Here is a 70,972-nt window from a genome sequence, read left to right as displayed (position 1 = left end):
TTGACAAGTGTATGATGTCACAACACATCTATGTAGTAGAATTTGACAAGTGTATGATGTCACAACACATCTATGTAGTAGAATTTGACATATGTTGGTGTCACAGCACATATATGCAGTAGAATTTGACATATGTTGGTGTCACAACACATCTATGTAGTAAAATTTGACATATGTTGGTGTCACAACACATCTATGTAGTAAAATTTGACATATGTTGGTGTCACAACACATCTACTTAGTAGAATTTGACATATGTTGGTGTCACAACACATCTATGTAGCAGAATTTGACATATGTTGGTGTCACAACATATCTATGTAGTAGAATTTGACATATGTTGGTGTCACAACACATCTATTTAGTAGAATTTGACATATGTTGGTGTCACAACACATCTATGTAGTAAAATTTGACATATGTTGGTGTCACAACACATCTACTTAGTAGAATTTGACATATGTTGGTGTCACAACACATCTATGTATTAGAATTTGACATATGTTGGTGTCACAACACATCTATGTAGTATGATTTGACATATGTTGGTGTCACAACACATCTATGTAGTAGAATTTGACATATGTTGGTGTCACAACACATCTATGTAGTAGAATTTGACATATGTTGGTGTCACAACACATCTATGTAGTAGAACTTGACATATGTTGGTGTCACAACACATCTACTTAGTAGAATTTGACATATGTTGGTGTCACAACACATCTATGTAGTAGAATTTGACATAAGTTGGCGTCACAACACATCTATGTAGTAGGATTTGACATATGTTGGTGTCACAACACATCTACTTAGTAGAATTTGACATATGTTGTGTCACAACACATCTATGTAGTAGAATTTGACATATGTTGGTGTCACAACACATCTATGTAGTAGAATTTGACATATGTTGGTGTCACAACACATCTACTTAGTAGAATTTGACATATGTTGGTGTCACACTTATATATCCTGTTTATATATCCTAACATGAATGTCTGATATACCTTTCAGTTTAAAGTGCAAGCCTTCGTCAGTGTTCTAAATAAATATGGTAATAACTAAATCTCTTGACATTCAAGCAATTTTCAATTTATCACCTACACCTTTAATGACCTGGGTTAAAGCGGGAGGGTCGTCATCTGCACACGCGCGGGAATTGAGTCCCAAGCGATGATAACAACACACGCTAAGGACGCAAATGCGCTTGTTTGTAAACAATGACACGCTATGGCCACCTGGCGCATGCGTAGGTGACGACTCCACCGCTTTAAGCATATTTCTCAAGAATCAACTCTTAACTTATTTCTTGACTGATGTTTCATTAATAATAATAAAGAATCATTATAGGTGCCGATGTGGTTTGTTATTTACAGCCCATTATATTTTGGTTAATTTAATGACACAAATTGATTAATTAGACCTCAGATTTCTATAAGTTTGAAAAGTGTATTATTGTTCATCATTAAAAAAATTATTATTCCCATTCTTGACAATACCCCCAAACTATTCTCGTGATAGCAATTATGACATACGAGGGACACGTGGGGTTTTCTTTTTGTATTTCAACTTGACCACCTAAGAAATTATTCCTTCATTTATGTTCTTACTGATGGTTCTGTTTACAATAGTTTTAAATATATAAATTAGGCTTATTAACTGATTTAAGGTAGTGAGACTATTATTTGTGTTGAAAATTACGATTTTCACATTTATTTATTAATTGATGAAATGCACTATAAACTTTCATATGATAAAGTCAACATAACATAAAATGTCATGTAAGTTGGTTAAAATGAAGTTTTTCTGAAGGGAAGCAAGTCAGCCTCAGTAGTGTTTTCCAAAATCAACAATACAGGTTTAATCTGTGTGCCTATAAGTTTCAAAGATAAACTCAAGACAAAGCAATGTTAGGATGTGTTATCAGTAGCTTTCTCACAGACAATGAGTGTTTCCAAACACTTGAGTGGTTTGTCGCCGCCCCTGTCACAAATTAGCATTTGCATATGAATGTATCAGACACAAGGTCACGCAGCCACTGAAAAAAACATTGATTTTGGTGTTTTCATCTGCCGATTTTATCGAATTATAGCTATCCCATTCCTTTATTTGTTTTGTTTCCAATAGCATAACCCATTTAGATGCCCCTACATATGTTAAAACAGACTTTGAAGGGAAAACAAATCGATTGTGCCGATAAACAAGCTTGGAAATCTTTGCTGTGACTTCATGGACGTTTTCTAGGAGTTTATTTTTTTCAAAATACAAGGCCTTTAAACAAAAAATAACGTATACTTATTGTTGTCGGATTAACACCAAATTTTCACAGCTTTAAGGTGACAATGAGAGGAGCTTGAATGTGTCAAGACAAACTATTTCGTGGATTATTTACCAACGTGTTGTGGTTTGAGTTGGGGACAATGCGACTAAAACGGAAATTAAAATTCAGCACACTACTTTTTAAAACGCATTGCTTGAATAAAGCTGACAAGACACATTCAATTTACCAGACTATTGAACAACTAGGAAAAGTAAAAAACAAACTTCTTATCACCAGCATAAATGCGAAATTATTTTTTTTACAGAAAAAGTAATTTTTTACCTTTGATTGAGTAACGCATCGTAGAATGGAAATACAGGCATGAAAAACCACTTTTCAAAAGCTTGAAGTCTGGCGATTCCAAAAATATATACTTTCCTGAGTCTTTTTGTAGACATTTAGTCACAATTAGAAGATGAAAACAAGTATGCAAATAATAGTCCCGCTACCTTAACTCAAAATTTAATTTTTCTATTTGTTCATAGGTGGTTCTGCTGCCAATAAATGTATCATGGTCTTAAGTGGCCTAAATGTTGGACCACCTAGGTTACCGTTAATGGAGCTCACCAAGGAACAGCATGAAAATCTACAAAGAGATTTGAAAGCCACTGGGTTTTTTGACATTATTTAAAAGAAAATGAATTGTATTATTTTAAAATACAGTTGTACTCCCAATAAGACATATCAGTATTCTATAATTTAGGTTCAACAGATCATATCTCTGTGTTCCTTATATGAAATTAATTATAATATAAATAATAATAATAATTTGTTAATAATAATATACATATCCTATATCAAATTTAAAGTAAAGGGCAATTTGGGATATTGGACCTGGTCAAAATATGTAGCTGCCGCCCTCTAGTGCCAGGTTTGAATACTTTGATGTAACCAGAGTCCACAAAACAAACTTCACCTTTTTAGTGGTGTGTCATTTCGCATTGGTTTCATGAGTTTTAGGCATTTGTAGATTCCTTGTTGTGTTTGGGGATATGTATTTACATTCCGCGCCTCGTATTAATTGACAGTAATATTTACTTCGTGTTGTGTACTGAATACTTTAACTAGTTACTAATTTGGTCTTTGCAAGTGATTTTTTTGGCCTTTTTGTATCCATGTGCACTATTACTGTTTGATGGCACAGGAAATTAAAACTGTTTTTGTTAAGTCATTTTGAATTTTGAATTTGTTTGATTATTCCAAGGCTTTACAAGATTTATTTTGTTATCAAGAAATTTAGATGTTTTAGCAGATCGTACAAGCGATCATACGTACTGTTTGAGATTACAAGTATATCGATATTATAAAATAAATTGTGTTGTTACTGGACGTTATTCTTATTTGTATTTTGTTTGTATTTTTCATTTTAATCAGACAGTTATCAGACAGTACTCGGACAGTGCGCGGTCACATCGCTACTCGTCGGTCGATACTTTTGCTGTGTTGTCTTCGTGCGTACTTTGCATTATCCTCGTAATGACCTCATATTCATTTCTTGGTCAGTATTACCGGGGGGACGTAACATCTGCAACCCTTTACAGCGAGTATCGAAGTATGAGAAAGGGAAATTGACACTCTGTGTTACGTGTGGCTACAAACACTAATCCACTAACTACTTTAAAAAATCAGCCACGACATTTGGTTATGTGGGTAAAAGGTCATCTCAAGACAGCGCCCACACTATTAACCAATCAGCGACAAGAGGGTGCTATCTTTACTTGTCAATCATTAATCCAAGATGGTGACGTACGAAGTACTGTTCACAGTGGGCTGACTCAGTTTGTTGTGTCTTCCCCTCTCGTACCTTCGGTACTCGCAGATGTTACGTCGCCCCGGTAATACATACAAACTTTACAAGACCCTGTGCCACGTATAAGTCGCCGAGTCCCTGTGAACGACACATGGCTGTTTATAACTATATGCCACACAAAACGCCCAGTAATGCTACCCTTCTCTGACTGTTGTCGATTTCAGTGATGCAATCCGGGACGCAAGTTTACAAAAAAAAACAGTTATTGAGGATGAGCAACATTTTGTAATGAAATGTCCAGCTTACAGTCATCATAGGGACAAATTATTCCTCACTGCACAAAATAAAGTTCCAAATTTTGATAAAGAAAACAGTCAGAATAAATTCATATTGATGATGGGAAACCATACTCTAGCTTCAGCCTTAGCTGTCTTCATAAAAAAAGCTATGAAACAAAACAACAACAACTATCAGTGTATTAGGCTACATCTTGTGTTCATTCTATATTCTGTATTCACCATTGGCTGCAAATTGTCTTTATTGTTTATTACCAAACGCTTCAGCGTGGTATTAAGAGTTTGTTTTCAGGGGTGGGTGATACCAAGGTGGGAAATGGATGCACATATGGGGTTAATTCCTTGAATTGCAATATAGAGGGTTCAGGCTGAAATACAATATATAGTGTTTTCATGTTTCGTCTGATATTTCTGTGGTATTCTGCTGCTGTAAGTAATGCACGATTTGTTCCGAAATTCAGTATATTGTGTGTATTCCAGGGTTATTCGTTTTTTGCTGAAAACACCCCTATTTTTTAGTGGTAGAGTTTGAATAGTCTCACTCCCACTGGGAAATCTGCATTGTTGCTTGAATGTGAGTTAATTAAACACATTTTCCAGACCGGCGAAAGAGTATGCAACAGCCAATTTTAACAGCCTGTCACGTGATTTTAGTCTGAATGTCAACATGAAGAGGCTAGTCCATTTTACGCAGGAGTAATTGGGAGTAGAATATGTGAGGAATAGTATCAACAGAGATGTGTATAGTGAAAAGTAATATCTATCCTTCATTGACATCTCTGAGCATTTCTGTTTTAGTATATTGGTTTGAAAATGTTGAACTTGCATGATTTGCAATGTGTTTTTTTAATGGGACTCCCCTATTGATCGAATCCCGGGTTTGAACGAGAACGGCACACCACGTGATTCGTTTGAATACAATGCTGATGGCAAACATGCCGTGTTACTGCGGTACTCCACTGACGGGATGACTTACTGCATGCTACAACTTCGCTTGTGATGTTGCTTGTTAGCCATGGATTACATGAATCTTGATTACCAGTCAAATGTTGCTCATTTGACGTTGGTAATCTTTATTTGGAACTGAGTAACTTCCTGGTACTTCGTACTATGATAAAAATCAGTCAACATACATCAAGTTCTCTCAATCGTAGTATTCCATGTGATGTACACCTAATATGCCAAAATGTTGCTGAACGATTTGAACTGAATAAAAATAGCAGACGAAAATTTGTTTACAAAATAAAAATACTTCGGTTGCCAATGAAAACCGGTAAAAAACAAGCAATATGTTTTCGGCTGTTATCATGGAAGGGACATGAACGTGAAGCTAACGTCTGTTTATAACTAAAACCGGGCACCTTATACGAGGTTTGCAAAATAACATGGCAGTCATTAGAAGTCACTTTATGTTATTGTTAGGACGTATTCAGCCGTTAAATGTATAATTTCCAATCGTTTTGCGATAGTATTTTCTAGATTGGAAGCAGCATTTACATTTTATTCAAAGTTCAAAGCTGCGTTGGGATTCCGTTGACAGTGGTAACAATGTCGGCGCCGGTGATCTCTTACCTTTATTTATTTACTTATTGACTCTTACACAATCCCCGGAGGGAAAGAAAATGGTCACAAAGTACAAGGAGAAATATATATATATAAAAAAAAAAACAAAAACACACAATATACTAAAAAACAAATAACAAATACAATCACTAAATTACTAAATAAAACAAAATCTCTAAAATACAATCTAATATAAAATTACAAAATTGACAGCAGGCATTAAGATGTCAAGTAAGACCCTGCTTCCTGACTTCAAAGCTTTTACTTATGAACTGTGCTACTGGTATAATAATGTTTTCATTCTGTAACAATTCCATGAATTTTTTCTCTGCAGGTTTATTTTCAAATGCTGGGATCATATCCTTAGCTTTATTGAACAGTTTGGCACGCAACTCATTATATTTGTTGCATTCCAGCAGAAAATGCATTTCATCCTCAATTAGACCTTTGTTACACATGTCACAAACCCTGTTGTTTAGTGGGATTTTTTTATGACGACCCATTTCAATTTTGAGACTATGGTCACTAAGACGGAATTTGGTAAGCACACTACGCAGTTCAAAGTTTTTTAGCTTGACTAAATATGGCTCAAGTTTTAAATCTGATTTGATTAGCCGATATGTTCTTAGTTTGTTTTTCTCATTTGCTTTGGTGCGGTTATCATTATAGACCTCACCTTTCCATCTTGTTAGAAATAAATCCTTGATGCCTAAATCAATTTGTTTCATTTGTGCCGAGGTTAGTTTATCACCGTTGTTAACTGAATGATATAGTTGGATATTGTTTAATAATGATGTCACTTCTAGATACCATTTACTTTTAATGCTTTGGTTAACCACAAAAGCTTCCTTGAGTAACGCATTATTAGAATTCATGGCCCGACTGTAATATTTAATTATTTGTTTTTTTATAAATACGTCTAGGGGGTATCTGCCTAACTCGCTATACATGGCCATAATTGGTGTGTGTTGTGACACCCGCAGTAGATACCGACAATAACTTAATTGAACGTCTTCAATAGGTGATTTAGTGGAGAACTCATCACCCCAAACATCACAACCATAAATGAGGATAGGTCTGATGAGTTTGTCAAAAAGGGAAATTGAAACTTTTATACTTTATACTTTGTTTTGTATTGAGCCAAGCTTTGCTTTCATTGAAAACAAAGCTTTTTGAGCCTTACGTTTAAGGTTTTTTAGGCCATCCTTAAATTTACCATTGGCACTAATGACTAGTCCCAGATAGTTATAAGATTTAACTGTATCAAGTTCGATACCTCCAAGAAAAAATGTATCATTATTCAAACGTCTGTTTGATTTATTGAAAATTAAAATTTTGGTTTTGTCAGTGTTGACAGAGAGCTTCCACGTTTTAGCATACAATGCCAAACTATCAAGACATGTCTGTAATCCCTGTTTAGTTTTAGAAAGTATCACAATATCATCGGCATAGAGTAGACAGCTGACATGCGAGTTTTCTAAATAAGGAGGATCACAGGTATTAGGATTGAAAATAGTGGGCAGGTCATTTAAAAAAAGATTGAAGAGAGTTGGACTAAGATTACATCCCTGTTTAACACCAATATTGGACTGAAATTGTTTTGTTAAGCCTTCTTTACATTTAACTTTATATTTTACTTTACTGTACATGTTTTTGATAGTTTTATACATTTTTCCAGTTATACCATATTTGATTAATTTTTTGAATAGACCATCATGCCAGACACTGTCAAAGGCCTTTCTAAGGTCAATAAAGCAGGCATATAATTTTTTTGATTTTTTAATATTTGTGTTATTTTGTTTATTGGCGCACTCTGACTTACCACTGTAGAGATATTTATTTACCAGGGTTTTTAGTATGAAAAGATTGTCTGTAGTTCGACAATCATGCCTGAATCCGAACTGTCGACTGGAAAGAATGTTATTAGAGTCTAAAAATGATGTCAGCCTAATATTTAGAATACTATTGAATAACTTGCCAAGACAGCTAGAGATGGCAATTCCCCTGTAGTTGGCCGGGTTATTTTTCGACCCAGATTTGTGGATTGGTACCAACAGGCCAGTGCTCCAAGAATGTGGATAGTTATTTGAACTATAAACAATATTAAAGAGTTTATGTATTGCATCTAATAAGTGATGTTCACCGTATTTTAACAATTCATTGCAAATTCTATCTTCTGCCGAAGCCTTGTTACTTTTAAGAAGTCTAATGGCTTTAGTTATTTCATTTTTTAAGATTGGTCTGTCTAAATAGGGGTTGCTACTTGCACTCTTTTCACTATTCTCCAGTTCATTCGCAATCTCAGAGTTTGATGTACTGCTATCAGTATTAAGTAGGGTCTTAAAGTAAACCAACCAATCACCAGGTTGAACATTCCCGTTATTATTACTGGGGTTCTCGCCATTCATTTCACGAAGAATCTTCCAAAATTTAGATGTGTCTGATTTAGAATTTTCCAATTCTTTGAGTTGTGCAATCATTTTCTGATTACTTTTATGTTTGATTAGTTTTTTATACTGTTTACGGGTTTGAAAGAATTTCCCTCGGATATATGGATCTTGAGGATACTTTTGTAATAAACGTGATAGGCTCCTTAACTCCTTACGAAGGGACCAACAATCCTGGTCAAACCAGTTTTTTTGTTTACTTTTGCGTTTATTTTTTTTAAGTTTAGGAGTAATTTTCTTTAGACATTTGTCTGCAATATTTGTAATTAAATTTTCAAAATCTGTGACTGCAGTTTCTGACTCATAAATGCTATAAGGTTTGCTCATAAAATTCTTAATTTCATTATTATTTAACTTTTCAAGGTTTGTTTGATAATTGTCCTTAGCCTGGTCATTCCACATATATTTTGATGGTAAAGGATCTAATTTATCATTGCTTTTATTATTTTCATTTAGACACATGTTAACATTAAACTTCATAGATAAAGTTAAAGCACAGTGGTCTGATAAATGAGACAAATCGGCTACTTTAAAATATTGTAATGAGTCGCATAAGTTCTTTGAAGTTATCCCGTAATCGATTGTACTGCTACCCCGGGGAGTGTGACATGTGTATTTTCCTGCAGAGTCACCAATAGTTCTACCATTCAGAATGATGAGGTTGCAATCAATACACAACTGAATTAATTTTTTTACCAAATTTGTTAATACAGCATGATGAATTAACATCCATAGTATTTCTGTTGCCAAAATTGTCATTAATATAGTAGGATGGTAAGGGTAGATGCATATTTCTGCTATCATCAATTCTATCATCAAGGCTACCAATTCTAGCATTGAAATCCCCTACGAGAAGAACATCACCTTTGGATGAAAATTGTAAAATATCTTTTTCCAGATAACTAAACAGATCAACATTCTTGTTCTTATAAAGGAATGAGTTCTCAGGTGGGATGTAAATACAACCAATGTATAAATCATTATTAGTAGCACAGATTGTTTTGTCAATCTTACACCAAATAAAATGTGCTGTATTGCCAGAAATATGAGTAATGTACTGTTTGTATTTACTTTTAAATAGAACAGCGACACCCCCTCTTTGTTTTTTTGAGCGACCAAGATTTCTGTCTTGACGTATCACCTCATATGAATCTAGGCTGTTTTCTAATCTAACACTACTGTTACTGCTAAGCCACGTTTCTTGGAAACAAACCAAGTCTAGGGAAGAGGTGTAATTAATAAAATCAGCATTTGACAGCTTACTGCTATTCAACCCATTGATATTCCAACTACCTATTTTGAAGTTGGACATTTTCCAGCAAGCGAAAATATACAATAATAAATATATATATATATATAAAAAAAAAAGAACTACACAAAAATACTACACACTTAGTATACTGAAGGAAATAAAAGTTAGCAAGGGGGTAACGGGGCTGGAAAATATAATGTACTAGTAAAACAGTTAATTAAATTTGAAACAATAAGTATTCGTTTGGTTAAAAATAATCAGATTAGAGAAATAAAATCAACGGAACAAGTTTGTTTGGCACCTCCAAGTAAAGGAGAGGGAGAAAAAACAACAACAATCAAATTTAAAACAATTGGTATTTGTTTGGTATTAAACTTGGGAGAAGAGAGCAAAGCAACAACAACAAAAAAGAAAATACCTTATTTATCTAAAAGAATGTACGTCCATCGTACTTCTGCCCCAGCCATGGGCTCCATGATAACAGTTATTTAAAATGAGTTCATAAGGTTTATGAATTTCATGAATTTGGAAAACATAGCGTTCTCATCGTTATGCGATTTCTCGGCGTTCAAAGTAAGCGTCTTCCTGAGCTGTTGAGGGCACTCTGTTTGGTAAACAGTTTTGGACGAATATCCTCCTGTTCGACGATGATTATTTTGGTTCACACTGCGGCCGTTTCTGTACTGCTCTCTGAACTGATACTTGCCTGCACTTCTGTTTTCATTTGGTATCAATCTTTGTCTGATTTTATTTTTGATGTCATAGACCAGCTGAGCGGTGCCTCTGATGTTTAAGTGTGTACCATCATCATCAAACAATTCGGAATTTGCCGACAATTCATTATGTTTTACGATTGTCACTTTCTTGCGTAATTTCATCTTGTTGAATAAAAGTAGGTTAAATTCTTGCACATTATCATTCACGTTCTTGTTATTATGACGCTTCAATACATCAGAGATTACTATATTTGCATTTGGCATATTGTTAGTCGTAGTGTCTACTAGTTCAACCATTTGGTCAATGCATTCAGCGGGCGATTTCCCACTCATTAAATCATTGGTTCCTATGTGATATACAACAGTGTCCACTGACGATGATATGAAAACTTTAGCTGCGTCAATGGCCTGTGCAATGGTATATATTTTACGATGGTCAACAGAGGTACGCGGGAACATTTTACTAGCTTTGACATGACGTGTAATAGAATCGCCTACAATTAGTTTGTTTGCGTTTATAGTTTCATGATGAATGTCACTCCCCTGCTGGGATTTACAGTTAGTTCCATCAAGACATTTTTCTGGTTGGGGACTTTCGTCATTTGTTTCAGCTTTCGTTTGAAGAGGTTCAGAACCACGTGGTTCAAAACAGTCGGCTTCAACATCCAGGGTGGTTTTCAGTTGAGGGTGAGAATGATGTTCAGGATTAGACATTGATGTAACGGCAGTATCCTGGTTTGAGCAATCATCTACGTTTTTCAAACAAGCCTTGTATTTGACTGTTACTTCTTGTAATTCGTCGCGTACTTGTTGTAGTTCCATCTTGTGTTCAGTTTTTAAATTTTCAATGGCTGTTTCGTAATTGGTTGTAACCGATGAGATCTTTTCTTCTAGGTCACACTGTAATTTCATGATCATGTCCTGTACAGTCTGTAAAGTGAGGTGCTGCATATTAGCCAAACTATCAACGTAAAGTGCAGTGCGCAACGTAGCCAAAATAAAAGGCATGATCATTTGGGCACTGCTATTACAAGACTTTGGCTGTTGCCATGGTAGCGGTGGGTCAGGATTGTTTTTCCAATTAGTGATGGTACGACCTGCCTGTCAAGTATGAACCGTGACAAAATCAGCCAAGCCAAAAAAAAAATCACAGAAGAGTTAAAAAGCCATTCCTGCTGAACAGTTACTCTAACTTCGGGGTCAACTTTCTCATTAATGAAAAAAGATATCAAAAATTCAAATAGTAACTTTTTGCCCACACTCCAGCCGAGTACAATGAGCTATGTCTGAGGTGTTGTATCACAGGGAGTTGGACAAACTTGTGTATTTTAATAAATTATTGAATAATAAAATGTTATATAACTTTTCTTTTACCCCCCTCCCCTTCCTGGTATCTATTTCAAGTATTTTTGTCAGGTTCAAATCGTTCACCAGCATGTTTTGGCATGTTAGATGTACATCACATAGAATACTAGGATTGGGAGAACTTAATGTTTGTTGACCACCTGGAATCTGAGTTTTATAAATCTTGAAGGGCTCTCGGAAGATCCACCCGCTGCCTGGACCCGCAGTAAAATCTCCGATTAATATGGAGCCGCAACCATCAACATCGATATACCATGAGGTTTCTGCTGGCGACGTTGCGGCGTTACTTAGTTTCAAATAAAGATTACCAACGCCAAATTAGCAAAATTTAACCGGTAACCAAGACTCAGTCTATCCACGACAAGCAAGCAACATCACAAACGAGGTTGTAGTGTGCAGCTCACGAGTCAGCGACGACCGATTTCAACGAAAGTCATTCCGTCAGTGGAGTACCGCAGTTGCACGGCATGTTTGCCAATGCACAGATCTGTGGAGGAACTTTTAACTTCAACATCAACCGTGTATCGTAGTCGCCCAGTTTAAGTTCTGGTTCTGTCGTGGTCCCAACTAAAGGGCGACAGTCGTCGTGTCGCGTACTGTTCGATATGGGACTCACAGCGACGTATACAACGCGTGTAAAATGCATTGTTTATTTACATGAAATTCGAACACGCGTTGTGCTACGACCACCGCGCTTAAACATCCACGAGTTATTTATTCGGACAATGACTTAAATTAGACGTCTGATTATTTTATTTTCACACGTACAGCGACACGCGTTCTACACTGACAAGCGTTGCTAGGTCGCAGCACTGTCTTGGAGCATATTAATGGGCAATTGGGTTCCCCGATCTAAATTTCTATCCCGGTTTGTTGCACGTTCTTTTTTTAATATGAAATAATCAAATATGGGACATGTGTATAATAACAGAACCCCACACCCTCCCCGTGGCTTCGCTCGTGAAAGTACGGCAGCAGGATACACCGCATCACTCGTGAAAATAACTTCCATACGCAATGAAAGCCACGGGGAGGGTATCTGTCATAATACTTCATTATCACTGAAAACATTTTTCCCCTGAAATAAATTCCAGTGAATATGCCATTTCCCTCATACTATATAGAGACACAGCGCAGTGAAAATTAGATTCACATGTAATGCTTGAAAACATGTCAGCAAAAATAAATTAAGTGAAATTCTACGTGACTTCATAATAGTTGGAAATGAACACATTACACCCGACCCTACCACTCCATATACAATGTAAACTACACCCCAAAACATCCTTTCACCCACAGTTACTACCGTGTTTCACCAGTGTATTCTATTTGACGTCAGGAGAAATTGAAATAAACAAATTAATTATAATTTCAGCCTCTAGTTTACCACTGATTAAATAAACTACCTCGTCTTTATGTCAACTTGCAGTTATTCGTTGCCTACATCAGTGACTTCAAAATATATGTTTCAATCCCAGGAATTTCACTCGCTGTTAATTGCATGGGAGTGGCAGTCTTTAATGAATTTCTATTGTCATGTCAATTTCTTGCGATTACTCGAACATTAAGCTGTAACCACATACCGCCTAGGTGCTGTAATTAAATCCTGGTGTAAGCACCATATGAACTATGAACAATGCATGTGAAGCCAGCTGTGGGGTATATTCAATCCTATAGATTTCTCATTGTTTGGTAACTATTTGCTGCAAATGCAACAAAAATCAATATAAAAAATATTACCCACACAGTATTCTACAGGTTACTTGTTCATATTTGTTTTTGATTTGTTTTATATTTTTAGAATAGTTTTTTTTTAGATTATATTTTTTTAACTTCTTTTTGTATGACCCTTTGTATCCTTTCCTAAGGATTTTATGCGTCTAATAAATATTATTATAGTTATAGTACATCGGAAATACATAAATCGCATCGGCGACCGTCAGGAAAACAACACGAATAATACTGCGCCACTGAAATCAACAACCCTGGCCGCCCGTGTATCTTAATACAGTAGTTTTTTTTTACCGTGATATGACTATTGGCAGTCGTACAATCGTTTATTTCAATCACAGAGGTTAGAGGGACTGTGTTTTAAACAACCCTTGTCCCCGTGTATCCCCGCGATATGACACAGTACTGCTGCGTCACTGAAATCACCAACACAGTTCAGTATTTAATTTTTTACCGTGATATGACTCGGGTAATCTGTACTAAACCAACAACACTTTGTACTTTGTTTGAAAATGACAGCTCCGTCACTGAAATAAACAACACTCGGAATCTGGCCAAGTTCGGCGGACACCAGGCAGTCAACTCAACACGCTTACATTTATGGATATCTTGCAAAGGAATAATAATTTTCGCAATTCGGCGAAAGTAATATAAATATTCTCTCGGACATATTCAACCTTTTTTTTAAATTCTTGCTTTACAAACTATTAAGTGGGTCCATATGAAATAGCAAGTCAACGAGACACAACTTGAAGTCAACGAACTTTTGCCAGGTTGTTTACAATCTGTGTCAGTCACGTGCTTGTTATCAGCTGACTAAGGGATTTCTGGCGGCTTCCGGTTATTGTGTTGATGTTTTCACTGGCGCATGACGCATACATCGTGATAGTGGTCCACTATACATCCTGTATAATTTTATATTTTATGTTATAAAAGCAAGAAAATCAAATACAGTTATCTGGTAGGTTAATATCTTATTACATATCGTTATTTTTATTGAGGGTCGTTCGTGCTCTTCGGCGGCTGCGCCAACCGTGCAGTTCATATATTTCTTTGTTTCGAGGGATGTAGGTCGACGAAAAAAAAAATCTGCGAAAGTGGAAGTCATTTTTCCAGGAAAATAAAGAAGCGAAAATAGGTGAATCCGTGCAGAAAAATATCATTGAGCAGTTCACTACCAAGACATTTGATACTCATTCCAAATATGAGAGTGATATACTGGGTGATGTTTATGATTAAGGGGTGGACCATTAGAAACTCTAGGGGGTGGCAGAAAAACTAAGCAAACTATTTTGTTGTCTTCACTTAGCTTTGTGCTATTTTTTTTCAATGACGAATTCGCTGTAATTTTTTTATTTCCTCTGTCTATAATATTTTTCTCTAAGAAATAGTGTTTTGAAATGCCATGGATTCACAATGATGTGAACCACATTAATTTGGGTTGCCAGCCAATAATGTATATATGTACATCACCCATGTATTTATAGTCACAATATCATAGTATTAGTAATATTTTATTGCATCCTTAAAATTATAATAATATCATAATACACATGTGTCATATATCAGCCCCAAACACCGAGAGATTTATTGTTACCCTCCAAAGATCCTATATTTTATCATGAATTTGTTTTCAATTAATTCTCAGATATTTATTTTGAAAATCTGGTATAAATATGAACAATCAAGAAGTCAATGGCAAGGTAATGTTATATTAATAGCAGTTAATTTGTAATTCAATTAATATATTTACTGTTCAATGATGTTTTATTTTAGCTAGACTTAATTATTGCTGAAGTTTATTTTCACTGATTTTTGATGAGTTGAATGTAAAAAATATATAGGAGTAATTTTCACTTGATTTCACTGATTCATTCCTTCAGTGAGAAAGATAAATAAAGTGAAAATAAAGTAGTTAATATTACAGAACTTTGTGTTGATTTTTATAAAAAAGCAGTCTTGGTTCTGTGATGTTATTAGTCATCTATGCAAATTGATCTTAAAACTTGTTGACTGTTAAAAAATATATAATCTTTGACCTTAAAACCACAGTGGAAATAATGTTCCCCCCCAATAAAGTTATGCCGGCGAAATAATTTTGTCTTCATATTTGTGCTATTTAATAATCTATGATATTCAGATTGTAATGAAAGTTTGTAAGACTTGTGAACATTCATCTTTTGCATCATAAACGAAAAGTGTCTACATATATTTATACTAGAGCATATAGTATATATTATGAATTAGCTTCCATTATCTTTATCTTTAAAGGCCATTCATCCTTTTTACTTGACCCTGGTATGATTTGATGTAAGATAACCAGATTCTCATGTCCATTGAATCCTCCCTTTTCAAGGATCTACTGTATACATGTGACATGCAGCCACCTACACCAGTGACCTTGCTAGGCTTATACATGTACTACCATAGTCTCTTTATAATAAGTTGGACCACCTACTTTTTTTATTAAAACTATATTCTTTTTTTTTTCTCAACCAGCTTCAGATTGTATTAAGTAACCCATAATAAAGTTTTTTGTTTACATTACTATTCAATTATTTTATAAATGATCCCAACACATGTAAACCTCTAACTGTAAAGGAAACGCCAGTCAGCTGCAAATGATATTGTTCTACTATCTGAAACAAAATGACATTGGAAACTTAAAGTATATATTGAGAAAACAAACGCTATGATCTTTAATGAATGGGAGAGACTTTTAAGTGATAGTCTGATCATTTTTTGAAGGCAGTGAAAAAAAAACCTGACTAAAAGATTTAATTATCTCAAGCCCACCCCAAGCACTTGCAAATCCAAAAAGAAAGGGGCAAAAAGCCTATTTTTACTAAAAGAAAAAATAGAATATAAACAAAATATAAAAATAACTACTGCATTGTCTTCCTGTTTTTATAAATTAATCCAACCAATCTTTGATTTAGGTAGTGATGTCTGGGTGCATGAATGCTCACACAAGTCTGCTATGGAATAGTTCCGTACCAGCTACCTCAGATATCGTCTAGATGTTTTGTTCAAAATTTGGTACATTTCCGTTGACACATTCGTATTAAATATTACAGCCATATGTTAACTACAGACAACTTACTATTCAAAGAGGCAGCACGAGAAAAAAAAATTACAGAAACATACAGAAGCTGTAAAAATAAATAAAACTTGAAAAATACAAACATTGACAATATTAAGCTAAGCAACATTAGGGAATCACAATTTAAAAATAAGTGAAAAAGACAAAATGTTAAAATACTTCTACTGAAAACCACAATAACATATCAGAGATATAACAAATTTATGTTTAACCCATGCAGTTTATACTGGCACATAGTAGAGTGTTTCCTGTAATTGTGTAATTTGTGTTTCCAAAACAGACCATCAATATTATAAACATATTGTTTTATCCCTAGGTTAATTTGCACTGTAAATTTATAGTCTATAAAATAAAAAACATTTTTGATTGCATCTCTAGATGGAACTTCATATAAAAGGATTGATTGCAGCCCCATATGCACCATTCAAAGAAGATGGGTGAGTATTTAATACAGTTTTGGTTTCTGTATTATTTTAATTAATTAATTAATTAATTACCTGGTCAGTGTAATTGTCAGAATGTATTATATTTTGATTGTTTTATCATTATAGAATAAACAATGTACTACACTTGAAGCAACTTAATATTATTATTCATAGAAATATATATTTTGATTATGTCTTTATTTCTCAATAAAGTCAATACTGTGGAATACTTTATTTTCGCTGGAATTAATTTTTGCTGAAAAGGCTTTTTGGGTATTTTGTGTGGAATTTACTTTTACTGATTTTTGATGAGTTTAATGTGAAATACAGGACAAAAAAGTATATTCGCTGGATTTTATTTTCACGGAATCATCCCTTCAGCGAAAATAGCAAAAATAAATTCCAAGCGAAAATAAAGTATTCTACAGTATTACTGTAAAATACTTTATTTTAACTGGAATTAATTTTTGATGGAAGGACATTTTGGGTGTTTTGTATTGAATTTATTTTCACTGAATCACTCCTTCAGCTAAAATAGCGTTTAATTAAATCCAAGCGAAAATATACAAATATTGAGCTCAAGGTTGATACACAGATTTGTCATTGGGAAGGGGGCATTGAACGAGAAAAAGCTGTGGTCAGTAATGCTCTCTGAAGGTCTACACATCTGTGCACACTAACAAAAACCGTGTACTATGGTCATTCAGAGCAGAATAAATGCAACTCTATAATAAAATAAATAGAAATACAAAATGTTGTACAAAATCACAAATTCTGAAATGTTCAAGTTTCAGCACTAAGCCATGTACGCAGTGTGGCCTTTCTAGACATACTTGAGCATTTAGTCAGTCATGGTGTTTGATGATTATCACTCGGTTACAAATATTTATATAGAGTTCAACTCTTCCCAAGAAATGTTCAATACCTTGGTTACATAGCTGTTGAGGAAATGCTAAGAAAACTCCATGTAAGAACAGCCATTTTTAGATCACTTGTAATATTTGTGCAAGGTGTAAACTGATTTTCGAATGAAATTAGTGGTTTATGTAAAGATTACAAATTGACTACATCAAGATAAAAACAAGCAGACACATTAAAATGTGAAAACGTCATAAAATTTTGAGAAATGTAAAGCTCCAGGAGGTTAGCGGCATATTTTCAACAACATGATTCTGATTGATTATCGCTACTGTTTTTGCTCTATAAGACGCACATTTCAAACAGAAGTGCACATACATGCGTTTACTGTATACTATATACTAAATACGATTTTATTTTGGGCATGGACACACCTCTGATATTCGTGTCAGTGCGATTATGGTACGGTACTTGTCATAACACAAGTCACAACTTGTTCAAAATGGTGATTGACTGCTCAATCTTGATAGATGTTACTGTTTTTTGAATTCAAAGATAAATTCAGGATTGTGTTCTTGCACAACAATTAATAAAAACTGTTAGGACATTGTTCACAGCTGGAGAAGTTAATATTCAAATTTACAGACTGACAAATCTGCAAACCTGATTGGCTGGTAGGGCTATGAGGTATATATAATATGGATTATCACTCATTTCTTTTATTGTCAAGCTGATTAGCTACTATGACATCAATAATAATCTATTAAAATAAATAAATATTAACCTTTATGAAAGTAATTATTTTGTAAGGATTTGTATGTTGCTTAGTTCATCAGTATTAAATAGCATGACCAGCTGTGCAATAAATTTTGCAAATTGACTAGGTCATTTATACACTGAAGTATTGACATTTTTTTCAGGTCATTAAATCTTCCAATTATAGACCTGTATGTTGATCACTTAGTAGATGAAGGAGTTTTCTCCGTTTTTGGTGAGTATGCAATATATTTGTTGAAAGGTTAATTGCATTTTATAGTGAATTATAAAGTATTTCTAGACTGTATGTTTTTTATATAACAGTTAACGGATCAACTGGTGAAGGGGTTTCTATGAATGTGGAGGAAAGAAAAAAAGTGGCTGAAAAATGGGTTGAGGCAGGCAGAAATAAGTAAGTAATATGAAAACATGTGGTTAATATGAAAAAATCTATCTCCCAAAATTATTAAAATTTAAAATTGAATTAAGGTTTTTCACTTCTATGTTTTATTCTGGATCACTACCATTCTGAGTTAATGTATTTTTCAAAAGGTGTAATTTGTATTCAGAACTTGACAAATGTTCATGAATTCCATGAGTCAATGAATTTTGTAAACTTTTTGTAGCAGTGAATATTTCTCTTGAATCCGATGACATGGAGTGTCATTGACTTTCTCTAAATTTTGTCAAAAGATTCAATAATTTAACTATGATTTCTCTCTGTAGACTTACTGCTGTTATAGTACATGTTGGCGCACACAGTATTCAAGATGTCAAAGAACTGGTAAATCTGACACTTGTTCAATTGTTATCAATGGGGTTATCATAATCCCACCTCCAACAGTTATAGTCTAGTATATTCAGTTATTAACTAATGAAAGGTGACATATACCGATAATTTTAATCAGATATTTAAGGTACATAAAATAACACATCTTTAATATGACACATTAATAGGTAAAATTAACTACCTGGTAGATATATAACAACTACAGACCATAATTAACTACCTGGTAGATATATAACAGCTACAGACCATAATTAACTACCTGGTAGATATATAACAGCTACATACCATAATTAACTACCTGGAAGATATATAACAGCTACAGACCATAATTAACTACCTGGAAGATATATAACAGCTACAGACCATAATTAACTACCTGGTAGATATATAACAGCTGCATACCATAATTAACTACCTGGTAGATATATAACAGCTACAGACCATAATTAACTACCTGGTAGATATATAACAGCTACAGACCATAATTAACTACCTGGTAGATACATAACAGCTACAGACCATAATTAACTACCTGGTAGATATATAACAGCTACAGACCATAATTAACTACCTGGTAGATACATAACAGCTACATACTAAAATTAACTACCTGGTAGATACATAACAGCTAGAGACCATAATTAACTACCTGGTAGATACATAACAGCTAGAGACCATAATTAAGTACCTGGTAGATATATAACAGCTAGAGACCATAATTAACTACCTGGTAGATATATAACAGCTAGAGACCATAATTAACTACCTGGTAGATATATAACAGCTGCATACCATAATTAACTACCTGGAAGATATATAACAGCTACAGACCATAATTAACTACCTGGTAGATATATAACAGCTGCATACCATAATTAACTACCTGGTAGATACATAACAGCTACAGACCATAATTAACTACCTGGTAGATATATAACAGCTACAGACCATAATTAACTACCTGGTAGATACATAACAGCTACATACTAAAATTAACTACCTGGTAGATACATAACAGCTAGAGACCATAATTAACTACCTGGTAGATACATAACAGCTAGAGACCATAATTAACTACCTGGTAGATATATAACAGCTAGAGACCATAATTAACTACCTGGTAGACACATAACAGCTAGAGACCATAATTAAGTACCTGGTAGATATATAACAGCTAGAGACCATAATTAACTACCTGGTAGATATATAACAGCTAGAGACCATAATTAACTACCTGGTAGATATATAACAGCTAGAGACCATAATTAACTACCTGGTAGATACATAACAGCTACAGACCATAATTAACTACCTGGTAGATACATAACAGCTAGAGACCATAATTAACTACCTGGTAGATATATAACCGCTACAGACCATAATTAACTACCTGGTAGATATATAACCGCTACAGACCATAATTAACTACCTGGTAGATATATAACAGCTACATACCATAATTAACTACCTGGTAGATATGTAACAGCTACAGACCATAATTAACTACCTGGTAGATATATAACAGCTACAGACCATAATTAAGTACCTGGTAGATATATAACGACTACAGACCATGATTAACAACTTGGTAGATATATAACAGCTACATACCATAATTAACTACCTGGTAGATACATAACAGCTACAGACCATAATTAACTACCCGGTAGATACAGAACAGCTACAGACCATAATTAACTACCAAGTACATATATAACAACTACAGACCATAATTAACTACCTGGTAGATATATAATGACTACAGACCATAATTAACTACCTGGTAGATATATAACAGCTACAGACCATAATTAACAACTTGGTAGATATATAACAGCTACATACCATAATTAACTACCTGGTAGATATATAACAGCTACAGACCATAATTAACTACCTGGTAGATATATAACAACTACATACCATAATTAACTACTTGGTAGATATATAACGGCTACAGACCATGATTAACAACCTGGTAGATATATAACAGCTACAGACCATAATTAACTACCTGGTAGATATATAACCGCTACATACCATAATTAACTACCTGGTAGATATATAACAACTACAGACCATAATTAACTACCTGGTAGATATATAACGGCTACAGACCATGATCAACAACCTGGTAGATATATAACAGCTACAGACCATAATTAACTACCCGGTAGATACAGAACAGCTACAGACCATAATTAACTACCAAGTACATATATAACAACTACAGACCATAATTAACTACCTCGTAGATATATAACGACTACAGACCATGATTAACAACCTGGTAGATATATAACAGCTACAGACCATAATTAAGTACCTGGTAGATATATAACGACTACAGACCATGATTAACAAGTTGGTAGATATATAACAGCTACATACCATAATTAACTACCTGGTAGATATATAACAACTACAGACCATAATTAACTACCTGGTAGATATATAACAACTACAGACCATAATTAACTACCTGGTAGATATATAAACGCTACAGACCATAATTAACTACCTGGTAGATACATAACAGCTACAGACCATAATTAAGTACCTGGTAGATATATAACGACTACAGACCATGATTGACAACTTGGTAGATATATAACAGCTACATACCATAATTAACTACCTGGTAGATATATAACAACTACAGACCATAATTAAGTACCTGGTAGATATATAACGACTACAGACCATGATTAACAACTTGGTAGATATATAACAGCTGCATACCATAATTAACTACCTGGTAGATACATAACAGCTACAGACCATAATTAACTACCAAGTACATATATAACAACTACAGACCATAATTAACTACCTGGTAGATATATAATGACTACAGACCATAATTAACTACCTGGTAGATATATAACCGCTACAGACCATAATTAACTACCTGGTAGATATATAACAGCTACAGACCATAATTAACTACCTGGTAGATATATAACGGCTACAGACCATGATTAACAACCTGGTAGATATATAACAGCTACAGACCATAATTAACTACCTGGTAGATATATAACCGCTACATACCATAATTAACTACCTGGTAGATATATAACAACTACAGACCATAATTAACTACCTGGTAGATATATAACGGCTACAGACCATGATTAACAACCTGGTAGATATATAACAGCTACAGACCATAATTAACTACCCGGTAGATACAGAACAGCTACAGACCATAATTAACTACCAAGTACATATATAACAACTACAGACCATAATTAACTACCTCGTAGATATATAACGACTACAGACCATGATTAACAACCTGGTAGATATATAACAGCTACAGACCATAATTAACTACCTGGTAGATATATAACAACTACAGACCATAATTAACTACATGGTAGATATATAACAACTACAGACCATAATTAACTACATGGTAGATATATAACAGCTACAGGCCATAATTAACTACCTGGTAGATATATAACAACTAAGACCATAATTAACTACATGGTAAATATATAACAACTACAGACCATAATTAACTACATGGTAGATATATAACAGCTACAGGCCATAATTAACTACCTGGTAGATATATAACAGCTACAGACCATAATTAACTACATGGTAGATATATAACAGCTACAGGCCATAATTAACTACCTGGTAGATATATAACAACTACAGACCATAATTAACTACATGGTAGATATATAACAGCTACAGGCCATAATTAACTAGCTGGTAGATATATAATCGCTACATACCATAATTAACTACCAAGTACATATATAACAACTACAGACCATAATTAACTACCTGGTAGATATATAACAACTACAGACAATAATTAACTACCTGGTAGATATATAACAACTACAGACCATAATTAACTACCTGGTAGATATATAACAGCTACAGACCATAATTAACTACCTGGTAGATATATAACAGCTATAGACCATAATTAACTACCTGGTAGATATATAACAACTACAGACCATAATTAACTACCTGGTAGATATATAACAGCTACAGACCATAATTAACTACCTGGTAGATATATAACAGCTACAGACCATAATTAACTACCTGGTAGATATATAACAGCTACAGACCATAATTAACTACCTGGTAGATATATAACAGCTACAGACCATAGTTAACTACCTGGTAGATATATAACAGCTACATACCATAATTAACTACCTGGTACATATATAACTGCTACAGACCATAATTAACTACCTGGTAGATATATAACCGCTACAAACTATAATTAACTACCTGGTAGATATATAACAACTACAGACCATAATTAACTACCTGGTAGATATATAACGGCTACAGACCATGATTAACAACCTGGTAGATATATAACCGCTACAGACCATAATTAACTACCTGGTAGATATATAACAGCTACAGACCATAATTAACTACCTGGTGATATATAACGGCTACAGACCATGATTAACAACCTGGTACATATATAACAACTACAGACCATAATTAACTACCTGGTAGATATATAACGGCTACAGACCATGATTAACAACCTGGTAGATATATAACAGCTACAGACCATAATTAACTATCTGGTAGATATATAACAGCTACAGACCATAGTTAACTACCTGGTAGATATATAACAGCTACATACCATAATTAACTACCTGGTACATATATAACCGCTACAGACCATAATTAACTACCTGGTAGATATATAACCGTTACAAACCATAATTAACTACCTGGTAGATATATAACAACTACAGACCACAATTAACTACCTGGTAGATATATAACGGCTACAGACCATGATTAACAACCTGGTAGATATATAACCGCTACAGACCATAATTAACTACCTGGTAGATATATAACGACTACAGACCATGATTAACAACTTGGTAGATATATAACAGCTACATACCATAATTAACTACCTGGTAGATATATAACAACTACAGACCATAATTAACTACCTGGTAGATATATAACGACTACAGACCATGATTAACAACCTGCTAGATATATAACTACAGACCATGATTAACAACCTGGTAGATATTTAACAGCTACAGACCATAATTAAGTACCCGGTAGATATATAACAGCTACAGACCATAATTAAGTACCTGGTACATATATAACAGCTACAGACCATAATTAACTACCTGGTAGATATATAACAGCTACAGACCATAGTTAACTACCTGGTAGATATATAACAGCTACATACCATAATTAACTACCTGGTACATATATAACTGCTACAGACCATAATTAACTACCTGGTAGATATATAACCGCTACAAACTATAATTAACTACCTGGTAGATATATAACAACTACAGACCATAATTAACTACCTGGTAGATATATAACGGCTACAGACCATAATTAACTACCTGGTAGATATATAACAGCTACAGACCATAATTAACTACCTGGTGATATATAACGGCTACAGACCATGATTAACAACCTGGTACATATATAACAACTACAGACCATAATTAACTACCTGGTAGATATATAACGGCTACAGACCATGATTAACAACCTGGTAGATATATAACAGCTACAGACCATAATTAACTATCTGGTAGATATATAACAGCTACAGACCATAGTTAACTACCTGGTAGATATATAACAGCTACATACCATAATTAACTACCTGGTACATATATAACCGCTACAGACCATAATTAACTACCTGGTAGATATATAACCGTTACAAACCATAATTAACTACCTGGTAGATATATAACAACTACAGACCACAATTAACTACCTGGTAGATATATAACGGCTACAGACCATGATTAACAACCTAGTAGATATATAACCGCTACAGACCATAATTAACTACCTGGTAGATATATAACGACTACAGACCATGATTAAAACTTGGTAGATATATAACAGCTACATACCATAATTAACTACCTGGTAGATATATAACAACTACAGACCATAATTAACTACCTGGTAGATATATAACGACTACAGACCATGATTAACAACCTGCTAGATATATAACTACAGACCATGATTAACAACCTGGTAGATATTTAACAGCTACAGACCATAATTAAGTACCCGGTAGATATATAACAGCTACAGACCATAATTAAGTACCTGGTACATATATAACAGCTACAGACCATAATTAACTACCTGGTACATATATAACAGCTGCATACCATAATTAACTACCTGGTAGATATATAACAGCTACGGACCATAATTAAGTACCTGGTACATATATAACAGCTACAGACCATAATTAAGTACCTGGTACATATATAACAGCTGCATACCATAATTAACTACCTGGTAGATATATAACAGCTACGGACCATAATTAAGTACCTGGTACATATATAACAGCTACAGACCATAATTAAGTACCTGGTACATATATAACAGCTGCATACCATAATTAACTACCCAGTAGATATATAACAGCTACAGACCATAATTAAGTACCTGGTACATATATAACAGCTGCATACCATAATTAACTACCTGGTAGATATATAACAGCTACAGACCATAATTAAGTACCTGGTACATATATAACAGCTGCATACCATAATTAACTACCTGGTAGATATATAACAGCTACGGACCATAATTAACTACCTGGTAGATATATAACAGCTACAAACCATAATTAACTACCTGGTAGATATATAACAGCTACATACCATAATTAACTACCTGGTAGATATATAACAGCTGCATACCATAATTAACTACCTGGTACATATATAACCGCTACAGACCATAATTTAGTACCTGGTACATATATAACAGCTGCATACCATAATTAACTACCTGGTACATATATAACAACTACAGACCATAATTAAGTACCTGGTACATATATAACAGCTGCATACCATAATTAACTACCTGGTAGATATATAACAGCTGCATACCATAATTAACTACCTGGTAGATATATAACAGCTACAGACCATAATTAACTACCTGGTAGATATATAACAACTACAGACCATAATTAAGTACCTGGTAGATATATAACAGCTGCATACCATAATTAACTACCTGGTAGATATATAACAGCTACAGACCATAATTAAGTACCTGGTACATATATAACAGCTGCATACCATAATTAACTACCTGGTAGATATATAACAACTACAGACCATAATTAAGTACCTGGTAGATATATAACAGCTACATACCATAATTAACTACCTGGTAGATATATAACAGCTGCATACCATAATTAACTACCTGGTAGATATATAACAGCTAGAGACCATAATTAACTACCTGGTAGATATATAACAGCTACAGACCATAATTAACTACCTGGTAGATATATAACAGCTACAGACCATAATTAAGTACCTGGTAGATATATAACAGCTGCATACCATAATTAACTACCTGGTAGATGTATAACAGCTACAGACCATAATTAAGTACCTGGTACATATATAACAGCTGCATACCATAATTAACTACCTGGTAGATACATAACTGCTACAGATAATATTAACTACCCAGTAGACAATTTAAGGGCAAAGGCTAAATTTCATGTGACTCCATAGCCTACATCTTTTTCTATTACAATAGCGTTTTGTGATCCCTTGAAAATATTTGACCTTTATCCACTAAACCATATCTTGCGATCTAAACTTTGTATCTTTCAGGCCAGACATGCTGCAACCATAGGAGCCACAGCAATTGCTGCCATGCCAACCACTTTTTTCAAACCATCAACAGAAGGTACATTACACAGTTGTTAATTTTTTCAAGTCACCTTATGTCCACTTTTACATGACAAACCAGTATTTTCATTTTCCATATTTTTAATTTCTGTCAGATTTTTTGTTTTGTTTATTGACGTTTGACTGACTGGTAGCCAAACTTGGGCTGGGATAATGATGTACTTTCATTATTTGAAATAACAACATTTGTAGATAAAATGTTGAATAATTTAAATTTATTACTGAAAAAGACCTGTAGGCAAAGCGAAATTATGGCCATTTTGTTTAAAATTACCAAAGAAGTTATAGAAAAATACATAATATACATAATAGCACTCATGTATATTATTATAACATAATAAAGTTTTAATTTCCGTTACTGAATTCCTGTTAAGCTGTGATGTCATTGTTGTATGCATAGTTGAATAACTAGATTACTGTGAAATACTTTATTGTAGATGGAATTAATTTTCGCTGAAAAAGCTTTTTGGGTGTTTTGTATGTAATTTATTTTCACTGATTTTTGATGAGTTGAATGTGAAAATATAGTAAAAAAAGTACATTTGCTGGATTTTATTTTCACTGAATTATCCCCTCAATGCAAATAAATTCCAAGTGGGAATAAAGTAGTTTACAGTATATACATTGCATGTACATCTCATCACATTTAGGTATCATCTAAAAAGTAGTTAATTGTCCATGGTTACATACAACAAGGGCATAGCTAAGGTGATTTAATTTTGTTTAAAGTTGTGATGCAAGCATTAATTATGCATGGTTATGCAAATTAATTAATAATGCACAGATAATCATGCCTATTTGTATTAATTTTTCAGTACGGGTTGCTTCATATCTGGCAGAGATTGCATCATCGGCACCAACGTTACCTCTCTATTATTATCACATTAATGCCCTTACAGGTGTAAATAGTAAGTATGTCAAAATGTCCATACTCTCTCTGTCATTAGTAATAAATTGAAATTTTGTTTTCAAAATTTCCTAATATCTAAAATTAGTAAATTAGTAAAATTTACACTAATTAAGTTTAACAATTCAGTGAAAGTCCAGCGTGTTTCATGTTCATGTTTTCTTTGTAGTATCTGTTGAGAGACTATTTGAAGTGATTGATAATGAAGTTAATGTACCAACATTTCGGGGTGTCAAATTTACATCACCTGACTTGTTGGATTACGGCCGTTGCATTGCGTACGGGAAGTATGATGTCATGTATGGCTTAGATGAGGTGAGGATCATTTATATTCACATCAGTTCACTTCATACCTTCTCAAACACCTATATGTACTGTATGATTGCAAACACACAGGTTAATATTAAGGTAAATTATGAGGCATGCAGTATACTTTTGTTGTTATCTAGTTGTCCTGAGCAATAACTACAATAACCTTGCCATTATTGATGATGATCAAAACATTATGGAATATATCAGATAATTTTTTTTTTTTTTAGCAACTACTACCTGCCTTGTCTTTAGGAGCGGAAACATTTGTCGGGAGGTGAGTTATATAATCTCAACTTTATTGAATCCAGTGTTTTTTAAATTTTTTTTTTTAAAACTCTCTTCTAGATAGGGAATGAATGTAAAGACTCAAATGCACATTAACCTAAAACATCCATCATACAAAGTCAATCAGATGTTTGATAGCTTAGTAACAACAGAAACCACAAACTAGTTCATTATGAAATACTAACTAACATATTGAATTGTATTCAAAAATAAAAATATAAAAAATAAATGTTTAGATTTATAAAACTATTCAGTTTTGTTTCCTTACACCAAATAGACTTGCATAATAATTTCCATATTAAAAATATTCACCAATGGGAAATTGTGTATTAGGAAAAAAACCCATCAAAGTGTGCAACATGTTGCTCAAAAAAATGGTGTTCAAAGGTTTTTACTTTCATGTGACTCTTTTGTATGATTACAGTACATATAATTATGCAGGAAAACTGTATAATGGTATCATTGAAGACTACAACAATGGAGACATGGTGGCAGCCAGACAGGGACAGGTAAATCCTACTCCCCCTCAATAAAAATTTTGTATATACTGTCAACAATGGTTATTTTAACTATTGGCCAATGTAAAGATAGAAATATAAAATAAACTTAATTGTGTGTGTGTGTGTGTGTGTGTGTGGTGGTGGTGGTGGTGTTGGTGGTGGTGTTGGTGTTGGTGTTGGTGTTGGTGGTGGTGGTGGTGGTGGTGGTGGTGGTGGTGGTGGTGGTGGGGGGTGGGGTGGTGGTGGGGGGGGGGGTGCGTGTGTGTTGGGGTGGGGGTGATAAGGATAAACATAATAAATTGTGATTTTTTTTCTCATCATACATTGCTACAAACAAAGCTAAAATGAACCTCTATCAGATTTGTTAATTTTGTGAGAATAATTTCAGTACTCAGGTTTTAGTAAAAAAATGCTATTATTTACTATTTGGAAATTTATTACTCAGTGATAACAATTGCAATCACCATGTCAACAACGAAATAACAGTTTGTTCTTTGGCAAAAACATTGTGATAACAATGACCATAAGAAAATAACTTGAGCTTTAATTTATCATTGTACACAACATGATTAACTTTGTTGACAGAAACACAGCTACCTTGTACCTGAACTTGCATCTCGTGTATGTAGACAAACAGACCCTGGAATGAAGTGTGTACATCCCTATCAATTATTAATCAAATTTTCATGGCCAGTCTTTTGTCTTTTTTTCCTGAGACATTATAATTTGGGTTCACCTAATGAGTGGTAATGTTAATTATTCTCAGAGTTATCGAAAATATTTTCGATACATATTTTTGAGGTCCTTGAAATTGCCCATCCCGAAAACAACCAATAATTTCATCAGGGTTTTTGAACTCACCCTTCCTCAAACCAACCAACGTTTTCACTGGGATCCTTGAAATTGTCCCAAACCAACCAAACAATGTTCCTTGAAATCGCCTCTCCCTGAAGCAACCAAACATTTCACTGGCCTGGGGTATTCAAACCAACCAAACATTCTTGATTTATGTTGAATATTAATCAATGTTTTTGTCATTTTCAGTTTAAAAGTCATGCATTCATTAAAGTTCTTTTAAAACATACAAGGACTGGTAAGTATATACACTAGTAGATGCTGTGCTTCTTTTAAAATAACAATATTACACAATTTGTTTATTAATATTGTATTGTCAGTCAAGGATAGAGTTTTGGACAGTTAGTACTGTCTTGGAAGAATAGGGATAATCTACATGTACTTGAATGTCTACCTCTTTTCAGACATGAATACCCCTTTTATAATAAAATTTCTGAAAAATATCTGACTAGGGTTCTTTTAGTCCCCATTAAATGATGTTTAAAACAGTGACTTATATCATCCATCTGTGCATGTCTTGACCTATGAGGTTCAAACTTGTCATAATGATATACATATCTACATCCATTAGTGTTTTTGTTTATTCCATGTATTCCACTCGGTTCTTTGAAGACATAACGAGTTGCATGTTTTTAGCTCCGCTGTCGACTTTGTCGAGCGGAGCTTATCATATGAGTGATTGTCCATTGTCGTCCGGCGTCCGTGTCAATGTTTTAATTTTTCGACTTCTTCTTGAAAACTACAAGCCTGAATGTTTTGATACTTGGTGTATATGTACCTTGGGTAGACCTCTCTCAGATTTGTTCATATCATGATTATATCTTCAATTCTCTAATTTTGGTGAATATTTTTGTCATTTTTGGTAAAAAGTGATATTTTCGACTTCTTGTTAAAAACTGCAAGTCCAATTGCTTTGATATTACATATATAGGTACTACATGTGTATCTCTCTCAGATTTGTTCATTTTGTAATGATATCTTTAATTCTCTAATTTTGGTGAATATTTTTGTCATTTTTGGTAAAAAGTGATATTTTCAACTTCTTGTTAAAAACCACAAGTCCAATTGCTTTGATATTACATATATAGGTACTACATGTGGACCTCTCTCAGATTTGTTCATTTCATGATGATATCTTCAATTCTCTAATTTTGGTGAACATTTTTGTCATTTTTGGTAAAAAATGATATTTTTGACTTCATGTTAAAAACCGCAAGTCAAATTGCTTTGATATTACATATATAGGCACTACATGTGGATCTCTCTCAGATTTGTACATTTTGTAATGATATCTTCAATTCTCTAATTTTGGTGAATATTTTTATCATTTTTGGTAAAAAGTGATATTTTCAACTTCTTGTTAAAAACCGCAAGTCCAATTGCTTTGATATTACATATATAGGTACTACATGTGGACCACTCTCAAATTCGTTTATTTCATGATATTTTAAATTCTCTAATTTTGATGAATATTTTTATCATTTTTGGTAAAAAGTGATATTTTCTTCTTGTTAAAAACCACAATCATTTATGGTGAAAAATGTTATTTTTGAATTCTTGTTGAAAACAGCAAGTCCCATTGCTTTGATACTATACATATTGTTCATTTTCTAATGATATCTTCTGTTCTTTAATTGAAATGTGCATTGCTAACAGCAGAGCTATCTCAGCCGAAAGGCTGCTTGTTTTTAATTTCTATGATATTTATCTGACTGGCCAACATTTACATTTTTGTAAAAAAAATGCCATCAATCATTTCTCAGGTAAACTTGGTATAAATGTTGCATATGATGGGTTACTGGGTATTTTGCATCTTGATATGATGGGTTACTGGGTATTTTGCATCTTGCTATGATGGGTTACTGGGTATTTTGCATCTTGATATGATGGGTTACTGGGTATTTTGCATCTTGATATGATGGGTTACTGGGTATTTTGCATCTTGATATGATGGGTTACTGGGTATTTTGCATCTTGATATGATGGGTTACTGGGTATTTTGCATCTTGATATGATGGGTTACTGGGTATTTTGCATCTTGATATGATGGGTTACTGGGTATTTTGCATCTTGATATGATGGGTTACTGGGCATTTTGCATCTTGCTATGATGCGTTACTGGGTATTTTGCATCTTGATATGATGGGTTACTGGGTATTTTGCATCTTGATATGATGGGTTACTGGGTATTTTGCATCTTGATATGATGGGTTACTGGGTATTTTGCATCTTGCTATGATGGGTTACTGGGTATTTTGCATCTTGATATGATGGGTTACTGGGTATTTTGCATCTTGATATGATGGGTTACTGGGTATTTTGCATCTTGATATGATGGGTTACTGGGTATTTTGCATCTTGATATGATGGGTTACTGGGTATTTTGCATCTTGCTATGATGGGTTACTGGGTATTTTGCATCTTGATATGATGGGTTACTGGGTATTTTGCATCTTGATATGATGGGTTACTGGGTATTTTGCATCTTGCTATGATGGGTTACTGGGTATTTTGCATCTTGCTATGATGGGTTACTGGGTATTTTGCATCTTGCTATGATGGGTTACTGGGTATTTTGCATCTTGATATGATGGGTTACTGGGTATTTTGCATCTTGATATGATGGGTTACTGGGTATTTTGCATCTTGATATGATGGGTTACTGGGTATTTTGCATCTTGATATGATGGGTTACTGGGTATTTTGCATCTTCATATGATGGGTTACTGGGTATTTTGCATCTTCATATGATGGGTTACTGGGCATTTTGCATCTTGATATGATGGGTTACTGGGTATTTTGCATCTTGATATGATGGGTTACTGGGTATTTTGCATCTTGATATGATGGGTTACTGGGTATTTTGCATCTTGATATGATGGGTTACTGGGTATTTTGCATCTTGATATGATGGGTTACTGGGCATTTTGCATCTTGCTATGATGGGTTACTGGGTATTTTGCATCTTGATATGATGGGTTACTGGGTATTTTGCATCTTGATATGATGGGTTACTGGGTATTTTGCATCTTGATATGATGGGTTACTGGGTATTTTGCATCTTGATATGATGGGTTACTGGGTATTTTGCATCTTCATATGATGGGTTACTGGGCATTTTGCATCTTGATATGATGGGTTACTGGGTATTTTGCATCTTGATATGATGGGTTACTGGGTATTTTGCATCTTGATATGATGGGTTACTGGGTATTTTGCATCTTGCTATGATGGGTTACTGGGTATTTTGCATCTTGATATGATGGGTTACTGGGTATTTTGCATCTTGATATGATGGGTTACTGGGTACTGTAAAAGGATCAATTGTTCACTGGGTTTTAATTTGGCTTATTTCGCTGAATGAAAAATGCGCTAAATTAAAACCCAGTGAATATGTAAAATTTAGCATAGAATACATTATCTAAATGACAAAACCGTGAATTTAAAACCCACTGAATATACCTGAAATGTTAAATCAGCGAAATTTAAACCACGTGAAAATTAGTCATTTTACAGTATTTTGCATCTTGATATGATGGGTTACTGGGTATTTTGCATTTTGATATGATGGGTTACTGGGTATTTTGCATCTTGATATGATGGGTTACTGGGTATTTTGCATCTTGCTATGATGGGTTACTGGGTATTTTGCATCTTGCTGAAATAGTTGACACTTTTCTTGATCCTGGAAAATGTATTTGAGATACATGTAAATTTATTATATTCAAAAATGTTCCGTTTCTTCTTTGTATCTACCAGTACATGTAACTAATTTTAAGATTAGCCTTTAATTTATTATTTCATCCTTGTTGTATGAAATATACCTTATGTGAAAATAGAGGAAATACTGGAGTAGCCCTATATCTTAAAGAGTATTTTATAGGAATCAAAATAAAAAAAAAGTAAAAGAATGCACTTTTAATGGAGTAACTATAGTATTCACTCATTGTGAATGACTACATATTTAGTCTTTAGTTTAATTTTGTTTTCGTTCTGTTCCTAGGTGTTGACTTTTGCAGCATTACCAAAGCTTTAATGGTTCTCTGTGGTGTGGATGTCGGGCCTGCAAGGACTCCCATGAATAATATGAGCAAAGGTCAAATCTTGCAACTCAAACACGATTTACAAGAAGTAGGGTTCTTTGAATGGAAATAAACAGTACCAGTATTGCTGCTAGTCATCAGTATGTCTGGAAAACTATATTAAGATACATGTATTTTTAATGCAAGTAATAATTCCAGAAAATGTATGAAACTCCATTTTAACATTTCTTTTTTTTTAAATGTTTAAAGCATGGTGCTATAGATTTGTTTTGGCATATACCGGTACTACTGTGTCACAGTATAGTGTTTTAGTAGTCACCTGGCTTGGGATCAAGTAGTTGAATAAGCCAGCAGAAATTTGGAAGATTTGAATGAACGACAATTACTGTGGAATACTTTATTTTCGCTGGAATTGATTTTCACTGAAAAGGTTTTTTGGGCGTTTTGCTTGGAATTTATTTTCACTGATTTTTGATGAGTTTAATGTGAAATATAGGAAAAAAAGTATATTCGCTGGATTTTATTTTCACGGAATCATCCCTTCAGCAAAAATAAATTCCAAGCGAAAATAAAGTATTCTACAGTATTAAAGTTTAGTCTTTTCTGTTCAATGTTTTACACATGAATGACCACTGTCCACACATTGGTTTAGGTTCATATGCAAGGTCAATATAAAACCGCTTATTGGGTTAAAGTGGAAAACTGAGTTTGAAAATTCAATTCCCTAAAGAATCAGTTTGTAACTTACTATACAATGTCATATATGCGCATAGCTTTTAAAGTCATAGACATGCACTGAAATTTGACAAGAGTTAATGAATTATGACTTCCACTATAAAAGTAACATTCACCCAAACAGACAAATAAAATGTCTTGTCAATTACATGTACCTGCATATGCATCTAAAACTGGAAATGATCAAGTAGGATTTATTGCATAACACTTTTAATATAATTTAATACATAATTCAATCTTTGGAACAGTATAAAGTAACACATAATAAAGATAATAAATTTTTTCTTTGAAGTTTGAAATTTCCCACGTAATTTAAGATTTCAACTAGCTTTAAATAGAATGTTCTTGGACACAATGAAATCACGTGTAGAAAGCCTTCTGAACCAGGAACTAGCAGCATAAATCAATTACAGAATTACCTTATTTTGGGGCAAGTTTATTTCTACAATATTTCTAAGTTTCATTTATTATTATTTAGTAAAAAAAATCACTGAAATTATTTATTTTATCCATAAAATATGACTGACTGACTTTGAACTGTTCGAAGTTTCGCACAAACTACCAGCACTATTTGTGCAATATGTGTCAGATCGGTGTAGAAGACGCCGACCTGCAGAGTCAATGACAATGTACCAGGATGTGTGGCCTTTAGGGGTCATGCATGACTGAGGACAATCTGACAATATCATGAATTATACATTATTGAAAATTTGATAGATGTGAATCCGACATTTCATAATTTAAGTATACCTCCAGCATATATATACATATATACACATGTATTTGTTTTCCATATACATATATATATTTACAAGTACACAATTAAAATTAAAAAATATTATGTTTTATCGATACCTACAATTTTTGTCTCATTTTCTTGAATGTAAATTAATTCTAGAAATAACTGGAAATAATACACAAACAACCAGACCTGACATACCTCAGAGATAATTCTCAAATTAGAATTAATACAAGTCTACTAATAGATTTAAATAGCTATGAATTTAGCTGGCCTGGGACACAATGTTCACCTTTCAACCCAGATTTTTATGCATGCAGTATTGGATTAAATTTCCAGCCTTGAAAATCACAATTACACTTGCTGCATCCAGTTTTTTTTGGAATTATTAATTTTATGAATATGTAACATTTTCAAACATGTATTCAAATATTTTATTGAAATTAAAAACTAAACAAAAACAGAAAATATGCACATCTATAGTAGTAATTTGTTACCCCGTGCAAACCAAATGATATGGCCTACAGGTTTACACCATCTGTCTGTTTGTTTGTTTGTTAATTTATTCCTCTATAGTATGGCAGTAGTAGCAGTAATGATAATAATGGCACATTGAATGTGCTCCTGGTTGCCTAGAAATGTGGGGCATATGTTGTTTCTTAGTGGTTTGCAGTATAAGTATACTTTTCTAGTACTTGACTTCTAATAGTGCATCTTAGCTGAGCTGGTTTAATTTTTACACTGTAGCCATTGCTTCTGTCTATATATTCGGTTTGGCCAAGATGACAAAATCTAAATCCGGCCATCCTTCAAAGCACCACATCTGAGAAACCTTCCTGTGTGTTGTATTCTTGTTCCATCTGCATAATTGTATTTTGTGCTTGTGACCTACATGTAACATGTCACATTCTACTGGAATGTTTGTGTTGGATGAAGTTACGATACATGTCATTGACAATTTGTTTTACAATCAGATCAAAGATGGCCAACTCATGTCAAACACTGATACAGTTTTTAGTCCCCGTTCGAACGAAGTCCGAAAACGGGGACTTATAATTCGGTCTCCGTCCGTCCGTGCGTTCGTCCGGAGTCGTATCTCAGAATCCCTTGGACCGATTCCGTTCATTCTTTGCATGTGCCTAGTACTTTATGTGGGATATATGCACATGCAGTGGTTTAGCGATTTGATTCAAAATGGCCGACTGGCAGCCATCTTGTTTTTTGAAAATGTTGTATTTTGGACATGCTTTGTCAGTTTTCATTCAAACTTGGTACATAGATTATACATGTTAGGATACATGTCCATGATAGGATACATGTCCATGATGATTTATTTCACAATTGGATCAAAGATGGCCGACTGGCAGCCATCTTGTTTTTTGAAAATGTAATATTTTGAACATGCTTTGTCAGTTTTCATTCAAATTTAGTACATAGATCATACATGTTAGGATACATGTCCCCGACCGTCCGTGAGTTCCTGAGTCTGTCCGTCCGTCCGTGTGTCCGTGCGTCAGTCTGTCCGTCATATTTTAGAATCCTGTGGACCGATTCCGTTCATTCTTTGCATGTGCCTAGTACCTTATGTGGGACATATGCACATGCAGTAGTTTAGCGATTCGATTCAAAATGGCCGACTGGCAGCCATCTTGTTTTTTGAAAATGTTGTATTTTGGACATGCTTTGTCAGTTGTCATTCAAACTTGGTACATAGATTATACATGTTAGGATACATGTCCATGACGATTTATTTCACAATTGGATCAAAGATGGTCGACTGGCAGGCATCTTGTTTTTGTTTTTTTATGCAGTATCTTGGACGTGCTCTGTCAGTTTTCATTCAAATTTGGCACATACATGTACTTTATACATGTTAGGATGCATGTCCATGACAATTTGTTTCAAAATCTGGTCAAGGATGGCCGATTGACAGCCATCTGAGTTTTTGGCCTTACTACTATATTTCCACAATTTATGTACCATTTTCATTCGTATTTGGCACATCATACATATCAGTGTGTTTCATAATCAGATCAAAGATGGCCGAATAACGGCTGTTTTTATTTTGGCCATATTACTATGACACGAAACACGTGTTTTGATGTAAATAAACAATCTGTTGTATACGCCACTTGGAACTCAAGTTTCAAGGACACACTCGCGACAACCCCTCCGCTTTAATATGACCAGCACAAAGAGAACTTAACGGGGACTGTGTCATTTTCAATGACTTGTATTTTGTGATTTAAGATTGCCGTCTGGGATACATGTGCATGATGATTGGTTTTATGATTGGTTCAAAGATTGGTCTATGGCTGATAATCTTCCTTTTTAGCCACTACTATATCTCTGATACCCATGTTCCATATTTTTGTCACATACATCATAATACATGCATATGTTTATTTGTAGGAATAAATTCCAAAGGTTGTAATAAATGTTCATAGTTAAAATAATAAAAAAAAATTAATGAATTTATGAATGGCAAGATTTTTTCTTGTGATGTATATTATCGATGGAGGGGTGGTGGATTGACGAACATCTCACCGACTGAGGGCAGTATTGCAATTAGCTAACTAAATACGTAGATGTATTATTCAGTGTTATTATTCCGTTACTTATTTAGTTAGCCAATTGCAATACTGCCCTCAGTCGGTGAGATGTTCGTCAATCAACCACCCCTCCATCAAGATTTTCTCCTGGGATGTATATTTGCTCATACAACAGATTACAACTAAAAGTATGAATAAACTCCAAGTTGTATTTTCTTGAATGTACATTGTATGTTATTCACTTTGTACACGTTCATGTTTGTTTTCATTAAATTGTAAAGTGATTTTATTTCCGACTATAAAAACATTTTTTAAAAGAGTGTAATAGAGTAAAAGCCATAAAAAAAAGCTGGTACTAGGGAGTTCAAATCCAATATGGTGGCCGTACGAATTTACACACGCTGTAACTTTTCCCAAGAATTTTAAACTGTTATTTTACAAATTCTATACGTTGCACATCAATAAAATAACACTACCGTAATTATTGAAATAGGTTAGTCATGTGTCTATTTCCTGTGTAAAAAGCTTGGTACGATTAGTGAGTCAATCACACTCCCGCCGGAAAAATCGACCATTAGTGATAAAATTACGCCGTAAATAAACATGGCTCTTGATATTTTGCAGGGTGTGTGATATAAAACAGAAAAGCCAAATATATAAAAATATGGCCGATAAAATTTGCTGTAAGATGGTACTAGTTTAATTTATGTAGCTATGACTCGTGCGAAAGAAAATTGAGGTATACACATACAATACAAGAGACTTAAACTTTAAATTTGATAGAGCAGTGAGGCCAATTCTTGATTCATTGTTAAATAATATTAGCCTTTGAAATGGCATAAATGGAAACAACAAATCAATAACAACAACAAGAATCAACAGAAACTATGTGCTGAAGGTATTGGATGTATGAAGTACAAGTGTACTAATAAGGAATACTGCATTTACTGTATTTGATGCACATTTTCAATACACATAAACCAACCAAAGAAAGCTTAGAAATAACTTGTCTCGTTTACTGATGGTATTAGATGTATTAAGTACAAATAAAGAATACTGTATTTACTAGTTTGATTAAAATTTATCTGTGGAGCAATATGCAAATTAGGTAATTAATATACACAGATTTCAACTAAAAACTAAGTTTAATTAAAATTAGATGATAGGTTTTTTGTGATATCAGTAGAACAGACAAGCACGAACCACAAAGACTATAAAAGCACTCGTACATGTAAATTGTTTAGTTTCTGAATTTACAAAAGCAGATGAGAAATTTTCAGATTTCTTTTGACTTTTTAAATTTATCTACAAAAATAGACTCTCCAGCACTTCCCACTATTGTATTGGTCAGTGCTGAATAGAATTTACTTCAAGTGGTGAGTTGATTTGTAGAAAAATAGAAAGTGATAAACATTCTCCTTTCCCTCATTACAACATACCCTGTCACCTTTATAATTTTCTTATCCTGTTTTATTCCCTTGCATTTAATCTCACCTTAAAGAAGAGAGAGATGCTATTGTGATCATAGGGATCCTTTATAGTATTTTTCCCTTTACTGTTGTGTTCAATCTAGCCATAGTGCTTTAGGGATTTGATATCTTAACCAAAACTCTTTATTTCATTTTTTTCACTAATTTTATAGAAACTTTTAATCCAACATTCTGCGGTCTTTTTAGGTAAATTCGACATTCCAATCACACATTGCAAAACATACTAGGTTACAAATACAGCAGACTCATTGAGAATTTATTAGAGTTCAAAATGGTAAGCAAAAAAAAGTTTTATTGAAGTCAATGTCCAATGAGACAAACCAGAGAATTCTGGGTAATTTATAGTGCTGTGGTCTCGCTGTTGTGAGGCAAATATTCTAAGGTCTTTTCTCTTATACAAGGGAAATTATAAGAAAAACTTGTATTGGAATATACTACTTCTGGTCACAGTGGTTGCCATGCCAACCCTGATAGCACCAACATTTAGTTGTGTCACTTCTTGAAAACGTGAGCACTTGTTTTTCCATTTTTGAAAAGTGACAATATTTTGATATTTTATCATGGGAACTTGCATTATCTTGTTCCATACATCTGCCATGATAATTGCAATGTGATTTGCTACATTGTATACCAAGATTGGTAGTGTTTAATACATATGGTCCAAGTAACAAGGTGAGATATTTTTGTAAACTATGGCATGCTTCTGGGTTATTAGTATCTTCGTTATCACCCCATAAAATCACGCCTGATAATCCCTTTTTCATGGATTGTCCAATAGTGTATTGCAAATGAACCTACAAATGAATGAATAAAACATAGTTAAACTATTGAACTTCCTGTCCATAATTGCTAGTAAACTATAACAGAAAGTAAGTGATATTGTAATAATTATACAATCAAAACACTGACATCATTTAAACGGTATAAATCAACAATGAAATTTTATGTTTTTTGCTGAAAATTATTTGTGAACAATTTATTTCTCAGATATGATTTTGGCCGTGTCTGGGTTGCAAAAACTGTAAATAATGAAAAAGCTTTTTTTTGAGTGTAATCAAAGACCTAAAGATATTTATATGCAAGACTGAAGAGTCGAGATACATAATAGTCACAAACTTGGAAATTAATTAACAGGACTTATAAAAGCTATCTAAATTGTAATTTCTTCACGCCAGTGAATTGCTCTTCTTTATCCAGACTGAAAATATCCGCACATCAGCTCATAATTTTAAAGGGTAGAGTGAATGCTATCCCACAAGACGATCAAGTATGTGCAGATTGATTGAATGTACCGGTAATTGAGGACATGTATCATTTTGTTTTTGCTTTATTGCCGAATACTATTATACACTGCCCACCAGGTGTAAGTTTGCTAATTTATTACATAAAGAAAATGTGTATATTTCAACACATTAAACTCAGTTTTAACAAACACAAAAGAAAATTCATAAAGTTGCTTAATTTATGCAAATTAATACATTAATATGCAGGAATTTTAAGGATTAATCTAATCAGGACTGAGAATTATCCAAGAACACGTGCATCAACTTTTATTTAAATTTGTTGGGTGGCATCAACAATATGGAGGAAATATTGACAATATGTAAAAAAGTTATGTGTATACTCACATTATTGAGGTAATATTGAGTGTTTGAATAATTATATCTACAATACGAGTATATAGGTATATACGGATTTGAAGACTGCATCACCACTCTTATAGCTTCATCCAGTCTGGCAGAAATAAACTTTAATAAACTGATATTGCAGAATTGATCACCAGCGCTCACATAAATAGATGGATAAACTGCTGTACTACTATCAAACAACCACTGGAGCTTGTCATTTTGTTCTTTTACTTCATTTGAGCATTTCTCTTCATCCAAATTATAGCATCGTGGAAAGCCATAAAATCCCCATAATGCATTAGGGCGTAGTTCTTTTACAAGCTTTAAAGTACCTTCCATCAATGATTTTGCAGCATTTTCAAACTCAAATTTTGCAACAGATTTTATAAATTCTTCAGACCAGTTCCCGTGCCTTTTTTTAACAAGTAGTATAGATTGATCCTGATAAATTTTTTTAGAATCCCAGTTCCTCTCCCAAGTTGGTCGCCATGGCTCCCAATCAATAACTGCTAGTCCATTAAACTCTGTATCTGGTATAAATTCCATAATGTCCTCAGCTACTTGTTCAAAATGTGCGTTAAAATCAGCAAGCTGAATTAGAATAAAACAGACAAGAACCTTGAGCAAAATCTACATGTTGCACCAATACACCCACCCAGTGTAAATATCTGATGTATATGCAGATAATTGTTCAACAGTTCTGTAACACAAGTTCTGATTGGTTGTTGATCCTTAAACTAGACTAGAGCAGTTCACATAGGTGCATGATCAGGGTCAGAGGCATGTACAACAGCAACCATCAACCTGTAGCCATGACTAGACCCTCTACCTTCATCAGATTTTCCAGTAGTACAGATGGTAGCCCATACCAAACTAGATATAGTCAAATCGTCTGTGGCTAATGATGGCCAAGTGAACATTTTCTAAAATCTAGCATTTTGGTTTTTGGCGTAATTTCAATTCATGAATTGGCAGTAAGTAGTCAAAACTAAAAGTTTGGTTGTAGTATCCAAAGTTATGCCTGTGGTGGCAACATGGCCCTTTCAGTTGATCTCGCAGTGAGACGTCCCCTATTTGACAAGAACACTGTTATACTCAAAAAAATTTTCAATCTCCATTTCAGCAATGTCATGAATCAGTTAGCAAGGCTTTAGTTCTAGAATATGAAACCTATAGGAATATTAAAAAGTTGGCATCAAAACAGAACTGACTGGTAACATTGTAGTTTGCACATTGTTGGGTTTGCCGTTGACAGAAAATGTACAAATAACTGAAAAGTCACTTTAGCGATTAAACAACATTCCGAAATGAAAATAGAATTTTGATTTTCATAGTTCATTTCAAAATCCTATTGTTGAAAACTAAATGTCGCAGCTAAACTTTCAATTGATTTCAACTGATGAAATAATGGTAAAATAATGTCCAAATAAAAAGATAACAATCAAATAATGTGACAAAAAAACCATAACAGTAATCAAATAATGTAATTCCAACAATTTAAAAATGATGATACTATGACAGCTATTCATTTATTCTTGTGTACAATACAATAACAAACTTATAGCAGTGTCAGTATTTCAAACGCTTAAAATGGTGCTCAGGTTTTCCAAAACGCCAATATTTTGTTGTTTTAATTATTTACACTTATCAATAGACTTATGAGAAGTGACTGAACATAAAAAGAAAACTAATAACAGTAAATTGTGACATATTGATCGCAAAGTGTTCAACCTGAATATAAAATTTTGGAAATTTGCATCACTTTTATCACTGGTAGTTTCAAGATCATCTTACAATGAAAGGTATAACCCTACCGACGATAAAAACAATACTAACAATAAGAACCAAGAGATATACATAATTGCATGCAGGTACTATGGAATGATGGCGGATTTAAGTGCATAATCTGGTAACAATAGAAGTGGACCAGTTACAAAAATAGACCGGTTATGAAGTGTACCCGTCGATTTACCAGAAAATTTTACCAGTGGGTGAAGTGGAAGTGGGTATGTTATGATAAAACTTATCATAAAGTCACAAGACAGGTATCTCTCCTATGGTTTCGTATAACAATAACATTAGCTTATCATGTTTTTCCTTGTTCTATAATTACTTGTATTTAATGTGCTATTTGTGATATTAGTTAGTTATGTGAAGTATTATTTCTGTTTTTGTTTTACAACCATAAAATTACTCTCTGTAGTAGATTTTCGTGTTGGATAAAATTATTATTATTATTATATACATTTTGAGTTTTCACAAAATCACTACCCGGTAATACTTGTTTCCGGCCGATCAGCTTGCACTATATATATATATATATATGTCCAGAGGTACATTACTTGGGGTTTGCAACTACGATTACATGATACCAAGATCCCGTTTCAATCTCGCTCTCGCATAAACGTTCCAACTCAGAAAAATGCGAATGCGCATGCCCGAGGTAACTAGGATACTTGGATCCTGGGATGTCCAGGTGGATCAAAATAGCTGCCCACAATATGACGGATTACGAGAACTATATTTTCTGTACATTTTCGATGTATTACATTTTTCACTATGATAGTGACAAGAAAAGTTTTATTTTTTCATTACAAACCTTGACCATTGATATATGTCATGTCAGAAGGTCGTAGCCTCAGTCTCGCTATCTACGAGAAGAGACTTGAATGTGATCTTGACATGATGTCACCATACAGTACTGTGCGAGTTGCAAACCCCAAGTAATGTACCTTTGATATGTCTTATATATAGTGCAAGCTGATTTTTGTGGTTTCGGAGCGTGATGATTAAATTTAATAACATATGCTTGCTTTACATTACTAAACTGTTTTAATTCCATAATTTCTATTATTTTGAGCAAGGGTAAAGTCCTGTACCGGGACATAGTCGCACGGCCCCATAGACGTCCACGCATTGAGACGAATAGATCGTCAAGCCCCTGTGAGTTCACTTAATTCTCTCATAATCCGTTTCTCATTGTATTCCAAAATCTTACCTGGGGTATTCCTCCATTTACTGCTGTCTTATTGTCGGTGAAAAACGGGTACAAACCCATCTTATCGTGATCAAATAATGCAATCTTATCTCCTATCCAGGCCTGGTTACTATTCACAATTATTTCATATTTGTTAAAGTTGAACGGAATTCCGTACTCATTGCAGTGCCGAGTAGGTGTGTTCCAAACTGCGCGGAAATGCTCCGAGGGAAAAGCAACAGTTACATCAACAAACAACGCAACAAATATAACCGGAGCTGGTACAAACATGGTGTGGTGTTTTAGCGGTTTCTCCGGCGTTAAAATAACGTCAAACAAGTTTCATAAGCCTGAGATCCAATTATTCAGAGGGTCATTCCCAGTGCACTGAAGTATGGGTTGGTGAAGCCCAATTTCCCGGAAGTCGAGTTACAGCGTTTTGCATGCGCGCGCATACCGTTGTTTTGGAGGAACGTGAAGTTTCTCGCATGATATTTGATCTTGTGGGTGTACTAATCGACGTGATAATAATAATAATATTCCGTTTTACCAAATATCAAGAGACTGACGTGTTCGTACTTGTACCGTGAAACAGGCTGTCATCGTGCTTGCACCCCAGTCTCACTACTTCCGGGAAAGTGGATGTAGACGGCAGCCGTAAATTCTCCTAGAACATACTACATAGAAAAAAGGATATGTAATCTCCAGGAATTTTAGCATAGATGAATTATTTCTTAATACTGTTTCAAGCGATGATGTTTTTCATTCGGCAAAACATGGAACAAAAACGACCCAAACTATTCACAATTAAACCAAAACAAGCCACAAAATTAAGTGTGAACGTTCAGCAATTTTGGGGGCGCTGTTCTCACCCGCCATGCGATGTGCCCAAACGACACAATGAAAAGATGTAAATAAAGAATGAATAGCCGAATACAAATCTCATAACAATATGTGAAAGTAAATACTAAATAATTACTGATGCACAATAATTATAAGTAATAAATAACAAAATAAACACTATTCTTGAGGGGCGGACTTTTTCACCGCCTGGCAACCATCACGGCCGACGAAAACTCTTGGGGGGGGGGGATACTTCCACCTTAAGCGGTTAGGGGTATGCAGCCCACCTCTCGTAAACTATACCCACTTCTAAACACAAGTGTTTTCAGCGACTCACATGGCTTAACTCGTACCACATGCGCATAATAAGAAACACCCAGCTCACAACTTTCGCTACCAGTGAGCGCATCCGGGCGACGCATTTTATTTATCGTTTTCCGGTACCTGGCTTTGAATATAAGAACCTGTGAAAAAGTTAATAAATGCTACGCACTTCTAAACCAAAACATTGATAAATAAGTATCCACTTCTGAAAAAAAACCCATGAAATGACACCCCAGTCGGGCGGCACATACCCTTCGTGTTCCAATACGTGACAATAGGAAAGACAGAAGTGTACCACGACATATATTGGTTAAATTTCCCGTACGGCTTCAACGTAGCGATATCCTAGCTAAGAAACGTCCCTGCTTAAGCGATACAGGTATATTTGTAACTGTAGATCTTTGTAAATCAGACTTGGATACCAAACGTGCTATGAAGGATGTTACGAACTCTGCTTATAAGAACGGTAAAAAGTACGTTTCACAAATGGTAAACTATTTATCGATGGTCAGTTACATAACAAGTCTTAGTAATAAATAGTAATGTAGATTACTGTATAATTTAACAATATAACATTTATTATACCCATTACTGCATGTTATGTCGTCGTGGTAGGAGGGAGTCCTTATATAGGTCTAAACTTATTCTTTTTGGCATTTAACGTCAATATACTATTATAATACCGTCAAAAGTTTCAATTTGCATTTTTAAGTGGAAATAATTAAAATAACCAAAACGAGCCAATTGCTTATGTTGGACTCTTGCACTGTTTTCAAATACTCGTACACGATTACTAAGCTTTGTCATTATGGTCATCTACGTGTGGCTCAAATTATATAAAATAGTTATTATCACTTTCTCTTTTTTTTTTCTTGAGTCGGTGGGTGATAACGCTGATCGAAGTTTTTTTTCAAAATCACTATATCTTATAATCATGTTATTTGGTATTGTTCCTGTTATCAAAACTGATTTCAGCTATATTGTTAATACTAGTATAATGCATTTAAAAAAAGTTACACATTCTATAAATTAAAATGGTCAACAGTATATCAGAGCTGGTAATTCAAAAAAATAATTGATTAGATTTGTCATTTTACCCTGTGTGTGTGCGTGTGGGAGGGGGGTGTGTCCGTTCCACCAATATCTCAAGAACCGTATGGTGGTTTTTAATGAAACTTGGTGTATAGATGCTTTGGGCTAATGCGCAGATTTGATTATGTTTTGGTTGAAATTCATACATATTAATTATCTGATTTGTATGATAATTAGCTGATTTTTAGCTGTTCCTTAACTGTTCCACTGATATCTAAAGAGCCATTCATTAGATTTTAATGAAACTTGGTACATAGATGCTCTGAACTAATGCACTGACAGATGTGATTAGTTTCGGATAAAAATACGTGCATATAATTGACCTTATTTGCACAATGATTAGTAAATTTTTGGCTTTTGCACTGATATCTCAAGTACTAACCATCACATTTCAATGAAACGTACATAGACACATAGGACGATGCACAGACATGTGAAATAGTAATTACCCAATTTGCATAATTAATCAATTTTCAGCTTTTGATATTTCAAGTACTATTACTTCATTACTTTTCAATGAAACTTGATACATATATGCTCTAGAACAATCCAGAGACTTGATTACTTTTAAGTAAGAATGTGTGAATATTTCTCAACTAATTTGCATAATTAGCCAATTTTCAGCTTTTATACTGATATCTTATGGACTAATTATTCCATTTCAATGAAACTTGGTACATTGATGCTCCAGAACTATGCACAGACCCGCTCAGTTTTTGGTTAAATTCAGATCATATTAATTACCTAATTTGCATAATAAATCATAATTTTTGGTTCTAATCACATTTCAATAAAACTTCATACATAGATAGTCTGTGACAGTACTTATCTTAATTCAATGAATCTTGGTACATATGTACTCTAACACAATGTGATCAACAAATTATTTTTATATACATCTATAATAATTACCTAATTTGCATAATAATTTACTTTTCAGCTTTCCACTAATTTAGTTAAGGCTTAATCATTACATTATAAAGAAACTTTGTACATGTGCACCCTGAAACAATATACAGACCTAAATGATCTATGCATAATAATTATATTATGTTGAGTATTTTCTACGGGTGTCACAGTGTAAGGTCTGCTTATCGCAATTGAGAGGGCCACCCACAGAACACTGGACAGGGGGTTCTTTTACTGCTAGTGTGGGGTAGACAAGACAATAGTACTGGAAATGAAATACACATACACCAAAATATCAAGTTAAAGCTCCTGGCTTTAATACCTCTCAAAATAATTACAAGAAATAAAGCACAGAAAAATACAATGAATAAAGTCACTAAAATAGGGGATTGCTTAGGGAAGTGTGCATTGGTGATAACTCACAGTTCCAGGATGTATTATTGGACGACAGTCAATGGCTTCTGCAACACAACAACGGAGAAATACAGGAGTCTTGCTTGCAGAGGAACGCTGGTATTCTGGAGGGCACCACTGAAAGCAGGAGATCGCAGAGCAGTTCATACAAGTCTCACGTAATGATGGCTATAGCCTGTAATATCGTATCGTAGCAGAACACACAGAAAAGCAAGTTGAAAAGACGGTCACCAGGTTGAAATTATCCACCCAAACTGTCTTTAGTCTGTCCAATTTATAGGCAGTGACACCACCTGGGTTCCACATGAGCCAATCACAATGTAATTTTTCTAGCAGTTGTGTCACGTAGGTAGATTCCAATTCTCCCTCCAAAGTTGTAAACACCCTTTGTTATGTAAATTACAAGCACACCTGGTAGAACCCACTGTCCTTCCAGAGTTGAAAACAAGTATGACCTATCAATCACCTTTATGACAGTTATCACAATGCACACCGTTTCTTCCCATGATTCCATGCTCATTTGCAGGGTTTGAGATAATATGACAAAGCATAAAATAAAGGATGCTGACATTGCCCCCTCATCAAGACTGGACATGGCACATTTCAGTCCAATAATCAGCATCAACTGCCAATAAATTTACATTTCTCAAAATTGCAAAAAAGTATTGTAACAGTAATTCTAAGTATTGTCAATTCTGCTTTAATAGTCTGCACCTATATTTTCTTTACCTTCAATTGCTATAATGCGGTAGCTAAAAGATTGCAAATATAGGGCACATCGCATTAACCTACTGTTTACTTCTTGTGCCTTGTTTAAATAAATCAATGGCTGGTGATTAGTCTCCAAAATAAATTCTTTACCATATAAATATTGGTGAAATATATATGCAATGCCCAAATCACTGCCAAACACTCCTTTTCAATTACAGAATAAGACCTCTTTGGCTAGCAATTTACGGCTGGCATATGCCACTGGAAATTTTCTTTCCACATATTGCTGCAATAAAACTGCACCAAGCCCAACTCCTGATGTATCGCATCTCAAAATAAAACTCTTAGTAAAATCAGGCAACCTTAAAGTTGGTTGCTTACTCAATAAAACTTTCAAGTAATTAAAGGCACGTTCTTGGGAATCTCCCCAGGCTACCTTTCTTGGCTGAACTTTTCTGGTAAAATCACTTAGAGGAGCTGCTATTGTAGCAAAGTTTGGTACAAATTTGCAATAGTATCCAGCCATGCCTAAAAATTACCTTACTTGCTTTACTGTTTCAGGTCTGGCTGCATGCTGTATGGTTTCGATTTTATCTGGCAATACTTGCAAAATACCGTCACCTACTTGGTGACCAATAAACTCTAAATTAGTAAAACCAAAGAAACATTTTGAAGGTCTGGCAGTTAAACCTGCCTTCCTTAAACGAGCCAAAACCTCCTGTACAATCTGCACATGCTCTTTCCAAAATTTTGAATAAATTAAAATGTCATCAATTAAATTCTCAACTTTACCTTCAAGACCTACCAACAAAATACGCATCATACGGGAAAAAGAGGCTGGTGCATTCACAAGCCTGAAAGGCATGCGTCAAAACTGAAATAAACCATCAGGTCTTTTCTTTAGCCCCCTCACTCATGGGGATCTTCCAGTACACCTTGGTTAGATCAATTTTGGTGAAGTACCGACCCTCTTTTAAGCGTGAAAATAGGTCTTCAGGTCCTTTCTTATTCACCAAAACAATCGGTGAGGCATAAGGTGAATTTGATGGTTCAATTACACCCATCTCTAACATACTCTTAAACTCTGACCTCACTATATCTGTCATAGCGAATGGTAAAAGGTATGGTTTTGACCTAACTGGTTCAGATGTTACAAATTTAATATCACGCTCACCAATTTTAGTCTTTCCAGGACAATCAGTGAGAACATCAGAAAATTCTTTCATAACTTCATCTATCTCTCAATGTTGGTCGACATTCAACTCATGGCCAACATGACAATCAACAATTGTTTCCTTGCACTGAATTGGCACAGATTCCAACTCACCACTATCACACAGTATTGTGTCACTGTCAGTAGTATCATATCCAACAACTGCAGTGCACACACAGTTCATCACCCCTGTAACCACTTTCTTGTCATTCAGTTTGTCTCTTTCGTAATATGCTTTCAATAAGTTAGCATGATATATTTTCACCTTGCCTTTTACATCCATTCTGTAATCCATCACATCCACTCTCTCCTTAATTACATATGGCCCCTGCCATTGCATCAACAACTTATTGTGGTCAGCGGGAAGTAACACTAACACTTTGTCACCAGGTTGGAACTTCCTATCCCTGGCCTTCCTATCATAATACATTTTGTATCTAACCTTTGCCTGAGCTAACTCAGCTTGAGCCAATTTACACGTCTCTTCAAGCCGATTTCGCAAATCCAGGACATACTGGTATGTAGTCTTAACGTCTGGTGTAGTGGCCTCCTTTGTCCACACCTCTCTTAAAATCATCATTGGGCCCTTCACTGTTCTACCATAAATAAGATCAATGGGTGAAAACCCTAAACTCTCCTGATCGGACCAATCAGATCCATAGCTATCATCTGAAATGGAACTTCAATCAAGGGCATATCGCCTAATGGTACCTTGCTAACACGACCCCTAAAAGTGGTCTTCTGACATGTATCACATGACCTGCAATATCTAATAACATCATCGTGCATACCAGGCCAATAAAACTGAAATACTATTCTACCTGTAGTCTTCTTAGCACCCAGATGACCTGCCATAACTGACTCATGAGCAAGTGCTAGTACATGATCACGACAACACAATGGTACAACTAATAGAGAACACACACGTCCTCTATCAGCATGAGGTGACTGAAACTCTCATCAGTGCCTTGTTCATCACAAACCTTGCCCAATTGTTACGACCTGTGATCAACTCCTCACCTGTACTCACTAACTTTCTAGCACGCTCTAATGTGAAATTAGACTGCTGTGCCTCTCGCACTGCATCCACAGTAATAGGTTTCTTACCACCATTAGTATCCAACCTTACCAACCTGACAAAAGGGTATTTTAAATCATGTTATGTAGGTGTGGTCTTCGGATGAGTAGATTATCTCTAATTATAACATTCTATATATTAAGAAAACCGTAACAGATCCAGTCTCTGAAATTCAACAAATTAAAATACAATGTGTATTTAACACAAATGCAAAAAGCCTTAAAGGTTGAATCTCACAGATCATTTTTGATAGAATGCACAATAAGAATGGGATTATATATACAGGGGTGGGGTAATATTAGAGCTTTAAAATCTCGTTTTCTGTGTGTCATCAAAATCTCAAGAATATTTTAAGGCAATTTGGTACAAGTGTGTTTTTAGATACTCCTCAGATCTGATTAGGTTAGGACCAAATATGTTAATTTCATAAATTAGCTAATTCGCATATTTTTGGACCAAACTTAGTAGGGATAGGTAATGGCCCTTTTTAACACAGATTATTGTGGCTGCTAAACTCATTTGCATACAAATAAAAAAATTGCAGCTAACTCGACAATATACAAGTTTGACATTTAAAGCATCCTATAAATTACATACACTAATTCATTTAGTGAACACCTTTGCATAATTTTAGTCACTGCATAAATACTATTATTACATATGTACTGCAGTTTATTTTGATTCGTCCCTGAAATCAAAATCGGTATTTCCACAACCCATATGCAAATGAGGTCTGAGAGCAAACAAAGTAGTCCCTTCAGGAGTACAGTTTTTCGGAATAAACAATATTTAGAAGTGCGATATTTTCCCCTTGGGGTACATGAATATACTTGCCGAGTGAAATGAAATTTGAACAACAGTAATGGTACTTTTAGACAGTCACTTATTTTGGCCCAAACAAATTTGCATATCACCCATGCAATAATGTTTTCGGTATTTTCACGGTCGATATGCAAATGAACATGGTATTTTCATTGGGTACCGAACTATTTTTATTTTGTAAACACATTTTCGTCTGCTATTTTTATCCAGTTCAAATCGTTAAACAACATTTTTGGCATGTCAGGTGTACATCACATGGAATACTACGATTGGGAGAACTTAATGTATGTTGACCACCTGGAAACTGAGTTTTATAAACCTTGAAGGGCTCTCAGAAGACCCACCAGCAGTGAAATCAGCGATTACTATGCAGCCGCAACCATCAGCATCGAGATACCAGGTTTCTGCTGGTGACGTTGCGGCGTTACTCAGTTCCAAATAAAAATTACCAACGCCAAAAGAGAAATATTTTAACCGGTAATCAAGACTCAGTCAATCCACGACCAGCAAGCAACATCACACACGAAGTTGTAGCGTGCAGCTCAGCGACAACCGCTGTCGACGAAAGTCATCCCGTCAGTGGAGTACCGCAGTTGCATGGCATGTTTGTCAATGCACAATTCTGTGGCGGAACTTTTAACTTCAACATAAACTGTGTATCATAGTCGTCCAGTTCAAGTTCTGGTTCTGCCGTGGTCCCAACTAAACGTCAACGAGTTATTTATTCGGACAGTGACTCAGATTAGACGTCTGATTATTTTAATTTCAAACAAACAGTGACTCGCGTTCTCCGGGCGCGTTCTACACTGACACGCGCTGCTAGGGCGTAACACTTATATTGGAACATATTAATGGGCAATGGGGTTCCCCGACCTAAATTCCATTCCGGTTTGCACGTTCTTTCTTTAATACGAAATAATCAAGTATGGAACATATGTAATAATAACAGAACCCCACACCCTCCCCGTGGCTTTCGTTGCGTATGGAAGTTATTTTCACTCGAGATGCGGTGTATTCTGCTGTACTTTCACGGGGAGGGTGTGGGGTTCTGTCATAGTCTTACAATGATTTGTTTGGTTATTTTTTCCTGCCATCAATGTATTGTACACAATTGGACTGGACTGTGTATGTAATATATACTTTTTATAAGAAATGCATAATTATATTTATATGACTGAATAAATGCAGAAAAATATTGAAATCTTAGTTGGCAATATGGTTACCATGGCAACCAGCCTCAATTGTACTGAACAAATGAGGAAACCTTTTATCCATAGTGCTACATAGATAAAATATATCTGGACATAGCCTACTCTTAATGCGGAAAATGAAAGCACCTGATATGTACACAAGAAAATTAACATGTGGCCAAGTTTTTTGTTTACTGGTACCCCCCCCCCTATGTGACGCGACTACAGGATTACTTATGGGACAGTTTATGAAACATACGGACAAGTCCTACATTTAGAAGTACATATGCTTATTTTACAGTGTTAGACAATCAAAATATACATCAAGCAAAGTACGTTTTTCAAATCGAACGTGAAAGAGCGTGTCAATTTGTCCACTCCATTTTGAGCATGTGGCAAAAGAATATTGATGAGCAAGCTTGTGCAAGAACTACTGTACGTGACCATAGTACATTTACCAATTACGCCCGCTACGATCGTCCATATATACAAAAATACATTTTACCCACATTTTATTGTTTCTCGCTTTTATTTTTCAAGTCAGTAGATCTTTAAAACCTGGATTATGATGTCTTAAATATTTAAAAAATTAAAAAAATTGTATTCAATAATATTAATATTAATATCATATATTATCCTTTGATACTCAACCTCTGAGGCTCTGAGGTTCTTACCTCTGAGGCTCTGAGCCTCTGACCTCTGAACAGTCAACCACACCACCTTCAAGACTGTACTCAGGGCTATCCCTTAGTGTGAGCGACAGATGTCCTGTGTGAAAATATCATGCCAAAATTGAGAAAGTAGTAGACAAAACCTGATAAAAATGTTTCTACCTGACTGATTACTGGTGATACACATTCAAAGGTCACTGGCCCGAGAGGTAATTTGCATTTCTGTATACGTTCAATGAAGTAAATCATTTATCTTGTTGTTAGTATGATTTCATTATTACAAGACTTGGTGTTATAGCGCCCTCCTGAGGGAACTTTTGATTTTTGCATTAATAGGAAGTTCCCGGATCCGTCATGATTTCCTGTTATACGTTAATATCGTGTTGACATCTCTGTTTATTTACTGTCGTCAAATCTTACATAATTTCCCCGATTATGCCTAATCCAGCACCTCCAACACTTGTAATCAACATCATTGGTAATGTATCTCCCAAATCCCATGGGAATACTAGACTGGGTTTCACATGGTTTGTTGCGCAGTCAAATACACATTTGCAAACATAACAATAAAATAGATGAAACATCTTAAAAGAAAACAAGATGTCAGATGATCGATATAAGCACTCCTATGAATAACCCTTTTGGTGCCAAACTTTTAATTACGATCTGAAGCCAATAGAAAATTAAGTCTGTTTAGTCTAAATATAATGCCAAATACAGGCAAAAACGTTGCATCCACATTTTTAAGGGAAAAATCTTCTCAAAAATATGTTGTATTCTATATTTGACATACAGTTCATTCGACAAAACATTTTATTTTGAAGTGTATAAATTTCGAAAATCGAAGTTCGCAGGAATTTGTCTTATATTGTAACACAATTATAAAGCTTTTATAATACTAATTTAAAACACACTTCAAAGACATATATCATGATAAATGCTTGGGGATATCTCCACTTTGTACTTACTTACAATAAAAAGACATAAAATATTAATATTTATAGTATTGAAATCCATCTTATCTCTGTGTTGGCTGTACTCTCGCTACTTCTTCTTGAAATAGAATACTCTGAACTCATATGTATTAAACTGGTCACCATCAGTTTGTTTGATATTTCTATGATCTCGTTTTCAGCTAGCTAGCTCGTTTTATTTATTCTACAGTGATTACACGAAGGTGAATTCCCTTTTAAAGGCTACAGTTTTGACAAACTGTGCATGAGTTAATTTTGTTGTTGATAAACAATAGTTTTACCCATAATTCAGTATAACTCTTCTGTCTGTTTTAAATGTATTCAGGTTAAATCAAGTCAGTGATAACAAAACATCAATTTTACTTCTGTATTAATATCTTTCAAAGTAATTCAGATATTTTAGTATAAAAAAAATGCATCATCTCAGAAAAAAAAATGCTGCATTTAGACGCGAACGGAATCGTAATGCAAGATAACAGAAAATCTTAGCTGGATTTGCCCAAGTATTTAGTACAGGTATCGCAGTCAAAAATTAATGATTCACTGGAACAAATATGCAAAAACTGCCTTATTAAATTCATTGTGCGATGACTGTATTATTTGAAAGGTAAAGCGCCCTCTAGGGATAACTACCATGTTGCAAGCTCTGCTTCGTATGCAAATCAAGTTCAGCCTTGAAGTACGTACCATGTATCTAAAACTAGTATAGTTGGTGTCCAGTGAAGAGAGAAGCCACCTGAGAATCGGAATCTTTGAACACTTCAATCTTTGCAGTGTTTCTCTGTGTATTTTCAGAATACTTACTTAACAGTGTTCAACCGAGTCTTTAGTCAGCTCATAGTCAGACATATATAGGACATTATTCCTGTCACAGTCCAACAACTTGTTTGTAATATGACAATGCATATTTATATTGAAACAAACTATGATAAAAGAAATAATGTTATATAATAAAGGGAAAGGTCACCAGAGTTTAACTATGTTTGATGTTGTGGTTAGTTTTGGTTCGTTTGACTACAAGTTTTTTTCGCTAGTTTTGAGTCATTTGGGTTTTTGGGTCGTTTGGCTTGTTTTGGATCATTGAGCTGGTTTTGGGTTGTTCTTTTTTTGTCAATGGCCCTTTCATTTATAGAATTTATGCAAAATTTATTTTTTGTCCTGAGTGTTTTGTTGTTGTTATTGGACATTACACGCGGTTTCTTTGGTATGTTTCAAATACAAATCTATTTTCAATACTACAAATCTAACCCTCGACAGATATCTCCCGTTGGTTGTGTACTCAGGAGTGGGTCTACTTTCTTGGATTTTTTAGCGTTTCCATGCCATTTATGCCATCCAGGCTATTTATCAAATTTGCCAGATTTTGGCTTGAGGAAATGTTTTTATATAAAATAGAAAACAAAATGTATGAGGAATATAGCGTATATGAAAAAAAATGCGTAATCGCCTGTGACAGAGACTGATTCTGGACCCATAACCAAGTCACCAATGGCAGAAATAAGTCGAGACTTGGGGAATGTATGCAGTGAAGATGAGAACGGTACGAAGGTCACGACAGAGAATGATTCAGCGCGTTCAGTCCATGCTTGGAGAATGGTAAATACATAGATGGCACAGGATTCAGTACATTACCATGGGAACTCACATGCGCAGACTGATCCACACGTGAAGCCCACTCTCAGCCCCCAGACAGATTCACTAGTTTATTTATTCAGAGATTTTTCGACGTCTCGTGAAAATAGTTGTCATTTTGTCTACAGTTTTAAGGACCTGTTATAAATGGGCACCGTGACTGCACTATGAAGAGTACTCTTTACCGCAGCGATACGGCCGTTCTGTTCAAATGGAAAAGATGTACAATAATAAGGTTGTTAAGAGGATACCTCAAAGTAAGCACTCGGGCAGTACACAGGCTGCGCGTCGGTCGATACTTCTGCTGTACTGTCTTCGCGCGTACTTTGAGGTATCCTCGTAATAACCCCATATTATACCACCCATTAATGTTAACTCAATTGTCAAACAAAAGAATGATATGAAAAAAAGTGAGCATATTATAGCCGACCGGAATCACCCGTCATATATAAATCTAAAGAGTGAATTCATGAAGGGGTCTTCTACGTAGGATAATGGTGTGAAAACAATAAAATAGTCTGCCTTGGTCATATTTTCTCACCAGTCTAGAATTCGTGGTCATTCACTCAGGTGTACTGCCTGAGTGCTTACTCTGAGGCATCCTCTTAACAACCTTATTATTGTACATCTTTTCCATCCAAGTATACATCATGGGAATGTCGAAATCCAAAATGTTTAGTACAGAATCAGCGAACTTCTTTGTGTGGAGTCCAATACTTATAGTAGTTCGAAAGTGTGACATAGTTATGGTATTGTACGTGGCGTGTAATACAATTGTGTGTCAATTCACTGCACGTATTTCAACACTAGGATGTTATGTAAGGTTACACGCTACCAATGGTGATTATCTGCTACGCTGTTCTGTGCCGAGTTCAGCAAGTACTTCAAGAAGAGTGCGTCTTTGTCAACTGACTACTTCGCCCTACAGATAAAGAACTTCACCGCCTGAAGCACGCAATTCTAATGAACTGAACTAATAGGTGTTTGTGTACATATTTTATTTATATCAAATCTTCAATGCATACGATTAACTTGTATTTGTGCGACAGTGAAATTGTTCAATCCTATTAAAGAACAAGCATTCTGAATAATTCTTAGTTACCGTTGTTGACTGATTTAGCGTATTGGGCCACACTAAAGAGTAAATAATAAAGTTATTACTGTGGTGTGTTGCCCCTGTTAAAACAGATTTCGAATTCTTTGTTGCGAAGTCTAGTGTAAAATAATATATTCGTAAAATGTTTCGGTGTTTACAGTTCATATTTTTGTATGCCTGGCATTGCTTATAGTCATGTGGTACTTTGTGCGTATAGGACAAATGCATTTATATTATGTTTATTGTTTTTTTCCTCAAAGAAAATATATTTAAATTTTACTTTTACATGTTGTGCCAAGGCATCTTCTGCAGAGGATTGTAGCTTGCAGATTCATTCTCTTTCGTTACCTAGTAGAGATTCAACTGTTTGTTTGTTTCAACTCTAATGTTGCCGATAAATGCTTGGGGATATTTAAACAGCGGCATAAGCATGATTACGCACGTGTATTATCCCTTATATAAATGAAAAATATGGCATTATAAAAACTACCGTGACTCCTCGCTAAGTTGTGGGTGTCGGGATCCAAGCAAAAACCGCGATCGGGGGTCGCGACTTACCGAGCGGCCTCGTGAAGGGGGGGGGGGTATGCATTGAAAATGAAGGAAAAGCACATACATACACATGGGATTCTTTATGGCTGGCCCATACGAATTACAGCTTATGTTTATATATATTTTACGGTGTTTTTCTTATGTATCTACACTATGCATTATAACTTTATTATATCTATATTATAACCATATGCCGCACGACGAATACAAATCCATACCCCACAAATATTTTGGCCGGGTCATGGCGTTCTGTTATTATTAGATATGTTCTCAAACCAAGGCCGTTAGGAAAAAATGTTGAATCAGTGATGCATTCTGCTTTGTAAAATTGGTGGAATAATGTAAATGTAGTGGACACTTTGCCTTTAGATATTTAATTTCTTCACTAATTTGACACGTATTGGATAAATAAAAAGAAAGCCGTAAGTTACCAATCCTCGGGGGCGGACATCCGGGCATTTTCTACCGCCTGGCAACCCTCGCGGTGAAAACAAAGACCAAAAACTCACAGAAAACGGTACTTTGCGATGGTTGTTGAGAGTCCCCTGAACAGTGTAACAAGATTAGCCCTACGTGTGTAACATATATGAATTTGGTTGTTTCAGGATTACTTCAAAGTTGAGTTTGTGTTGTTTTCTCTAGTTTTCACCGGCTCCACCGGCATTCCACAGCAGAGCGCACAAAGCCCATACAAATACGTGGTACAGTGGTGCGCGTCTTAGCAACGTAGAACGTCCGTGACGTAGCTCCGCCCCCGAGGATAGCGATGTTCATGATTCGCTGGTTCCCGGCGTCCTTTGCGAATGGCAGGTAGAATGCAGGTAACTAGTAATCGCCATATTGTTCCATTTGGGCCGGTTTTCCGGCCGGAAGGCACGTGACTGAGTGACGTAATTTGAAAACATTCCAAGTTCCGTTCTGCGTAAACGTGTCTGTAATACTACAATAAAGCCATGCTCATACATACTGCCTGCTTAGATTTACAGATTTGATATGTTCTATGCAAATTTATAACAAAAGAAACAGTTTTTTTTTATTTGCCCAACTTTCGAAAGTAAAAGGAAACCCCTGAACGGCCACGAGCGTAAGCGCTGACGTCAGGTAACTAAGGGAAATGGAATAAGCAACGAGAAAGTGGTGTACCAATCAGAATGCCGGAACCGTTACTAGTTACCGGCCTCTTGTGGCTTGGTACGCCATGACACTTGAGGCGGGAACCAGCCAATGTTCATGAGAGTTGTAATATGTAACAACGCCACCACAGACGAATTCGCGCGCTTCCACTTAACGGTTGCGTGCGCGCCAGCAGGTAACTAGTAATGGTTACGGCATTCCGATTGGTCCATTAAGTTCTCATTTTTTGCTCTATTTTGCTTGGTTACCTGACGTCAGCGCTTACGCTCGCGGACGTTTTAAATATGAAGCAGGGATTTCCTTTTACTCTCGTTAATATAAAACTGTTTCTTTTGTTGCACAAATAACGAGAAATACCAGCACTATCTCAAATAGGAGGTCTAAGCAGGCAGAGTGAGTGGATATGGCCCAGTGCAATCTGATCACAATCTGATGTAGTCTACTGGCTTTAATTATTTTGACTATAAACTTATTTTTATTTTTATTTTATTTTTTATTACTTTTGTTATTAATGCCTTTTTATTTTATTATTTTACTTTGATTTTGTGATTTTTTAAAATTCCGCCCTACATATTGGCGACTTTCCCAATTACCAAAACTTCAAAAAATAAATACTAGATCAAAATAAAATAAAATAAATATACAAAAAAAAGAGCCAAAACTAGGATCTTATTTTAATCAGATTGGGTCCAGTGCAACAATATGGCGATTACAAGTAACCTGCGTCCCGGGGGCCTGCGTCCTAATTACCTTTCGCGGGAGCTAAAGGACTATCAAATAGACAGTGTATGACACAGCGCATTCCATTTTCAGACACACCACCCCGTTATTACGTAATTGCTGGTTTTGAATTTTTTTTATGATTACAGAAATAAACAACATTTTTCATGTACATACTGAAAACTTTGCTCGATGGAGCCTATTTTTCATGTTATCGCACCTTGACGTTGGTGGTACAAACATTGTTCAAAATCACCCCGGGAGTTGGTTGTTAACAACACATCAGTCAGTAGCTGTAGTATTGCGAGAGTATATTTTTTTTTATCGCCGGTAAGATTATTTCGTCCGTCATCAAACTAAGTATAAGTCAGCATAGAAAGGCAGCTACGCATTTTCATAGCAAACATTTTTAGCCCAAATATTTAGCCCAGATTAGTGAATTGTGTTTTTGAATAATTTAACATGGTGAGTACCTTTTTATAAACGGCAATAGTGCACTATAATGCGGAAGCAGAGCATGGTACCCGTAAATAAAGGTAAGAGCATTGGATGACATATTGCTGGTCACGTGTTCTATATGGCGAACTAATGTAACTTATTTTAGCAAAGAATGAAAGTATTCATGTATTATTTCTTGTATTGTACTAAACCAATCACTTTTGTCTACCGCTTTTATGGAAAAGCCGGTGTAAGCACACCATTAAAGTGGCAGTAACTGACTTTGAATAGCGACGTACAATTTGTACTGACAAATTGAAATATAACACCCAAAATTCCCTTGTTTCGTTCAATGACATGAAAATCGAGAGCGTATACTTATCGCATCGATTTTCAAACACTCGATTCGGAATGTTGTTGCAGCTTTATGAAGCCCCATAATTGAACCAATGTCGGACAGAACAAAAAACACACTTATCGTGATATTACTTGTTTACATGCTGTATGTGAAGACGATCTATTTGCAAAATTTGCTGTGGAAATGCTGACATTCATTAGACCAAAAAAACAACAACTTATGTTGCCCACAAGTCGGAAAATAAAAAATTGGGTCGGTCGGTCGGATTTTTTTTAAACTCGTGAAAACTAAGGGTATCGTAAATAGCCGAGGTATATGGGGGAAAAACGCGACCCGATATTTGATATTTTTCGGTCGGTCGCTGAGGGCAACGAAACAATTTATTTTGGCCTCAATGAAGACGTGAATAATTTGCATAGCTATTTATATTAATGCATAATACTTATTTATTTATTCATTTTGATTCAACGCAATGCGTCTTTTCATTCGAGATATTACGTAGTAGATTCCTTGGTTGGCTTTTCGGTAGGTTAAATTTCTGTAAAAATGATGAGATATGTACAGTTAGACAACTAATGTATAGACTGTACAGACAGGAGCAGATGTGTACCTAACTGTGACTGCCAAATCCAATGCCATATTGGAGGTGCTTCAAATATATTTTCACAAACGATTAGAAAACCATGATGAGTGATTGTGTTTAGTATTTGAAACGCCATTCTGATCACACATGTACATTGAATACGATTCTACTAGTAGTTTTCTTACCTTCTTGGCATATTTATCCCGTGTATATTCCTTAGTCAGCTTTAGCATTTTCTTTCAAAGAAACAGATACATAAGTTGTCAATTGTATATTGTTTGTTTCGTATATTTATACTACTGTTTTATTGGAAATTGGAAATGTAATACTAGTATTGAAGACACACATTCATTTGCACATTTGAAATATAAAATCATTGATAGAAGTCAAGACAAACTTACTATCGTAGCATACGAATCCAAAAGTCTTTTTGCACTTTTGATCGGCCCAAAGCCAATCCTTATTTCTCCTGTCAACAAAAGGAAAGTTAAACAATTAAGTTATAGTCATAATTAAGAAAAAAAACACTTTATAACATTGCTACAAATACAAATGAACAGAAAGATGAATTCACTATATATTGAGCCATAACAATTATATACAAATTTGTCAATAAATTGTCTGTGGAATATTAAATAAATCGTTATCTCAAGATGAATTAACAATAATAATTTGTTTTTGTAATTATTTTGTTAAGCCAATTGTAATAACTGTTGAAACGGTTTGGTGATTTTCCAGAGGTCAAGACATCCCAGTGTTTTTGTAGTATCTAACATTTATATAGCTAATCACATGACTTTTTTGCGCTTTTTAATATTCAAAAACAACGGCACAAATGCTTGAAGTTCGCCGTCGGAGTCTACTCAACACATTGTTCTAAAGATTTTTGTATTATAGTTTACTCTTTATAGTTGTCACATTGTGAGTTATCTGTCACAGGATGATGCTACTGTGTAAGATAACTGAAAACATTACATCCTAATAACGAATACAATGTTGCACGTCTTGTATCTCTTACTAGTAGTGTCAGTAAGGTTGAAGAATAGTTCACTAGCAACGCTATGCTAAAAAAGAGTGCATGCTTTTGTAGAAGGTTAATTGTGTTTTTCTAGCATTGTGAAATGTGTGGAAGATTGGAGAGACAGAAACAACAGTAAGTAACTCTGTGGGTGCTTTTTACACTGAGTGCCATCAAAGAATGTTTGATATAAATGACTTATTCTCGAGAAGTACAAATCCAAATGTTGTGATATGTGGTATATATGAAGGTACGTTTTGTTCATTTTCGAATGATATATTCAATTCTACATTTTAAGAAAATACTTCTGTCATACTTTTTTAACAACTACTAACCCATATTGCTGAAACCCGTTATACTTTCGGTGATATTTCTTTAATTTTTTTTGTGTGTGAAAAAACTCTTCAATTCTCTAGTTTTAGCAAATATATTCGTTTACATGTTCTTTTTAACACATTGGAATCCGTCCTATCCGCATGTGCTTATATTCTATTCTTTGAGCCTGTATCATAAATTGAGTCCCTGTTCCTATGAAGTCTATAGAGCAATTGCAGTGAAGTCTATAGAAAAGAACGTTTAAACACCTAAAAGTATATACAAATATTAGTTAGGTTATTAGATTAGGGTGAGGGTGAGGGTTAGGGTTAGATTATTAAGTATTTATATTGAAAGTCTATCAGAACGTTTATAAATAAAAACTTGTCAGGGTCATACTAATAAAGTCGACTTCGGGCAAAGTATACATGTCTAAGATAAGAGATCAATGCAATGCAATGCCATTGTCCTCGACATACCCATATTAATAACTCAAATATGTAAACATACTGGAGTTTGTGATATGAGCCACATGGCTTTGAATTTGTAAGATGACTCATTGAACGTGTGTTGAAAATAAGGTACTTGAACATGAATAATAACATGGGTGTCTAAATTAGAACCACACTAATGATATTTTGAAAATAAGTGCCTTTTAACAATAAGTGAGGATGGACAGTGAAGCACATTATTTAGTGACACATCACAGTTATATATAATACCTACCGAATATAGATACAGGGACCATTAGCATCCATCTCTCCCTCTGCGAATGGTTTAAAATTCTGACGAGATCCATCGCTTGATACAATGGAGCCACCAGAGTGTTTCGCATCAATGTATAAACTAACCCAGTATTCTCCAAGTGACCATACTTTGAGTGTAATGGCAGCATGAATCCATTCATTGTAGTCTTTGGCAAGTACCATGCCTCGCTTTTTGCATTTTGCAATTGCTTTGTCATGAGAGGTCCTTGAGGTGAACACTTTGTATTTGGCCATCTGTGAAGCAAAGGCGGGATCTGCAATATGGAATAACATTTAACATGACATAATTACTCAATATATTAAATCATCTTATTCCATTGTACTTTATCATTTGTTTTAGTTACTTTGTTTCAAACAAAACAACATTGCTCAAACGAATCATTAAATAATAATCAGAACGAAGTAATGATTTTCTGACATATTAATAACAACTACTAGATTATTAGATTTGTGCAACTCATAAAATCGTGTTAACATATAAATGTTTTACCTAGTGGTTCGCATATATACATACTATCGGGCTCTCCGTAAGCATTGTTCCCACAGTAGACATCGTCATACTTGTAGCCATGTTTAACCCTTTGTTAAAAACAGAATAAAACAATTCCACATAATTTAACAGAAGTTCACAATGTAGCTTTCATAATACCTCAATAGCATGGCATCTTCTGTGAATTATTGTAAATTACACACATATTATATTGAAATATGCAATTGTGCAATTTAAGATTTCAGTTTTTTACAAACCTACTTATATACTGGCAACTTGTATTTAATTTAAAATAGAGTTTGTTTTATGCCAACAAACGAGAAGTATAACGATAACGAAGTATAACGATAAAAATCTTCAATGCAGTCTTCACTGTAAACTATAAAAGGCTTAAGATTTGAAAACATTAATCACTCCAGTGAGACTAAAATTAAGTTAATTCTAATAAATCCTTGGTTAGTGTGATGGTGGCTCTTTGATGCACACAATAAATATATAATAAACCAAAAAAGCCTAATGCCTAAATTCAATTTCAAAATTATTTAATGAACCAGAAGTTTAGTAATAAATTCCATATTAAACCAAATCTTACAAAAATTCCTGAAAACCTGTTATTATTGCGCATCTCGTCAAACAAGATGTGGAACCATCTTGACCATACAACAATGAACAAAGATCAGAAATCAATTCACATATTTAAACCCAGGAACAATAAAGCAATCATTGTTTTCACACGGTGTCTCAGATAAGTACCACATAATGGCCGCCCCGTCAAAAATATTAAAGTGTGAACCACACAATAAGTGTTTTTGAAAACAAGTCATAGATATTTGTCTGCATAATGCACGAGACAGCTTTTAATAGCCTTGATTTTAATACACAACAGTCATTACCATAATAATAAAAATATTAGAATGGATAATAATAGATAGAATTATAATTTACCTCGAAAATGATATACACAAATAATTGATGATAAGAAACAAGAGTCACTTACGAAATGACGACACATTCACCAGTACCACTTGGCTCATTAGGTGCAAATGCACGGTAGTAGTCATCACTTCCATAAATTGTTTTAACATCCTTACCAAAATATCTCAGGCCAAACCAGAAAAATTCTGTATCCAGTGTCCCCATGGCTTTGATTGCATTAACTATGCCATTATATGCACTCTCATCAGTTGGAACAGCAAGCATCATACCTTTTTTATAACATTCCCCGTAAGCATCTTTATTTTCCACTTTGTCAGTAAAGACTTGATATTCTACGAATAAATGAAGTAAATATTTAAAAAAAATATTTAATATTGTTGGATATTCAAAACATAGTAGTATATGTCACGAGGTGTCTGGATTGTAATAATAAGAAACGAATAACATGTTGTACACAAAATATCTATTTCTGCATTTAAACTAACATTCCATAACAGCCCATACTGAAAGGTAAGATTTGTAGCCCAAAGTTAGGCACATTAAACATTACACGTATATATACTAAATTCAGTGAGCGGTTCCACATACTAGCACTGCCACCTGAAATGCAACATTGAAGTCAAAAGACCAGCGAGAAAGGAAACTTGAGATGCAATTTGAGTTATGATGCTTCAACGTGTGAACTCTGGTCGTGGGTTGCATGTCATTCACCCGGGTTTTCACCCCCTGCTTGCTGTACTGCTCTAAGAGGCGTCACTTTACTTTCGCCTGGAAATTCAGGTATCAGAAATATATACACCAGTCCATTTAGTCCTGGACTTTCAATTATACCATGCTTGTTAATTCATCGAGTATATTATTTTTTTGGTCAGTGTATTCATGTAATATAAGTGAGAATTATTGAATGTTCTCTCTCTTTGCTGTGGTGTATGTAGTGCATATTTTAAGAATGTAACTATTGCAGGCACTGACGCCATTGCTGGAGATGAGTAAGCATACTAAACATAATTTGCGCTGTACCTAATAAAACTAAGGTTTCACGTACTTCATGTGTGACGTTTCATATCTATTATGAACACAATTAAAAACATTTTAAATTGAGTTCCAAGCAATGGTCAATGAGTCAACATTCTTAAACGTATGGATTCTATTCCAATGATATATTCAGTTGAGATTATTTAGACTACTGAATCTGCTTCATACTTAGATCTGTTGTTTAGATTAGACTCTAAAAGCAAACCATATGACAAAATAGGTGTTTTTACTATTTACTATTATACACTTTTACATCTTTACAGCAATGTCACGCTTTATTCGCCTGAAGTAAATATGCAGACTTTTTAAAAATGCGTTGTCTGTTTTTGTTAGGGTACATACATTTTTGTTATTTGTTTTGTTCATGTGAATAATTTTGTTATTGCAGCTAGTTTGTTTTGGAATTTCACCTATATCCTTATAACTTTCTCTTTACCGATCTATGATTATGTTATTTTCACTTTTCAAACTCTTCAACTTCAACTTCATCGCATTTTCATGTTACCAATTCAATCTACAGATAATAAATTATTGTATGTGTACGATTTAAACATTGTCTTCATCAAAAGTTATTATGTAATGATCACCAGTGTTAGAGCAAGTTTATTTCTTGGCATCGAAATGGTTCATATGAAATACCCATTAAGGAAAAATTTCATAAATTGTAGTTCATTTTATCAAAAGAAAACGTGTTGCGAGAAATTAGGTTTGTGTTGCTAGAAGTAAAAAAACAATATGAACACCTCTAGTCCACTTTCTACAAAAGGGATACATGCATGACATATCTATGTCAATTCAAATGCATGAGCTATTTATGTGTATTTTCATAATGATGATAGACCTTTTGTGTTCGAGTCTTGAAAATAATTGAAGTGCACCTGTGCCTAACTATGCATGATCGCGATAAAAAGTTCGAATTAAATTACCTCTTTTCTTTTAAGGAAACGCTTCTCATTACAATTTGTAAATTTCAGACAAAGATGAAGAAAATGATCAAATAACATACATTAAGGCTAAGTATTAGTGTGAAATGAACACGAATAAATAAAATGACTGCCAATCGGTCATTTCTGTTTTAATCTAAACGAAAATATGTCGTGCACCTGTAACGCAATATGAATTACCATGATGCATAGTTTGGAACATCCGCCCTGTTCATCTATTTCCGAGAAACAGCCCCACGTTAGAATACCAGATTTTTGCAAAATTCGAAGACGATATTGACCGCCATTCAGCCATATTTGATTGATGGTAATGTAAACCTCCGTGCATGTGTGAGTCATATGGACTTTTTAGTTTGACTTGCTACGAGAGAAAGTATAACTGTGAAATTATTCCGAACAATTGCACGCGCAAACATAACCCAAACTAATAGTAAAACGTTGTCTAAAAACATGGGACATGGCTTAGGAAAACATATTTAAAGGGACAAGTCATATGTTACATCATTTACATTTGCGATGTTGTCAAAGTATAGTTGATGTATATAGTCACGTGTAGGGCCTGAATTCCCATTACTCATACATATGCCAGAAAACCTTTGCAAATACTAGTATAACGCATAATAAGTACATTGATGAGATTATATGACACTTAAAACTATATGTAGAACATTATACATTTAAAATGCATTTGGTATGTTTAAATAGGTAAATGATTACGTACTAGAAGGTGGTGGTGGTGCCTCGGTTGGTGCGACTGTTGGTGGCTCGGTTGGTGGCTCGGTTGGTGCCTCGGTTGGTGCGTCTGTGGGTTCTGCAGTTGTGGGTTTTTCAGTGGGTTCAATGATAACTTTAGAATAGAAAAAAATATACAGGTTAATAATTAATATTATTGATAATTATTAATTAATATTATGTTTGTCAAACATGTACAACTACAGTCAGTGACTACTTTGTTTTATACATTTAATTTGATTGTAAATATTAAATAGCAAATAAGAATTCATAATAGACATTCAATAATAATCTAACCTAATAATCTGTCTGGTATCTTTTTGTGTTCAGCTGACGTCACTAATTGCTTTTTATCCACTCCAATGAGAAGCCGTATTAAATACTCACCCAAATTGCCAGGTGACGATATGGCCGTTACACATTTAGATTCAGGTAATTCATCTCCCCATTTCCCAGCTTCTAAGTCAAAGACGTGAACACCACAGCCGCCTTTTTCAATACCTAGTACGGTTCCATCAGGTTGAATCGAAATATCGTCTACTTTCATACCAAAACTTTTCTGGAACGCCAAACCACCTTCCACTCCACCCACACGTCGTTTGAGTCCTCCAGTTGGAGTGACACCTAAAATCGTGCCATCTGGTAGTACATCGATGCGGATGACATCGTTGAATTTATTGCTGGTTGTCCATTGACCAGTAAGATCGGAGCGAGTCATTAGTTTCCTGGTGGATGTAGATGATACGCCGATGATTGTACCGTCCCGATCCACAGTCACATCCTGAATGCAACAGCTGTTCTCAACGACCTTCCAACTGCCAACATAAATTGACGTCTTGGTATAAAGTTGATTGTCTTCACCGACTCCAAGTAAGCTACCATCTTGCATGACTGCGATTCTCATCATACAGCAACCATTTTCAACAGGACCGTCCCACTGTCTGTTAGAATAACTTTTGGTGTACAACATCTTATCGTTGGTGGTACCAATAAGCGCAGGCCCTGAAATATGAATATAATGCGTTGTGATGTGTGTGCTTTATTGAATGTCATCCAACTAAAAGAACGACGCAATTACATATCGTAATGATCAATTCATATTTACCATTATAAACTCTGGGAAGTCGACCACCAATATTTGCCTATCGAGAAAATATAATATGAACAAGACAGCATTATTGATGTTATTATTAATTAATATTATTATGTGATTATTACAAGGATGTCACACATTATACGCGATAACAGTGGAGGCAAATATATCGATGAGACTTGCACTCTCTGGGCGTTATCCTCGTAATAACCATTTTTATTAGCATTTTCCGTATTTAGTCACTTGTGTGAAGTTCGGAATTTAACAAGTCGGTGAAAATATACATTGAAATACGAAGGCATACTGTCACGAGGTGTTTGAATCATATCAGAAACTGTATTATTAAAAAGACACGCTTGTTATGTAATTTTGTATTTATTAATTTGTTGTTATAGTATAAATTGATAACAGCCCAGAGGTAGGTTTTATAGCCCAGTAGGTAGCCGCATTTGTCACTACACGTACAGAAAGTACCTATTACGTGACCTCGAGGTCGCACTTGGTCAATGCTGAACGAGTATCCGTGTGATAAATGAACAGGTGTCGCGGACCAATTAGCGATTGACACAATTAGCCATGTGATGGCAGGGTATTTAAAGACTGGGACAGCGTGGTGCTCGGTTGTTGCTGCTGGAGATCTTGACCAATATCCACGTATTGTACGACACTGGAAGCGGCGAGCAGTGCCACCACATACTACCGCAGTCGAATCCGGCGTTGAACATCAGTCTGAAGTCTAACTGGGAAGGAAAGCCTTGGCGCTGTGGACGAGAAGGGGAAGTTCAAGTCGCTAATTACCGTTGCTGGCTTCTTATAATTCACTGGGCGACGCTGCCGACTGACTCTGTTCGACGCACGTCGGGAAACGTCAGGTACCGAACATTCCTACACACACACACACACCAGTTAGTCTTGGGCTTTAAGTTATTATATTACCTTGTTAATTACTAGAATTATTATTTTCCTGGCCAGTTTATTTATGTAACATTTTAAGAGTGCATGGCACTGATACACGTGACTAGTAGGGTACGCCGTTCCTCCCCTGTTCGTAGGGTCGTTACCAACTTTGCTGTGGTGTCTACAGTGCGAAATATCGCAACCCCCACCTCTTACCAACAACATAGTTGCGTTGGTGCGTGGTGAGGGCCGCGTGTAGTGCTGAACCTCTGCAAGGGCGGGCGATACCGACGGGGAGAACTGTAGCAAGCATATGTTTTGTGTACCTAATAAACTATGGTTTCATGTAATTCATGTGTAGTGTCGTATGTGTAAGATTGGCCGGTGTGCATTATTGCTGCTTATATGTGCATATAGTCATATTGAACTCTACTGGAGCCCATCAGTCTAAATTATACTTGTGTTACACAAATTGTGTAATTTTATATTGGTTAAGAACCCGCACACGAGGTAGTAAACGTATTGCATACTATTTGGTATTTTTGGGTAATATTTGACCCCGTGACCTCGTGACACATACCAATGCAGAAAGTTAGAAATGAAAAACCAACCGTTCCCGTCTCGTATTTCGTATTCTGGTAACGTTGTTTACACGTATTGATGAACGACCACTTACTGTCTTAATTCACGTGAAATCACATTAACCGTGCACATGCAAATTATATCAAACTATTTATCTATTTATGATGACTACAACTGTACCTCGCGGCTATTAAAATCTGTACTTAATTTCGGATACGGCCTCAACTTAAACGTGCTACCATTAATGCACTTAAATTGGGTTAGCATCACATAGCTTACATGTATACAAAATAGATAAATGATTTCGAATGTTGACAGTACAAAATGTATATAGTAGTGGGTGAGTGCGATAAAAAGGGTTGCATTTGCCGTCTTTTGGTCATTTTCACAAAACACCAAACAGGAAAACTCGAGAATGCGTGAGAAAGTGCTCCCATGCGAAGTAAATTTAATATTCTATTATGTCTGCTGTACATACAACAGCTTGTCGACGCATGCTCATGCAACATTATGTTGCTTTCGTTCGCATGGCAGCATTTTTGTTTTGGTTTCAATAAACCCTCGAGGTTGAACTTCGATAGGGTTGAGACCCGACATAGCTCCGACCGTGTATACGCATGGGGGCCCAACTATCGGAGCCGAAATCAAGCCCTCAATCGTCTTCTTCAAGTGACCTCTCATTTCAAATTATGGCGGAGACAATATTGTTTGTAATTTCACGCATTTTCTGGTTGACAGAGTAACGAAATACTGCTATGGATTGATAGCTCAATGGAAAATTGCGTATAAATTAGTTGTCTGAGAGCTATAGGATAACGATTACCCAATAGTATCTACTCTTATTTATCATATAAATTATTTATACACTCGTACCCTAACTACCATCAATTGTATCCATGTGATTATAGGGATTAATAAAACATATGGAGCCTCAGTCAAGAAAAAATCGTCGTAATTGTGCATTAGATCAGACCTCAGTATTTGAATAATTCCCAAAGGTTTAAAAACTGCTAGCAAAGTAACTCCCCGAGTATGCATGTGGTTAACCATTTTGAACAATTATAATAAACACAGGATGTTCTACGTTTATGGAGGTTATATCAGGGGGAAATATTCTTTCTACTGGGTTCTCCACACTTGTCAGGGGGGAAACTCGTCTCGTCTCTCTATCTCGTCCCCTCGAGGTACGGGATCGGGAAAGTCACTTATACTTTACAGTCAAATAAGACACACACAACGAAA

The 70,972-nt window shown here is 34.9% G+C and overlaps 4 protein-coding genes across 7 annotated transcripts in view; 2 read left to right on the top strand and 2 right to left on the bottom strand.

Annotated features, from left to right (window-relative positions):
• Positions 1-3,657, top strand: part of LOC146734326 (N-acetylneuraminate lyase-like) — an 11,467-nt gene extending 7,810 nt beyond the window's left edge. For 3 of the 4 annotated variants that reach the window (XM_085490713.1, XM_085490714.1, XM_085490715.1), the window contains 2 exons: positions 1,018-1,057; positions 2,809-3,657. In XM_085490713.1, the coding sequence (XP_085346839.1) occupies positions 1,018-1,057; positions 2,809-2,954 (186 nt within the window). In that variant the 3' untranslated portion in view covers positions 2,955-3,657. The remainder of the gene's footprint in view (positions 1-1,017; positions 1,058-2,808) is intronic. The other variant, XM_085490716.1, reaches the window with a different exon arrangement.
• Positions 3,658-14,260: 10,603 nt separating this feature from the next.
• LOC102808009 (N-acetylneuraminate lyase-like) lies at positions 14,261-38,293 on the top strand. Its single transcript, XM_006815927.3, has 13 exons — positions 14,261-14,404; positions 15,092-15,146; positions 16,925-16,983; positions 18,750-18,820; positions 18,910-18,997; positions 19,312-19,369; positions 27,067-27,142; positions 27,960-28,052; positions 28,221-28,366; positions 28,591-28,637; positions 29,073-29,157; positions 30,193-30,241; positions 34,007-38,293. The coding sequence occupies exons 2-13, from the start codon at positions 15,120-15,122 to the stop codon at positions 34,156-34,158; spliced, it is 951 nt and encodes a 316-aa protein (XP_006815990.1). The 5' UTR covers positions 14,261-14,404; positions 15,092-15,119; the 3' UTR covers positions 34,159-38,293.
• A 1,504-nt stretch (positions 38,294-39,797) lies between these two features.
• Positions 39,798-44,574, bottom strand: LOC100377225 (hyaluronidase-1-like). Its single transcript, XM_002734311.4, has 3 exons — positions 44,189-44,574; positions 41,191-41,781; positions 39,798-40,356 (listed from the first exon to the last, which is right to left on the bottom strand). The coding sequence occupies exons 1-3, from the start codon at positions 44,456-44,458 to the stop codon at positions 39,997-39,999; spliced, it is 1,221 nt and encodes a 406-aa protein (XP_002734357.1). The 5' UTR covers positions 44,459-44,574; the 3' UTR covers positions 39,798-39,996.
• A 16,186-nt stretch (positions 44,575-60,760) lies between these two features.
• LOC144350793 (uncharacterized) overlaps positions 60,761-70,972 on the bottom strand; it is a 10,966-nt gene continuing 754 nt past the window's right edge. The window contains exons 2-10 of the mRNA XM_078008866.2: positions 68,264-68,300; positions 67,546-68,160; positions 67,148-67,273; positions 64,509-64,779; positions 63,512-63,600; positions 62,981-63,275; positions 61,323-61,390; positions 61,107-61,157; positions 60,761-60,876 (exon numbers count right to left, since the gene is read on the bottom strand). Coding sequence (XP_077864992.2) covers positions 61,138-61,157; positions 61,323-61,390; positions 62,981-63,275; positions 63,512-63,600; positions 64,509-64,779; positions 67,148-67,273; positions 67,546-68,160; positions 68,264-68,300 — 1,521 coding nt within the window. The 3' untranslated portion in view covers positions 60,761-60,876; positions 61,107-61,137. The remainder of the gene's footprint in view (positions 60,877-61,106; positions 61,158-61,322; positions 61,391-62,980; positions 63,276-63,511; positions 63,601-64,508; positions 64,780-67,147; positions 67,274-67,545; positions 68,161-68,263; positions 68,301-70,972) is intronic.

This window comes from Saccoglossus kowalevskii, chromosome 15 (genome assembly GCF_978046115.1).
Source record: "Saccoglossus kowalevskii chromosome 15, keSacKowa6.1, whole genome shotgun sequence".
Classification (NCBI taxonomy): Eukaryota; Metazoa; Hemichordata; class Enteropneusta; family Harrimaniidae; genus Saccoglossus; species Saccoglossus kowalevskii.
This window is presented reverse-complemented; position numbering and strand designations above follow the sequence as displayed.

Excerpts from the sequence above, each read along its gene's own strand:
- LOC102808009 (XM_006815927.3), top strand. The coding sequence starts at position 15,120 with ATGAACAATCAAGAAGTCAATGGCAAG. Across the intron at positions 28,053-28,220 it reads TGCCCTTACAGGTGTAAATA|TATCTGTTGAGAGACTATTT; the intron begins GTAAGTATGTCA and ends TTTTCTTTGTAG. Across the intron at positions 30,242-34,006 it reads TTTAAAACATACAAGGACTG|GTGTTGACTTTTGCAGCATT; the intron begins GTAAGTATATAC and ends TTCTGTTCCTAG.
- LOC100377225 (XM_002734311.4), bottom strand. The coding sequence starts at position 44,458 with ATGTTTGTACCAGCTCCGGTTATATTTGTTGCGTTGTTTGTTGATGTA. Across the intron at positions 41,782-44,188 it reads TAAATGGAGGAATACCCCAG|CTTGCTGATTTTAACGCACA; the intron begins GTAAGATTTTGG and ends ATTCTAATTCAG. Across the intron at positions 40,357-41,190 it reads CTCAATATTACCTCAATAAT|GTTCATTTGCAATACACTAT; the intron begins GTGAGTATACAC and ends ATTCATTTGTAG.